The following is a 72,089-nucleotide window of genomic DNA, read 5'->3' as shown; positions in this document are numbered from 1 at the left end:
ATAGCGAGATTGTGTGTTTTTCCTGAGTATAACAATTTTGCAGCATCCTCGAGTAGTAACTTCTGCAACTGTATTATGCCCCAGTCACATAATGCTCTGCGTCCGGCGCTACGTCCAAAAAAGTCGATTTTTTCTGCGGACTCCCGCGGATCCTTTGCTGTCACTAGAAAATTTATTCAAAACATACCGGGAAAATGCGGGCGATACGGACAAATACGAACAGATGCGAATACTTGCGTCCACTTGCGGATATTCTTACGAATTGGCACATAATAGTTCTGAACACTTGCGGAGAGTTGCGGATATTTTCGGATGGTTACGGATAGTTACAGATTGTCATAAATAATTAGGGACAGTATTGTTTTCTGTGACGATTCCTGCTAAGTCAGTGTATTATATTATGACTGCAAGGTTATCACATATTGGACTGTCTTACATTGTACACTGGCATGACTGGGGAAAACTGAAATTGAATTACGTACAAGATGTGAAAAAATTCGTTATCCTTTAATTTGCTTTACAGTGATAAAAGATATATGAAATTTTGAACTTGAGGTTTAAATTTTATTTGTGCAACTCAAATATGAATAAACTTCATAAATGTAAAGAATACATAACATAATTATACCACAAATATAATACAATATAGATCGATAAGTTAAACATTAGAGTATGAAAGTTATTACTCACAGTCATGGAATAGACAAACTGTGGTTACGTTGTCGTTGTGCAGCGATATTCATGACTTATTGGGTTATGTTAAGGAGATTTTTATAATAAAACAATGCTTATTAAATTTCCAGAGAAAAAAAGACATCAAGACTTTCAAACAGCCCTCCCAAACCCAAGTACAATATCATATACAAAAAATGTAATGCACATTCCATGGAGCGTAAAGTGTTTAAGAATATAGAGAAATACTAAATTCGTTCTCAGTTTTCAAGTTGATTTATTTCACTTCCAACAAACAAAATAATTAGAAATACAATGAAACACTCGCATACACAGATGTCAGGAAATCAGTACCACAATGCGATGAACAGAATAATATTGTAAAAGAGATACAGGTAAATTATCAACAGAGATACAAATAACTGTTACGTCACTGTTGTGAATGCATAAACAATATTGCTGGAAATGGAGGGGACTGCTAAAAAGCAGGGCTTGTAGAATGCAGTCCCCTCATACAGAAAAAAAAATGATTGCAAGAAACAAAGGCAACAACAACAACAACAATTTCCCTAAACTGTAGTAAAAAAAAGACAGAGTAATACACACATACATGCACACATACCAACGCACATTAACAAACACAAAGCGGCTCTCTTTAAGGAAAGATTGATGAGAGGATAGAAAGATAGTAAGGAAGGTAGAAAGTCCGAGGTGGAAAGGGGGGAGGGGGTGGGGGGAGAGGAGAGGGAAATGGTGGGTCATAACCAGGGCACTGGAGGCACAGAAGCACAGGCTCGCTGATAAACAAAGAGTAGAGAGGTTACCGACGCAACAACGGTTTTGAAAATCAAAAGTAAAAAGAAAAGACGAATGAATTATTTTGCTGCTTACAAAGTTTTTTAATAATTCTTTAATTTTAAAGAAAATGTATTGAAACTTAAAGCTTCTTTTATATCATTGTCAAGAGAATTCCAGAATTTTGGTCCAGAAAAGGAGAATAAAGATTTTGCAAAAACCGTCCTAGTCAAAGGCAAATGATATTCATGGGATTGACGGGTTGGACATGCATGGACAGTTTCATTCTTTAAGGACATGGAATCAAACACAAGGGGGAGAGAATGGTTAGTGAGTTTATACATGAATTGTCCTAATTGCAAACGATAAAGGTCAAAAATTTTCAAAATATTTCTTTCGTGAAATAAATTATTGGTATGATACGAAGAACTTTTTTCTGTAATAATACTATTCTGTCTGTATAAGTAGAAAAAGTGTTTCCCCATGGGAGTATATCATAGTTTAAGTAAGGTAGTATCAAAGTAGAATATAACATAACAAATACATTTTGGGGAAGATAAAATTTAACTTTGTTTATAATACCTATATTCCTTGAAATAACACGACATACAGAATCAATATGCAAACCCCAGGTAAGTTAAATTCGATGGAAGAGACTTCTTTATATGACCGTGTCTTCCAGGAAAACATTTCTCGGTAAATTTTCCGGCGAATTACTGAACAGCATGCATTTTTCTTGCAGTTTTTTTACATATTTATTGACAGTTTATTCGCTCTTATCCAATGGAGTAACTTCGTTAATTCGCCGTTGAAAGTATTGATAATCGATCAGAATCAGATAAAACACATTATTATCATCCGCAAATAATGAGAAAGAGAGGATGTTTGAAGAATTTGACATATTATCATTGACATAGAGAATTTTGACATATCATTGACATAGAGAATTTTGACATATCATTGACATAGAGAATTTTGACATATCATTGACATAGAGAATTTTGACATATCATTGACATAGAGAATTTTATAAAGTTATCGCTGTCACACACCTTTCCTGGCGGAAGGAGTTTACAACTTACAGCTTAGCCTACTTACATCTTACTGAAAAATAAATGTCTTTCGAAATGCCGTAGCCCATTCGTCATATTGAGCTAGTGCATGGATAATCGCTAATGCCAAATCGCCTGCGCCGACAGACCTTAAATAAATCAAGGATTTCATGCACCTCTCGTACTCATTGATTGGGGGCAACTTGTCTCAGTCACTCTTCGCAGGAAATGCAAATGGCACACACATGTAAACGTTAAATTGCAGTGTCGAGATGCTGTAGATAAATACTGGATAAAGCATTGAATGTCCAGCCTTGAAGGTTCGCGCTGAATACAATTCATTCGGTGAGATTTCAAGTACGGTGTTGGTGATAGCGCTATGGCCAGAGCTAGCGTTATCTCGCAAGCAACTGTCTTCAATCACCGGCGGTCACAACGCAAGCGAAGCGATACCGATCACAATTATCGATCTTCACACTTCCACCGTGAAGTCAGTGGGATCACGTTTTGATTGCAAGACAACAAGTAATAGCGCTTGGTTCAAGTCAATTGCTTTCCAGCGCGATTTTATCAGATTTGCACTCGAATTACTGAAAAGGCGTTCAAATTCAAGCCATTTTCGCCAACACTTTACTCTCGTGGTTTATTTCAATTTGTTGATCGTCCAAATTTATTCATGACAATATCATCCCCCTTAGAATCTATATTATTCCAATTAGATAGAATTTAATGTTAATATGCTATCATTTGTGACCCTGCGTCACAAAACAAACATAAAGTCGCCAGACATGGATTTTTACTTGAGAGTAGATTCTGAAAGAGCAGACTCTAAGCTTTAAAATGATGTATAACTCAAATCAAATGGACTCTCCTAACCTATTTAAATGTTGGAAAGAAAGCACACACTCTGGAAAATGTGAACTGAGAAAACAGGCTTTGAAGTACAGAGTATATTCAAGCGCTTAATCTTTACCAAGCTATGCTATAGCTGTGGGATGAATTGAACAAAAAAGAGGATGCTGACCACTGGAGCAACAACAATGAAGGAATTATCAAATTAATTTGAAATTAAATATGCTTCATTGGCACATTCTGTACATGATCAATACCAACTTTCAATGCAGTAGCATTATTCTCTCTAAAGTTATTGGAGTTGAAAGTTATTGGAGTTGAAAGTATGTATGGACAGGGTTCTTGAGAAATTTTAAGAGGGTTCTATGAGAAACAACTAATCACACTATTCCACCAAAAAGTGTTCGAGAAAAACTGCTGAAAAATGCAAGTTCCTGTTTGTTTTATGATCCCAAACTTTAATATAATATAGAAAAAAGACTTGATCTTTCAGAAAATATGAAAAACTCAAGATTGGTTAGGTTGACCCATTTCACCTATTTTCAGTACTCGTACAAAATCACGGAGTGCGACTTTTTGTACGTTTTGTGGTGCATGGTCACATTTAGTCATGGCTGCTTAGTTTTGGACCTATTATTAGGGACGACGAATTAAAGAAGCACAAATATTATCCCTTCTCGAAGATGAGAAGAGCCTAATCTATAGATATTTATCATAGACTTATGCACGTACAGCGCGCATAAAATGTCATAGACGCGAATGGCGGGCTCGCATATAGCTACACTAACACAGACATGAACTCAAAATGACAGATGTAGATCATGGGGTAGTGTTGGCCAATGGGTAGAAAAAACACGTAAATCGACAACACACAAACGACAGAGCTCGGTTCAGCAGGCGATATTCATCACCATACGGCACATCCGGGCCAAACACACTGATCTCTATGTATGGTATTTCTGTAGAGATCCGTAGCCGAACACCAGTCACCGGAAATGGGTCTTAATGCTCAACACCGGCAAATTCTAGCTTCACTTTTATCGCCCGTACATGCTAGTATTGACATAGCACTAACACAAGCACTAGGAAATTTAAATCTTCCAATGTTTGAGAGGCACAATTCTTGTCAAATGTAATCATTCTTATCAATAGTGTATACTTAGGGAAATTTGTGTGAGTTATTATTGTTCAGTGAACTGGGTGCTGTGCTCTCCCAATGGTACTCATAAAGTTGAATGTCGAGTACAAACTTTTAGAAGTAAATCCACGATATTTAGATAAATTATGGTAAATATATATCACATTTCTCAGTATTGAATTCGCTCTAACTCTTCTTCGACGTATTTAGCAATAGACCGAGACAAAGGCCTTTGAGGCGGCAAAGCTACCGAGCTGCACGTGTACATATCAGCGAAACGGTTTTTCGTTTCCAGTTTCGCCTTATTAATTAGGAAAATAGCCTCTACATGAGCATTGGCCCGGAGCCAACAGTAATAGATAGTGCGCCTCTATCATCTAATTGTTTTGTACTTCATCTGGCTGATGCGACCAAGGTTGCCAGGTAGCTGCTACAAATTTGTACTCAGCCAATCTCACGCGGCCAAACTCCGTGTATTTCAACATCATTTTATGCTATTAATTACGTTTTTACTCAAGGCCAAATTTTGTCTGTTTACCAATAGAGAATCGCCCACGTGAGCGAAACATCAACAGCTGTTGTGAGTACACTACCACTAGGATTTGTTATCACTGACACATTTGAAGTTATGTTAGGCCGCCATCATGCCCATTCCAAGTAGGGTATCGTATGTTTTAAAGGGACATTCCAGACGATTTTCATAATTTCACATCATGTAGAGTCATAAACCAACAGCTCAATGTATAGATTTATGGAATTTATTGTGGCTCTTAATCAGAGAAAAAAATACTTTCAAAAATCTTAAACAAATTACACCGAAGAAGGATGATGACATAGGAGGATCACTTATTTCAGAACTATAGCAGTGTAATTCCGTTACAATATCGCTTGCATGCGAGTTCACCTGTGTATAAGCTATGCAAACCTTCTTCTTTTGTTCTGCTTCCTTGAGCCCCAACTCATGCATTCTTACGGTGACCTAGACAGAAAGATCCGTCTGTCCTCCGGACTCTTTTATATTTTGCCATTAACGCCGTCCTCCGTAGACAGACGGAAGGTTGTAGTACCCATTGCTGTGTGGATGTTCTTAACCACTGTCTCTATGGAAAATTGGGTGAGGTACCTCACCCTTCTCGATTGCGTCTAATTCACGGCCCTAGGTCGGCAAATTTAAACTTGAATAGTTAAATCAACTATTCAAGAACAGACTACACTCACCAGATTAATGAATAATCCAATATTTCGGTCGAATTTTCAACGCAAAACACACATCAACCAGCCCGTCGCGTCGTCACGTTCAAACTGCAGAAACATACAGTATGAATCTATTAGGCACCACAGAAAAACCTGATAGAGAGATATCTTCGTCGCGACGATGTCGCATTGTGCATGTTTGATGATTTGCATATGAACAGGCGTCACGTGCATATGAATAAGCAACCGTGCATATGAATACACGTACTTTCTATTCATACCTTTGTTTATTCGTCCCGACGATAAGCGACGATAGAGAAAGGATTCCCTTTCACTAATCGTCGCTCTTCGTCCCGACTTACTAGCTATTTTCAAAGTTCGGCTTCTATTGTGCCTTGCGTTTCTTTTGTTAAAAACGTCGCATATCGTTCCCGACGAATCATTGTTCAACCGTCGGGAGACGTTCTGACTATATGGCTTCGTTTCAATGCCGTTCGTGTTCAAGTTTATGTTTTGTTCAGCTTTACTTGTCACAGCATAAAGCCTGTTATCCGTGTGATCTAAAACGTCGCATATCGTCCCGACGAATTACCATTACTGTACCACCGAAATTCCGTCTCTGTTCCATCGTCGAGCAACGTCCAAAACGCGTGGCTACAGCTAATCCGCTGGGTGATATGATTCGCAATGCCGAGTACGATAATGAATGGGAAGTTTTGTGTTTTCACGAGAAAAAAAAAAGTATTCTCGCTGCTATAGATAATTGTGAATAACAGGCTGACTTTCCGTCTTTTGTGTAAATGGTAGTTACGGCGATGTGAAAGGAGACTTGACCGCAGTCGATAGACATTGAATTTGTATTATCTTGTCTTTACGCGTAGGAAACACGGCGGAGAGATTTTGTCCGGTTTACAAACGAAAACTTGACCATCGTTGCAAAACTTATTTGATGGTCGCCGTTCGTTGTCAAACTCCGACAACTTCTGTCATATTTTTTTTTTGCTGTAGAATACATTGATTTTTTTGTGTTATTTGACACAACATTGAATCAAATATTTGTATCTTAACAACGTGTTTACCTATTTATTCTGTTGCGGCATTTACTTCAACTGGTCGTCGGCCTTCGCGTGGTTGTAATCATTGTTAACATTTATGTCGTCTTGTAAAATTTTAGAGCGGGCGGAGAGATTCTGTCCAGCGTTCAAACGGGAATTCGACTGCAGAACTTGTTTCAGCTGTCAATCCCTGCTGACTGTTCTCATTGTTTGTTATGCTAAAAAAGGGATATTGATTTCATGTTGTCAACATACCAAAAATGTCAGCTGCATTCGCCTTTTAACCTTACTGTGCAGGCGGATTTTTTTTCACCCACTTTGCGCAACCACAAACTAGCGCAAAAAGAAAATTATGCGAATGTTTTCACTTGCCATTACGTTTCAGGAGATGATGTCTTGGTTTCGGTAAAATACGAAACTCTCTTTCACGGCCAAGTGCGAAGAATTGGTCACTAAGATGGTTGATGGTAGCTACGACGACTTGTAAGGAAACTTGACTGTTATCGAATTAATTGTTAAGCTGGAGTGGAGGGATTTTGTCCGACTTCCAAACGGGAACTAGACTAACATTCTTATACTTATTTCAGCTGGTTGTCTTTCTTTGTTAAACTCCGTTGACTTCTGTCATTTTTGTAGCTGCATAGAATACATTGATTTCTGTGTTCTTTGACACATCATTGAATCAAATCTGTGTATTTTAATACCAGGTTTACCTTTTTACTTTGTTGCGGCATTTACTTCAACTGGTCGTCGGCCTTCGTCATGGTTGCAATATAATTGTTAAAATTTATGTCGTCCTGTAAAATTTTAGAGCGGGAGGAGAGATTCCGTCCAGTTTTCGAACGGGAATTCGACTGAAGAACTTGTTTCAGCTGTCCATCCCGCTTTTGTCTATGGTATGTTGTCAACATACCATAGAATGTCATCTGCGTTCGCCTTTTAACTTTACTGTAAAGGCGGATTTTTTTTTTTTTGGCCCACTTTCCGCAACCAGAAACTAGCACCAAAGGAAAATTATGCAAATGTTTTCACTTGCCATTATGTTTCGGGAGATGATGTCTTCGGGAACACACACACACACATACAAAATAAACTACACACACACACACACAGACACACACACACACACACACACACACACACACACGGAACTCTTTTTTTCACGGCCGAGTGCGAAGAATTGGTCGCTATAAGCCCCTTTTACACTTTCACGGATTGCATCACTGATGACCAGGGATCGTCGGTCTGGGATCATCCGTACTATTTCCGGCATGACCGTGTTGACTTCGTGAAGTCATCCGACATTATCCTTGATCATCCGGCATGTCCGCCGAAAAAAAAATGAGCTTGCTTAATTTTTCATCCCGGACATCACGGATGGAAATCAATACAAACTCTTCCTTGTCGGCACCGTCTACTCCGTGTTGCATCCGTATTCCTTCCTTGTAGGCACCGGCTACTCCGTGTTGCCTCCGTGAAGACATCGGAACGTCCGTATTAGCATCGGCTCCATCCGGGATGAGAAATTCGTGTATATTTTGCCAATACAAGCTCAGAAAGTCAATGAAATTTGCTCACATCTTCACCCATCAGTACAGCCAATCGACTCCTCTAGTAGATTTATATCGCATGAGAATCTTCAAGTGACCCACACACATCTTCTTGCTGTTTTTTTTGTTTTTGTTTTTTTTGTTTTTTTTTTTGGGGGGGGGGTTGATTTGTCTTAGTTTGTTTTGCTTTGTTTATGTTGTTATGTTCCCGCAAAATGAGATATTGCAACAAAGAGATATGCCTTTATGATGTCGACAAGCAGATGCGTATGTAATCTGCTGTAGATTTTCTGGTGTGCTTGTTACATATTACTTAGCTCTGGAAGCATGTCGCCCAAGAATGATAAAGTATCAAAAGAAAAAGCAAATGTAATGTGTCAACTTTTTGGGGATATCCGCGTGAACACCGCGAAGGGACCAAGTTGCATCCGTGCTCTTCCTTGATATCCGTGTTAGCTCCGTATCGTTTCCGCTGTGGTCCGCGTTCATTCCTTGTCTGTCCGTGTAGGCACCGTACTTGTCCTTGTAGCTTCCGTACTTGTTCGTGTAGACAACCAGTTGGGACTGTATTCACACCGGCATTGAAAGGAAAATCGATATTTTGCATGCCGGAACACCACGGATGACGATCCGTGGTCATCCGTGAAGCAATCCGTGAAAGTGTAAAAAGGGGCTTGTGATGATATTAAAAGATGGTAGCTACGAGTTGTAAGGAAACTTGACTGTTAGTGATATAATATTGTTTGGCATCAGGTGGTGAGATTTTGTCCGACTTCCAAACGGGAACTAGATTAACATTCTAATACTTATTTCAGCTGGTCGTCGTTCTTTGTCAAACTCCGTTAACTTCTGTCATTTTTGTTGCTGTAGAATACATTGATATTTGTCACGTTTGTGTTCTTTGACACACCATTGAATCAAATCTTTGTATTTTAACACCGGGTTTGCCTTTTTATTCTGTTGCGGCATTTACTTCAACTGGTTGTCGGCCTTCGTGATGGTTGTAATATAATTGCTAAAATCCATGTCGTCCTGTAATACTTAAGAGCTGGAGGAGAGATTCTGTCCAGCTTTCAAACGGGAATTCGACTGCAGAACTTGTTTCAGCTGTCCTTTTCCGGCTGAGTGCGAAGAAATGGTCGCCAAGAAGGTTGATGGTAGCTACGACGAGTTGTAAAGAAACTTGACTGTCATTGATATAACAATATATTGTTAAGCTTCAGGTGGAGAGATTTCTCCGATTTCCAATGGTTTGTTTCATTTAACATACTAAAGATATTTTCTTTCAGTTACATGCATTCTTTCAAACGTTGGGGTAAGTTTACAATTATGAATGAGTATCTTATGCTTTGAATTGCACCATGTGCCCATTTCTATGCAAGAGCCAAATTTTCCTTTTCTTGAACTTGTTGGACACCTCAGTGTCTATATAGAATAGCTATTTCAGGCTAGAGAGGCGCATCAATTTTGAACTTTGTGTTTGAAAGGCTATTGTCATCTTAAAGACGACTTATAATGTCGCTCAAATCGACTGAATGGAGCAAGCCCTCTTACGATGCATGCTCGGATTTACAAAGACTTTATGGTCTAGTGCTCCGACATACCCAACAAAGAGACGGGACGAAAAGCATCGGTGTCTGTTTTCTCTGTTCTGTCCTCACCCTTTCCTCTATTCTTCTATCATCCCTCCTCTTCCATGATATCCCCGCCTATCATATAGGCTAACACTAGAGGCGCCTGCCCCCGGAAAAGGCCGAGACTTCACCGGCGTCGGCGGGCGGGTCCTCTACCTGCTTGCCGACGGGAACGGCGTAACCCTGCATGTCGGTGCAGGAGTATAGGCAGGCGATATCTTTTCTTAAAACGTGTCCCCTTTCTTTCTCTGTAAATATCTCGTTTGTAAATATATATATATATATATATATATATATATATATGTTATCATTATTATTATTATTATTATTATTATTATTACTATTAGATTTTGTAAATAATTAGAAGTATAGTGTAGGTTTTTATAATTGAATTTAAGTGTATATTTAAATTGAATATATTTTTTGGAGTAAATTGCCCACCCGGCACACCCGGCAGAGAGCTCCACAAAACTAAAAGAACAACATCAGCATCGGTGGTACACAGGATGTGGTTGCTTAGGCGACGCTTTCTATTGTCGGGATGGGGATGATGATGTAGGCGACGCTTTCTATTGTCCGGATGGGGATGAAGAAGGTTCTTTTATAACGTGAAACGTTCAGCGTAGCAAACTTAATCTCCTGAAAGTAGATAGCGGGAGTCCATTCAAAAAGAAACTGCCGCGTACTGTTGACGTGCTTGTACATTATACGAAAAAGCTATTCTTGCTTGTTGTGATGACTACACGCTGGCACAGCGGTATTCACACTGTTGCTGATCACTTGATGATCTGACAATTAACCTACATGTTGCATAATATTTTAAATGGGCCATTGGAAGTTTGACGGAAATTTGTATGCATTGCTAACCATTCTCCTTTCGTCCGTGTATATGAATTCGTCAACATAGAATGAAATTTGAAGATTTGGCGCCTAATATATTTGAACCGAATTTTGGAATATGCTTCAGGTTCTCTTCCTGCAGATGTTAATCCCACAATGTCGATCAAATCATAAGACAGTTAATCTTTCTGAAGCGGTGGACACACAAAATTGTCATGTCAGTGATCATCCTAAGAATGATGTGTAAAGAAGACGAAGTTTAACCTTGCCTTTGGTTTTGTATTGTTTTACCGCTTAAGACCGTAAAACGAGGAATAATTGCGTGCATGATAATTTTGCAAATTTCCCGAGAACCAAGAGATTAGCATGCAAGTGGAAGTTCTTGCCTACACTATATGCATTGAATGCCAGCGACAATAAGCATAATCATTATTTATGCCACGGATACTTTAATGATATTAAGAATCGCAAATCTTCAGTATTGCAGGGATGAACCATAAAAATCAAGCATAATCATGGCTGTTTTATGCCAAATAACATTGTTTTTTTTTTCTTTTTTTTTTTGTTTGGGTGTTTTTTGGTTTTCCTCTTTTTTTTTTTTTTTTTTTTTTTTTTTTGGGGGGGGGGGGGGGGGCCGAGGGCGCCTTGGCACGGTGGATACTTAAGCTTCACGACTCCCAGTCGAAGGACCCGAGTATCATCATTGTTATCGTTATTGTTATTATTATGATTATTGCGGGGTTGTTTTTTTTTTTTTTTTGGGGGGGGGGAGGGTACTATTGCTACAATATCATTAGTCTTGCATGAATGCGGTTAGGATATGTTCTACCTCCTATCTCTTTGTAACATTCATCTATCATCGTCACAACAAATTTCAAGACATCATTATGTTTGTGTCATGTATTGTAAAAGTGGATATTTTCGCGCGACTAATTTTTCGCGTTTGGCCGGGTAAGAAGAGATTCGCGTGTTTTTAATTCCGCGGAATAAAGACATCACGCACGGGAACATACAGCAAGCAAAAAATATTCACGTGCTTTTATTTTCACGTTAGTTTCTGGTTGCGCGAAATTCGCGAAAATTTCAACACCGCGAAAATTTACTACTGCGATAGTAATTGACATAATCAGACAATGATTATTTTTTTTTAGTATGACAGGAAGGGCTCATCGTGAATCCAAAACCCAAAGAGAAGTGCGATTTGAAATGGCTGAGATATAGGTGCCCGCCTTTTACAAGGATCGCTATGTTTCACTTTGTTTCTGGATATCTCTACCATTTCAGAACCGATCTTCACCAAATGAAATTTGATTTCCTGTCAGAATTGTATGCTCTTTAATATTTCTTTCTTTTCAAAGTACGTTGTATCTGTAAAAAGGCTAATAGCTGAATCCTCATCTCAACCAATTATACTATTTCATGCTTAACACCTTGAATATGCTTCTCTGCCCCTCGACAAAAAAAAAAAAAAATGCGGACAGTTTATCAGCATACGTAGCACATTGATTTGATGAAACTGCAATACTGAGGCTGTACTTTTTTACATATTTAGATTAGTTTCGTTTTGATAGCAGCGGAATAGTGTGCAATGAAAGCCGACTTATGGATGTTATCATAATAAGTTATCGAGTCTTATACGATACACTGTTACCTGTAATCTTTAATTATAATTTTGCGATTTTCGTCTTTTACGTTAACTTTCAGTATATATATTATGTATCAAAATGGACATGCGCCATTTTAGATATTGAATAGAGTTATTCTTGACTTTAGATATCAAATAGAGTTATTCTTGACAACGGTTTGTTACATTAAACATATTCAAAGTGCTTTTTTTTTCAGTACCATGCATTCTATCAAATGTCTAGTAAGTTTACAACTAAGAATTAGTATGCTTAGAATTGCACCATTGGCCCATTTTTATGCAAGAGCCAAATTTCCCTCTTTTTTGTACGCGGTGGACACCTCAGTGTCTATATAGAATGTGAGAATGATAGTTATTTCAGGCTAGAGGGGCGCATCAATTTTGAACTTTGTGTTTGAAAGGCTATTGTCATCTTAAAGACGACTAATGATGTCGCTCAAATCGACTGGAGCAAGCCCTCTTATGATTCACGCTCGGATCTATAAAGACTTTATGGTCTAGACATTCCCAGTAGTATACGCGAAAGAGACGGGACGAAAAGCATCGGTGGTACACAGGATGTGGTTGCTTAGGCGACGCTTTCTATTGTCGGGATGGGGATGAAGAAGGTTCTTTTATTATGTGAAACGTTAAGCGCGTGGTCATCTTAATCTCCTGAAAGTAGCTAGTACAATATAGGAGTCCATTCAAAAAGAAACTGCCGCGTACCATTGAATTGTATATCAGAGAGGCTTACAACCTGTTTCTTTTCTCGGACGAAACGCTAAAGCAGTCCTGCTTAGCGACGGCGTTCACGCTCCATCTCACGCACTACCATGAGAAGGAATAGCGATACCACGCATGATACATGAAAACATGTTTAAAAGGCGAGAAAACTAATGAAGTTTAAAGTTGACTTCTCCTTCCTCTTTCAATGAAAACAGAATGATTGAATAGATCTATTGAAGCGGATTGTCACTGCTGCGAACGATCGCCATAGCATCGTTAGTCTTGCGAGCAAATCGAAATCCTAATACTTTTATTTTTGCCTGATAATATGAGTAGTAACCCTTTAAAGGACTCGTAAATTCGACGTTTCAAACAGTATAGTAAAACAATGAAATGTATTTCAAAAACATTTGGATGCGTTGGGTGTTAGCATTTAATAGCATCCATCTGCATTTTATTTTCCGTCCGTATTGCACACAGAAACGCAAGCAAACATTATAATGTGAATACGCTGTAAAGCATCGTATCATTATTAAAAGTGTATTCATTCTTCTTTTATTTTCAGCCTGCTTGAAGTAGTAGTCAAACCATGTGATTAGTTAGGCAGCCTATGTATAAAGATAGTCGTTACTCAATATTCGTTTGATTTGTTACTGTGTGGTTACGATTACGAACGTTGGTTATGAGTCCGAAACACTCGTTCATATTGAACTACATGTATAAAGGTCAAAGCTGTTTCGATAGTATAGCTCGGTACGAGTTCAAAACGCAATCGAAATCATCAGAATGCTATCATAGGCGGAAATTATAGCTGTGGAAAACTTGTATTAAATATAGGTCAATAAAGATTGCCATATCCAATCTCCGTAAAAAGGTTTGATTCATGCCATCCTCTGAGCATTTTGAGATATTTTGCTTGTGTTTTGATTATGTTACGATTTAGGTTTGAACTATGAAAATTGAAAGGTGTGGTTACCTCAACGATGTCGCAGTTCCATTAACCATGATGGGTAAAGGGAATTCATGACTTTATAAGACTAATCCTTGCTAAATTGAAGATCAATTCTTTAAACCATCACTTATGTCTTGTAAATAGATACGTCTGTAATCATAACCAAAATGCCTTAGGAGACAAAAATCATCAAACGTTTATAAGCGTCATCCGACAAATTTACAATTGACAATGCGAATGTATGATTGCCCCATTTGCATGTAGCTGTAAGCTATCTTTACGTTGAAGTTAACTTCCCTCCTTGAGAAAAAGAAAAAAAGTCGGGTTTTCGCTAGAGGTACTTATTAGGAAACGGTATAAAAACAATTATCAAGAGATAACCTATAAACATGAAACAAACGCATATTCTGTTCGTTATATGCATGGATCTGTTTATTTGTTTGTTTGGTCATTATTTTAATGGCATTGATCTTGTTTTTTTTAATGGCATCGGTCTTGGTCGGGAAAAAGATAACAAAAAAAAAAATGTATCACTCTGTTATCAGATCAGGATGATTGCGAGAAGGGTGTACATGTATTCCCGCCTTTTTTATACAGGCAAACAATAAAAGCTTTGTATGCTATTATAAAAGCCTGGAGGCAAAAGGCAGTTTCAACGTTCAACTCATAGTAACCATAGTTTATCCAGGGCTCGACACTAACGGTGGCCCGGTGGCCCGGGGCCATCAAAAACGCACATAAATGAAGACTTTGGTGGCCTGATCGGGCCATCAAAAAAGGACGGATGTTTACCTTTGGGCCACCAAAAATAAAAGTTAGTGTGGAGCCCTGGTTTATAGGACATAAAGTAAGTTAGCGTCTCACTGACTGTGGTTCTTTTGTTTTGGCAAAACATGAACACAAAGGGGGTCTGAAATTTTTTTGTACATAGTACTTGTAGCAGACATTTATGCAGATTCTCCAACAGCATCGCTCCATTACGTCACTTCCTGCTATCAATGGCGAAGAAAGGATGATGGCTGCTTGATTATCCATTCCTTGAGATTGCAGGAAGCTCACCTTTCTTGTGTGTGTGTTTCGTTGTGTGTGGTTCTGTGGTACTCAGTTACAAGGCGTGAAGGTCCGAGTCTTTTCATTCTGATTATACATTTCAATACAGGCAACTGATTCGAGTTTCGCAAAGCTGTTGAGGCAAATTCTTTGCACACTTGACCTCTGAACTGTCAGGTACACGTACTACACGAAAAACATTCTTATTTAACAAACACATTTTGTGTAGCGACAAAGCTTTCTGTCATTTTCTCAAATAGGTCCTACTTCTAAAAGTGCTCAGATGAAGAGATTTCACAAAGAGAACACGAGTTAAAAATGGGCATCAGTTATTGTTCCGATTTCTCTCCCTGCCGGCAATAACTTATTCAATAAGTCTTTGGACTGGGAAAAGTACACATATATTCATAAATTAACCTTGTATATCTCCAAAGATAAACTTTGAACAGCCTGTCACATAGTAGGGAACAGCTGATTATTATCATTATTTGAATGAATTATCTATTGATGAAGCCAATAACCTTTGTAAATGTACACACGGAGAGCTGTCGTAAGTTCGCTATTTTGTGTTTTAGCTGTTATAAAATATCTCACATTATATATATATATATACACACACATCGTACTTTGTGTCTACACTTTTCAAACGCCATTGTGCGTCACGCCAATCACCACTTCATGAAATGTGGTGCGTGTATATCGCCGATCAGAGTCTTGCTCAGCTCATCAGTATTGCGCAATTCTAAAGCCCTCGCCGCCGCACGCTCTATGCCTTTTGTCTTCAATGGGGTCAAGAGCAATGCTCATTAGCATCTTATGCTCTACAACGGAAGCGGAGTCTCGATCGGACCAGCCTTTTGTCAAGGCTCTCTCGCTGTATGGCGAAGAAAGCCCAAATGTAGCTGAGTGGGGTTGCGCGCTGGCGCGGTCGGCTGGGCTCGCTTCGCTCGCTTCGCTCGCCCATTACAGCGAGAGGGCCTTGACAAAAGGCTACGATCGGGCAAGAACAATAGGTGCAAAGCGCACCGTAAAGTCGATGGTTGGAAAACAAATTGTAACGGAAAAAAAATGTCTCAAAGCAACCGTGATTTGGGACACTTTTACTAATTTTTCACACTGAAATTTTCTGAACAGATAAATAAAACACCAAGGAATCATTATCCGTCATAAAATAACTTCCCTATTTGACCCGAGTAGTGCACCCCCTTCATCTCTGGCTCATTACAGGAAAACTCCACGTGCGACATAGTACTCATTGTGAGAGAGCGCCACACCGAATAGACGTCACCTAATAGGTTGCAGCGTGAAAAGCTTAAACTTCTTTAGACGAACATGGGATCCACTGGGTAATACTGTTCCGTAGAATCTTTGGTTAGAGGGATTTAGCATTGCGTGCTGGCCAACGCGGCTCTAGCTGAAAGTCAGGGGATCGCGGTGATCGAACAGCAATTACTCGTTTACCTTCCTGTATATCAAAACATCCTTTGAACTACTGCGTATTGAAAGTAACGTGTAAAGGATGGAGAAAAAGACAGTTTGTTTTGAACAAAACAAGCACAAGTGTGATGATGGCACAATACCAATATACACACTGTCTCGAATAAAGAGAATCAGGCGCTAGTGTAGGGCCTATTTTCATACCCATGGGGACTTATCAAATTAAACAAGTACCAACTTGCACCAACTGATGACGAGAACGCTAAATATAGAATTTCCGATCACCTTCGTAAATTTGAACCGAACCCGTTATCGCGAATTACGGCAAATTGCATGACATCGATCAAAACAACTCGTGACTATATCTGTTCGATCTGAAATTGAAATTAGCCTCGTACACTCTTAAAAAGAAAAGGGTAAATCAACATTTAAAAGGGCTGAGGAGTGACACCGTTTTTAAGGTAATGTTGCATTCACCCTATCTATCCAGCTGAATCCAACGTTAGATGTGCTAGATACAGCTAGAAAAAGGGTGAATACAACATTTTGAAAACGCTGTCGCTCCTCGCCCCTTTTAAAACGCTGTTTTACCCTTTTCTTTTTAAGAGTGTAAGGCTACGTGTTTTGGTTGAGCAACCGCCTCGACAGACCAACGGACATTATGCGCAATATGTAATCATACAGCCAACTTCACTTTCAGATTGTGTACGTGGCGGTCGTCGCAAAGCGAATAACTTTGGAGCTGTATTTCTTTATTTATTTATCTATCTTTTTATGGCATTCAGTTACATATATATACCTTCCATTCAATCATAGATTGGAACTACTTTCTCGATGTTTTCCTCTCTATCTGTCTTTCGGTATATGCAATGCTGAATTTCGTGTAGGATATTTTCTGCTATCACTTTTCGAACAAGAATCCGCCTTAGGGCTGGGTTCCACTGCCGATCAAATCTGCATGTTATGATCTATAGTCCGACAGAGTGTTAAAAAATATCGTGTATAGGAGGAAGCCAAAACCAATGTCGATCGAGGTAGATGGATCACATCCAGATCGATTCCGATCGCGTCCTTGTCGAGAGAGATTTGATTGGCAGTGGGAATCCATCGTTTCCATACTTGACTTCATGTATAGTTGCTATTACAGGGCCTACAGTTCGGGACATAGAGTCAAACTTTCGTTTTATAGGCCTATACTGATGGTATTTATACGCGTGCATTGATACATAATAAAAGCATTTCCTTCCTTTGTACGTTAGCGTGGGGACGATTAGTGAAGTTCACCACGATAATAATGAAAGGCTTGACCGTCAAAAGAAAGATGACCCTTTGCCAGGAACAATGAAAGCAGTGTCCAGCTGTCTTGACAGACACCATCCTGGCGGAACAATACAAGAAGAATCGAATAAGACACGCTGATTCAACAACACACACAACGAGACTCGTTTTAGACACAGCTCGCAGAGGGTGCGCTCGCTTGTGAGTTGGGGTATCCCTCTTGCCAACTAGCTAAGAAATCATGTAAGCCATTTTAATAGTGTAAAATTTGTATGAATTTTACATACTAATTTTGGTGCAAACACCACACATCACGAACAGCTTCTTAGTGTAACTGATTAGGCCTATGATAACACAAAAAGTAGTATGGGCATAGTATTCGCGCTGTTACGTCACTGATAGGCAATCACGGGACGGATACACTGATTTGGTCTATCAACAAACATCAATTAGAAAAGCTATCTTTTTCGATTCTCTGATTAGATAGAATGATGTGGAATCGGGTTCTTTAGTGTGATCACTGTAAAGGTAAGATTATATGCCTAACCAAGACTTGACTCATTTCAAAAGAGCGCGTACCCTTATGTGATCCCCAAAATTCATAAAGAAAGGGGGAATGGAGTAGGGATATAATAGGCTTTACCAAACATGCCAAATGGAGCAGCATCGCGCTGTCGACGATGCTTTTAACACATGTCCGAAATCATTAATTTTCCTTCAAAATATATGCAGCTGAGAGTGATCAATTTCACTAACATAAAAGTCTTAATCTCATTTCGTTCTGTCCCTTCTTTTTCATTAATAGAAACCATAATGATGAACGAGGATTCAAATCCTTAGGTTGTGGCATTTCTATTGCGTTTGACGGTTAAATTGCGGTATTGTGAAGGTTTCCAATTGACAGGACACATAATTCGCTGTAATTTAGATCAGCTGTAAAACGCTGGCATCCAATATTGATCATTATTTTAAGAAATATTTGTGAAAGATCGTGAAGATATCTTACGATACTCAAATTTACATAATCATACTACCAAATACCCAACGTCGAAGAGCTCTGCAAACTTCATAGTTGTGTTGATGATATTAAGCGATGGTCTCGCGATAATCATTTGAAATTGAATTCTGATAAATCAGAATTGTCAGGCGGGCTAGTTTTCTCACAAAAATTTATCTGCCAGTCCGTCAGAGATCTAGGAGTTATGGTAGATAAGCATCTGAACTTTAAAAAAGCAACAACAAACGAACAAATGAAATAACACACACATTAAGAACTCATGTCGTTCTGCTGCTTCAGGGGTATTTGTAAAAATACATTATTAATATCCGTAAGTTATCGGAGCAGTCTTCCACCGAACGTCTAATTCACGCATTTGTTACTTCTCATCTTGACTACTGCAATTTCCTTCTTGTTGGTCTCCCTGCTTCGAGTATTGCACCAAATTCAAAATTCAAAATACAGCTGCAAGGCTTGTAACCCTGACAAAAACATCTGACCAAATTACTCCAGTTATCCAATCCCTCCACTGGCTCCCCATACATCAACGTATCACCTTTAAAATCATCCTTATTGTTTACAAGATAAATATTATAGATTAATCTTACCTCCCTTCCGCTCCTCCACTTCAGCCTGTTCTCTCTCTTCTCTCCAATTATCACGTGGTCCCGCACATACCCGCTATGGTGATATAGGACCTTTTCTGTATTTCCCCACCCCTTTGGAATAAACTCACTCTCTATATTCGTATAGCTGAAAGTGTTGATATGTTCAAATCATTGTTGAAAACTTGTCTGCTTACTCAATCCTAATCTTGTTGTTGTTGTTGTTGCTGTTATGTACATAATGCTGTATCTTAATTATACCTCAATATTTTTAATGTATATATCGGACATCCTTTCTCTTTATAAGATTATTGGTGCTGTTCGTTATTCCCAGGTTCGCTATTCCGAAGGGTCATTAATCTGAAACGCACAAATTTCCTATACCGAGGTTCGTTAATCCGAAAATGAAAAAGGGTTCGTTAATCCGAACATTGCGTTATTCCGACGGTTCGTTATTCCGGAGATTCGTTAGATTGAAAATGAAATTCGGAATAACGAAGCTTCGGAAAAACGAATCTTCGGACTAAAGAGTCTTGTGAATAACGAACCTTCGGAATAATGAGCTGTTACCAAGATTACAAGGCATTGGCAGGTTGATGTGCGATGCGTTGTAATGTGCTGGATTGTATACGCAAAAGTAAATATGTTATTTTTTCTTAATTGATCAACTTCATGTACATTAAAGTGTAGAGAGTTATATACGCCTGCGCAATCCATGATCATCTTGATCTCAGTGGCCTCAAAATATAATTCAGAAGACATCCCAGTGCAGCTGTAACAAATCTGTTAATCCAAAAATTACACGAAGGTTCGTCATTCAAAAAGGCGAATTATCTATCTATGCCGAAAAATAAACGTATGGCTCATCCAGCATGATTTAGAAAATGAAATAAAGTCTCATCCACAGTTACAAAATAAGGAGATGCAGTTGAAAATAAAACAAAATGACCGGATTTCACAGCACACTCACCCGAAAGAGGAATACGTATCACACACGAAACCGCTTTCATCAATATTGGAGCATTGTAGTATACATGGTGAATGTATGCTTTGCGTAAATCCAGTTTCCGAACACAAAAGCTATATTCTTGATAGCTTAGTCAGGGGAGCACAATTGACTGAAAAAAAAAATCATATCAATGAGATACTTCAACAGACTAAATAGAGAAATCACAGGCCTGCTTCTTAACTCTTTATGTGCCATGGTGGAAACACCCTGTGTGCCACGTTATTCTGAGACACGAAGGTAGTCATGCTTTGAGAAAGAATTCTGTTTTTCCAATTTGTATAACTTCTACAAATTTCTGTTAAGATGGGCGTAATAGTAGGCAAAGTTAAAGAGGAATGCCAAGCTTTGTTTCGATATAAATTGTATGCCGACTCTATTTTCATTTTTTTTTTCAATGACCAGTTGCTACATTACTATAAAGGCATGACGTTTGCACATTAAACCGTGACAGAAACATAGAATGTACGAGTAAATCTAGTTGGGAACATCGCTTGATAGTCGTTCACCACATAGAATGCAAGCCGTATACTGTTAGTATGAGAGGAACAAAAGCACGAGAAACGCTTTCATTGTGCCGCGGGATTAGCAGTAATTAGCGGTTTATCGATCGGTCTTGGCGGCTTTGTTTGTTGAGCTGAATATGCGAAGTTGGCACGCCGTCGACTGAGTCGGAGGTGCGAACGTGGCACATAAAGAGTTAAAGAGTTAGTATTGATATTATACACTCGATTTATTTAGTGCTCCACTGTGAATCGAGCGTAAAAATACAGTTTTGGTTATTGCTGAAAGCAAAACAGAAGAACACTTCGAATCGCAGCGTTTATGATTATATCATTATGCTTTACTTTAATGTAGCTTGTAGATACATGCATAGTACTTCCCGTGTCCGAGGCACTCGGATAGAGGTCATGAACTTCATGTCCAGTTTTATCATTTTTAGTATGTCAGTGTAGTTCATTCTTTTAATGCTAGATTTCATCAGCCCCCCCCCCCCTCCCCATGCTGAGTCTGATATATCGATACCCGCCTTCACGATGTGCAAAATAGCGCGTTACTGAACATGCTCCAATACTCGAGGTTTGTTTGTTTTGTTTTTTTTCAACTTCTCACACAAAAGAGCGTACACGCGAGGATTGTACACTTTTTGGTTCAAACGCTCCAGCCACCCTCGGAAAGTTGAGGGTTTTTTTTTTTTTTTTTTTTTGCAACCGTTCACACGTACAGAAAATAACCCGCTAATTGCCAATCGATGAAACTATTGTTCTTGTGCCTCACAGTGGTGTGGAGAGCACGCTGTTGTTAATGATGAGAATAAAAGAATTCAATCAAGTTTCTAAACCCGACCGTTCAAGTACTGCCGGGGCAAATGCATGCCGCGAATATATCATGTTTTGCAGTACCGCGCTCATTCAGAAATATCAGCAAGATTTCTGAGGTTATGCATCGCGCTGCTGGTTCGCACTAATTTTCTGTTGTGTGTGTGTGTGTGTGTGTGTGTGTGTGTGTGTGTGTCCACATGTGCAAAAGACTGGAGTTTGCTAAAGGGTAACAAAAATTGAGTTCTGTAACATGCTAATTTGTGTACGTGTGAACCCCCTATTACAGGTATGTTGTAAGACTTTTGTTGGACTTTCCTACAAAAGGAGGTTTGATTCTAGCCTGCTCGCTTGCTGTGTTCTATCATTTATTTTGCAGTAACGTGTCTGTTTGTATTGCTGGTATGCCATACGGAATATTGTACCATGAATTCACCTTCCTGGGAACCGTTTCATGAAACTTTTTGTCAGTGATTTACACTGACAACTGTTAAAAGCTACTGAAATCCTTGCGTCTGATTGGCTGATGGCAAATTTGTCGGTGAAAACCTCCGACGAACTCGTTGATGAAACGCCCCCCCCCCCCCCCCCCCCCCGTTGATCTACTTTGCGATTCGTTTGCTTTGTATACGCCCTTGAACGGGTGGCGGTTTTTTTCCTCTCTCTCTCTCTCTCTCTCTCTCTCTCTCTCTCTCTCTCTCATGTCATGATGATGATAGTCGTGTATTGAATGTTACAGGATATGACTATAAAACTGATCTGAATAGCAATGGTGATGACAATTACTACTGCTGGTTAGTGACAGCTAAATGAACAGATGTTTCCTTGTTCTGATTTCACCTGTCCCTCATTTCTCACTCTTGTATGCCCCCTCCCATGAATGATAAAAAAAACCCAACAACAACAACAACAACAGACTTAACCGCACAACAAGTCAGATAAATGCGTGCTGGCAACCAATAGACCTACGTGACACGTGTCTTTTAGGTTGAAACTAACTTAATGGCCACGACAAATCATATCAGAGGAAATAATGGCAGAAGAAAAAAAACTGACAACCTTTCTAGTGTAAATTTCTGCGAAAACAGGTGGCCCCCCCCCCAAAAAAAAAAAAAAAAAATGCGCGCACTGCAACTATTCCAGGTTATAAGCAGTCTGTAAACCGACCGAACGGCATAATTCTATTAAAATGTCGCCTTATCTTGGCTTCTTTAACAGTAAAAAAACCACACGTTGAATAGTATTGGTGTATTACACATTAATGTTAACACTAAAACAAAACAAAGGGGTTATTCGTTGCTTCATACTTACAATCAAATTACGTGTCAAAAAAAAATAATGATGATATAAAAAAGGTCCCGAATGCCGAAGAAAATATCGCTTTCCTAGATGCCGCTGCAACAAGCTGAAGTTTATAGTGTAAGAGCTATACCTACCCAATTACACAACAGTAGGGCTACATAATATCATGGCAACATATATTGAAACTTCTTTCGATCTCACACTCATAAAATCTGCGTACCACTGCGTGTGAAAATTAGAATGAACATCACGGACATATCAACTGAGAAGTTCCTCTAGATACTTCTTCCCGACTTGGCGATCATCAAACAGCAAAAGACGTGACTATTAATTTATTTGTATCGAATGTAAACTGTTTACTGTAAACGAAAAAAACTATACGGAGTGCCTCCTCCGTTTATTGTCTTTGCCGTAACCATGGAGCTACTACGAAACCAAACAAGAAGCACGCATGGACGGCGCGTTTCATTGAACTTGATAACCACGTGTTTCCTTCTTCGGCACATATTGCACTGCGCGAAACGTAGCGATTACCGTACTTGTGGCGGACATACTGACTTTGGTCAAGGAATGAAAATGGAATACATTAAGAAAAATATTATGATATTGAAATACCGACATCATGAAAATGTTTGGAAACAACGAATGATTATGGAGTATAGAAATGAAAATGCCAAACAAAGATTTTCATTCGCTCATAGGGAAGCTCTCTAGAAGAGATGAAAGCATCTCCCCTCGTATGGCAGTATAAGTTTCCCCAACAAGCTGGGGTTAGTGAGGTGTACACCAGGGCTCGACACTAACGGTGGCTCGGTGGACCGGGGCCACCAAAAACGCACGTCGGGCCACCAAAAAAAGTCGGATGTTTGCCTTTACTTTTGGAAATGGACAGCGGTAACAGTCGACTCCGTATAAGATGCTAAAATAAATGTCAGATGTTGTTTTTATTTTTGGAAATGAATAACGGTAATATTCGACTCCGTACGGTACTAAAATAAGTGTCGGATGTTTGCTTATACCAAGGATGCTTATACTTTTCGATTTGAATAACGGTAAGATTCAGCTCCGTACGGTGCTAAAATTAATGTCAGAAATTCGATTTTGCGTTCGGAAATATATAACAGTAATATTCGACTCCGTACGGTGATTAAATAAATATCGCATGTTTGCTTTGACGTTCGGAAATGACTAATAATGATATACAACTCCGTACGATGATAAAATGAATTCCGGGTATTGGCTTATGCGTTCGAAAGTAAATAGCAATAACATTCAGCTCTGAAAGATGTTAATATAAGTGTCGGAAATTTGCTTTGCCGTTCGGAAATGAATAACAATGATATTGAATTCCGTACGATGATAAAATAAATGCCGGATGTTTTCTTTCAAGCTCAGGATTTGTGGAAAGATAATAATGTACGTTCATCACTTTTTTTTCATGATTCATTCAAGAATTTCGGGAGTCTGACAGCCATCGGATCTCGTTACGATGTTTTTGTATTGTTTACAGACAAGTATGGCAAACATGAGAGCAAGGCTTCATAGAAGATGAATTACCCTGGTGTCAATCATTGAACGACAATTTCAATTCAATGGGCAATCGTCGGGACCACTCGCGATGTTAGAAAAAATAAACACCTCAGCATCGAGCAATTTCTATTATTGAATGAGCAATCGTCGGGACGATGTGCGACGTTTCAAACTCATACCAAACGGTGATTTAAGTTCAATGGGCAAGCCTAGGGACGATGCGCGACGCTTTAACAATTACTAAACGCGTCTCTGACCAGTGATTCAAGTTGAATGGACAATCGTCGGGACGATAAGTGCGACGTTTGAACAATTATGGATTAACAAACTCGCCACGGAACGGTGATTTAAATTCAATGGTCAATCGTCGGGACGATGAGCGACGCGAAACCATCACCAAAACCTTTACAAAACGGTTAGTCAAGTTGAATACGCAGTCGTCGGGGACGATGTGCGACGTTTGAACAATCACTGACACGCTTCGCCGATCGACAAAAGACCTCCTTAATTGATTAGTCGCGACGAAAAGAGACGACTTCGTTCCGACTCGTCGGAACCATCTTTTGTTGATATTTATAATGAGCCAAAAAGAGCGCAGTAATTAGCACATGAGGCCCAAAATTTGGATCGTCGGGGACGATTGGCGACGATCTTTTGTCTCATATCGTCGCGACGAAGATATCTCCCTAACACAGTTTTTCTGTTGTGCCTTAGCCAATCACATGCGAGGTAGTTTCTACGTGTTTTTTTTACTTAATAAAGTACCTCGCATGTGATTGGTTTACAGATTCAAAATGGCGACTTACAGCTAGCGAGCGGCGATGTTGCGATATGGATAAAATTTCTGCATTATAACCGCGTTACTGTGAGTATTTCGATTGCAAAATGTGAGAAATTAACCCCAAATATTGCTGCATAATGTGTCACATCATGTCAAACTTGTTTGAATGTAAAAAAGCTGCCTGTAATTTGGTTTATCGTAACGTTTTATCTGTGCGCTACTGCCACACAGTAGCTGGCATCATTGACTTCGGTCTGTATACGGAGGGGATCCGTGAAGCCAGACGCAGTCTCCGCGGAACATTCCCCGACGGACAGATACAGACCGATCTTTCGGTCAAACGGTGACCCTGCCATGTCATCATCCTCGTTCATTGCAATTTGTTATAAATTTCAAAAATATTCTTCTTTTTCATCCATATTATCATAAATTCGAAACTACGTCCTCAGTATAACTAAATTTATAAAGTGATTAAAATGTAAAAATCTGAAAATCATCCGGAGGTCTCCTTAAAGCTTGTTTACCTAACCGACTCCAAATTACCTTGTGGCGATAATGAAGACCCAGGCTAATGGTTCGGAGTTTAAGGAGTTGATGAAATGAACGCTTCGTCCGTTACTTATTCAGTTCATGAGTATAAGACAGTAGCACATTGTGATATGTAACAACGGAAATTATTCGTTGTTGATATAATCACATGACACAGTGTCGTTTTCTTGTCAATGACAACGTTGAAGAAAATTCAAAGGAAAACCTAAGGACCATGAATAGTATGGAAATTATGACGACATTAGATTAACATGGTTTTTGTGATTTTGAGGAGAAGTGCAGTTTTGTAGCTGGGAACTGAGCTGAAAACAAAGAAGAACCAGCTACAAAACTTCAGTTTTGTCGAGCCCACAGGAGGTAAGGAGAGACTAAGGGATCGCCTGCAGCGTCTGTCCGTCCGTCGTCCGTCCGTAACGCTACAAAAATTGAATAACTCTCTGACTTCAATTTCAATCATACTTGGAAGGAAAGGTGGTTATGAAAAGTTACACATTTGATTAAACATGAAGGTCACCTCAATGTCAAAGCGTACAGGCAAGGATCAATGAACCTTTGGGCCCAATGTTGATTTTCTTTTTTTCTTTTTTTACGGCGCGTTTCGATTATGGCTCATAAAATGTGATGTATATGTCCATTCGTGACCTAACTTATATCATGGTACATGTCCCTCGGAGAGTTGAAGCTCACCACAATAGGTCAAATGTCACAGACAGGGGTCGAATAACTTTTAGGGCCCCATGTTGAATTTTTACGGCGCGTTTCGATCATGGCTCCAAACTATTGATCAATATGTCTTGTTGTGACCAAACTTAGATGGTAGATGTCAAATGGGGAGTTCAAGGTTATCACAAGGTCAAAGGTCACAGACAGGGGTCAACGAACTTTTAGGGCCCAATGATAAATTTTTACGGCACGTTTTGATTATGGCTCATAACTTTGATCCATATGTCCGTTTTTTTACCAAACTTGTATGATAGGTGTCCCTTGCGGAGTTGAAGGTCATCACAAGTTCAAAGGTCACAGACAGGGGTAAACAAGCTTTTATGGAACAATGTTAGGTTTTTACAGCGCGTTTTGGTTATGGCTCATTATTTTTGATCCCTATGCACGTTTATGACCAAACATGGATAGTAGATGTCCCTTGAGGAGTTGAAGTCACCACCGGGTCAAAGGGCATAGACACGGGTCAAAGAAACTTAAGGGCCCAATGCTAAGTTTTTATGGCGCGTTTCTATTATGGCCCATAACTTTTGATTCATATGTCCGTTTGAGACCAAACATGGGTGGTAAATGTCTCTTGGTGAGTTGAAGGTCACCACAAGGTCAAAGGTCATAGGAGGGGTCAAACATTCCGGTAGTTAGAAAACCATTCTACGCGAATGGGCGAGACACATTTTGACACTTTCCTTGTTCTGTTATACAACGCCAAGAAAGAATGTAGCTATCCGATTGGTCAATTGTTTATCACGTGATGTGCAAACGCTCTATTGCACGCTTTCATTTTCAATGTCTCAGCCATTCCAAAATCAATTTTCATCAAATAAGCTTTGAATTTCTCTTAGAACGGTATAGCTCTGTACTATTTAATGAGTGGCTTCTTGGTATCTCGCAAAAAGTCAAAAGCCCATTCCTCATCTCCACCAATACTGCACCATCCCTTTAAACGTAAACCTTTCAAAATACAGTCCATTAATAATAGTCTGCTTTCTTTATCACTTACCACCTTTTTCAATTCCACATTTACTGAAGAAGTAACTAATATCAAAACCTTTACTATGGGGGGTTTCATTACTATAAACACATCGTACATCTCCATTCAGGTTTCAATAATTGATATCTGAATTATATAGATAAATTATTCATCTTCCACATCTAGAAGTGTATAATGTTTCCAGTAAATTGCAACATCTGCCCTTTTTCCGTACACCAAGCAAATTCCTATGACTTTTATCCTTCTCCCGTCGCCCGTTATCACCATTGAAGAAATATATGACGTATTACACTCGTTGATAAAACAGAAAGTGGGATGATAACAATACGTTCATAGTTAAATGATATTCCACACGCCTTTTTCTCAGCCAATAAGATTTTAAACAATATAATGTATTGCAATTTAAAATAAAGTAAAGAGTGTGTCAAGGTTTTTTTTCTGAGAAATAAAACCGGCCTCTAAGACAATGTCGTATGATTATCTTACCATTCATCTAAGCGTTAGAGAAAACCTGCTAATACACAATATCCCCATTCTTTCCTTAACCCCAATCTTCAGAATCATGTTAAAGACGAATTTCTCTTTCATTAAGTACAGAAATATTAAAAGTATAGTTTGACCCGTTTCACATATTCCTTACAAAAACAGGGCTTGCGATTTTTTGTTGTATTTTATGTTCGGTCACATTATCCTCACATGAAATATCATACATGTATAATATCCAAATATTAGACAATATGTTTATATAATGTATGAAAAGCAACCTGTGTACATGCTCTCATATTTTGTTCAGCGACCAGATGAATATTTATGTATTTCTTTCCTTATTGGAAGGGGAAAGTCGAAATGATAACCTTTAGAAGATATTAATTTTTGTGGTGTTTTTTTTTTTTTTCGATGATAATGTCAGGCGCTTCGTATGCCCTGGAAGTGTGAGATGGAGCTTGCCAATGCGTTACTGGCTACAGGAAGGTTATTACAAAAATGGTAATGAAATTAATTCTTTATTTCTGTAGCAGACTCTACGCCCTTTCTATGCACTTTCTAATGCTGAAATTTCAGTCTATGGGGAGTCAATGGAATAGAAGATAATTATATGGCATTAATCGACGCACGAGTGAATGCATTCATCTACCAGTTTTCTTTAAAGAGACATATTGCCAAGAAATTATTTATGATCTCATCAGCAGAGAGCTTCGTTTACATCTCCTATCAAGCTTGTAATAACACGCTCCCTTAAAAAAGAGAACAACTCGTATAGCTTCGTGTAAAATGCAAAATTGCTATACCCTTGGCCATGGGTAGAATAGCTCCCGAAATTCTCCGAGAGCTTTCACTGCCCCTAAACGACATACTTTTTGCGAGTTGACAGAGAAGGGACGGGTTGGTAATCCACCTGTTTGTGTACCCTCTTTCCAACTGAATTTAATGAAACTTATCTTCGCTTTTATTTTTGCACTACATCCAACAAAATTGTTCACTATACAACTATATTGCTCATATTAATGTCAGTGTTATCTGATATGTATTTTTTTAAATATTAGGGATCAAAATTGGGACAGGTTTTTGTAACACCTAGAACATAGGAAATTGCACCTCTATTTTGAATAAATCAAAGCACGAGTCTTTTGATTTCAAAGATGGGCCCAACGTGTTGGAACAAGTGGAGTTTAAGGTATCGTGTAGTTGACGGCAAATAGGCAAATCTTGTAATTTATTCAACTGAAAAACCCCCTCAATTATTTAATAGAAATTGCTCTCCCCGGCTCATGAATAACAATCAGTATATATCACGAATCTCACTCGCAAGCACGTATATCAATCTCTCAGCGCTATTCGCTCGAGACTGTCAGTAACGCTTGAGACTGTTAACGACAGTGCAAAGGCCTTCGGAAAACGCTACGAACACACCATGCAATAGATCATCATGATTTACCTGATCAATGAACGTAAATGAGACAGAATGGTAAACGCTTCGTCATCGGTCTGTTCCTTGAGCCACTGACGTTTCTTCCACGTCATGACGCGTCAATAACACTTTATCAACATGCTATGGATTCAGTAGATACGGCATCAAACGCCATCAGAAAAGTGGATTTTGAATTTGGACAAGAACATATCAATTTAAAGCAGAAAGATTAGGGAATTGAGTCATGCAATTTTCAAATAAACGACCTCGCCCGACTTTAGGATCATTTTGTTGTAGCGGGTCACATATTTAGAATGGGATTAACATCTCCTTCGTTTACGGAACTCTAGAAAGTTGCGCATTTGAAATCTCTCTATTCTCCATTTCAAACTCCATGCAGATGAAAAGGATTGAAGGAGTCAAGCTCTTTTTCACTGTCACTACATCCCTAGAGGAGCTTTCAAACGATTCCTCGAAAGAAATAGAAAGAAACAACCGTTCACAAAAGGAGCATTCATGTAGGCCTACTTCCCTCTCCCTGTTTCTGTCAGCATATCTATGACGGAATAGATCACTTCGTAGGAAAAACCAACCTCAAACGTTATCTTTTTGTTAGGCAGAATTTATATCATTGATTTCGCGACACCAATATAGATTGATAGACTGCTGTGTTAACCTAGAGCTGCTGATTATATCATCAACCACTCGCGGACGCTAAAATACCTTACAGGGACAAAGACGTCGATTGAATACTGTCGTGTCATCACAAAACGTCGGGGACTCCGGTAACCGCATATTCAAGTTAAACCATCTGAAGAGACGGATTCATCTACTCGTCAAAAGTAACAGGTAGCCACATGATACTATCACCTAGACATAAATCAAAAATATGTAATCATTACATGTTTGTGTAGTTATGTTTCAAGTTCAAGTTTGTGAAACATTTATTTACCATCTTTTTCATGTAGGAGATAACATGCATGAAATTATTGTACAAGGAAGGCAGAACCTCAAAAAAGCAGAGCTTGTGGTGAGCTGCCTTACAAAATACATTACATCACAAATACAAACACAAAAAACAACAAAATGTAATTATGTTAATGTCCATGATTGAAATAATTGCTGTCATTCTACCATGCCTGTGTGTTTTACTGCATTCAAAGTAGTGAATTGTAGTTCATCTGCTTAGTATACTGTCGTGAACAGCCTATGAATGAAAATATGTTGTAATTTATGAACCAATAGATATTATTAACTTAGATCTGAATCCAAATCTCGCAGCAGAATTTGCTAAAAAGAGGAATCAAACGGATGGATAAATTGTTTTGATGTTGGATGGTTAAAAAGTTGGACGCCAGAAGTTGGAGACTATTCCATTTCTCCTTTCCTTTTGTACGAGCGATGTGGATATTTCCTCTATAATAATCAACAAGAGGTTGATAACATTTATTGTATTTGTTTTAAGACTACACGATTTTACATTAACATCAATTGGTTTTACTCAAACGAAAGACTGAGAAAAGTCGGTCTTTATAATTGAAAAAAAAATGTATTGAAATAAATCTTCAAATTACATAATTTACAGAATTAAAAGAATAGTATGTAAGAAAGACTTCACATTGTTGATAACATGATAGCATATATATTTATATGATACGTGGGTCACCCAATATTTAATATATTTTGCCTTTTAGATTGCTGTATGTTAACCCGTCTTTCTGGAGGTATTTGTAATGGCGACATTAACAAATCCGTCGATTGTGAAATTGCCTGACCAAACGTTGTCGTGTAAATCGTAGAAAATTTCTTGTCTATGACAGATGAATATTACCATGTAACAATAATGTAGTTATAGTTATGTCTTTAAAAAAAGATAAAGACATTATTTTCCTTTTACTTCATCAGACATATGTCAGACGTAGATTCCATCATGACGACTGGACGTAGGAAGGAAAGATTAATTCTCAGAGTTCATAGCGAGATTGTGTGTTTTTCCTGAGTATAACAATTTTGCAGCATCCTCGAGTAGTAACTTCTGCAACTGTATTATGCCCCAGTCACATAATGCTCTGCGTCCGGCGCTACGTCCAAAAAAGTCGTTTTTTCTGCGGACTCCCGCGGATCCTTTGCTGTCACTAGAAAATTTATTCAAAACACACCGGGAAAATGCGGGCGATACGGACAAATACGACCAGATGCGAATACTTGCGTCCACTTGCGGATATTCTTTCGAATTGGCACATAATAGTTCTGCACACTTGCGGAGAGTTGCGGATATTTTCGGATGGTTACGGATAGTTACAGATTGTCATAAATAATTAGGGACAGTATTGTTTTCTGTGACGATTCCTGCTAAGTCAGTGTATTATATTATGACTGCAAGGTTATCACATATTGGACTGTCTTACATTGTACACTGGCATGACTGGGGAAAACTGAAATTGAATTACGTACAAGATGTGAAAAAATTCGTAATCCTTTAATTTGCTTTACAGTGATAAAAGATATATGAAATTTTGAACTTGAGGTTTAAATTTTATTTGTGCAACTCAAATATGAATAAACTTCATAAATGTAAAGAATACATAACATAATTATACCACAAATATAATACAATATACATCGATAAGTTAAACATTAGAGTATGAAAGTTATTACTCACAGTCATGGAATAGACAAACTGTGGTTACGTTGTCGTTGTGCAGCGATATTCATGACTTATTGGGTTATGTTAAGGAGATTTTTATAATAAAACAATGCTTATTAAATTTCCAGAGAAAAAAAGACATCAAGACTTTCAAACAGCCCTCCCAAACCCAAGTACAATATCATATACAAAAATGTAATGCACATTCCATGGAGCGTAAAGTGTTTAAGAATATAGAGAAATACTAAATTCGTTCTCAGTTTTCAAGTTGATTTATTTCACTTCCAACAAACAAAATAATTAGAAATACAATGAAACACTCGCATACACAGATGTCAGGAAATCAGTACCACAATGCGATGAACAGAATAATATTGTAAAAGAGATACAGGTAAATTATCAACAGAGATACAAAATAACTGTTACGTCACTGTTGTGAATGCATAAACAATATTGCTGGAAATGGAGGGGACTGCTAAAAAGCAGGGCTTGTAGAATGCAGTCCCCTCATACAGAAAAAAAAAATGATTGCAAGAAACAAAGGCAACAACAACAACAACAACAATTTCCCTAAACTGTAGTAAAAAAAAAAGACAGAGTAATACACACATACATGCACACATACCAACGCACATTAACAAACACAAAGCGGCTCTCTTTAAGGAAAGATTGATGAGAGGATAGAAAGATAGTAAGGAAGGTAGAAAGTCCGAGGTGGAAAGGGGGGAGGGGGTGGGGGGGAGAGGAGAGGGAAAATGGTGGGTCATAACCAGGGCACTGGAGGCACAGAAGCACAGGCTCGCTGATAAGCAAAGAGTAGAGAGGTTACCGACGCAACAACGGTTTTGAAAATCAAAAGTAAAAAGAAAAGAAGAATGAATTATTTTGCTGCTTACAAAGTTTTTTAATAATTCTTTAATTTTAAAGAAAATGTATTGAAACTTAAAGCTTCTTTTATATCATTGTCAAGAGAATTCCAGAATTTTGGTCCAGAAAAGGAGAATAAAGATTTTGCAAAAACCGTCCTAGTCAAAGGCAAATGATATTCATGGGATTGACGGGTTGGACATGCATGGACAGTTTCATTCTTTAAGGACATGGAATCAAAACACAAGGGGGAGAGAATGGTTAGTGAGTTTATACATGAATTGTCCTAATTGCAAACGATAAAGGTCAAAAATTTTCAAAATATTTTTTTCGTGAAATAAATTATTGGTATGATACGAAGAACTTTTTTCTGTAATAATACTATTCTGTCTGTATAAGTAGAAAAAGTGTTTCCCCATGGGAGTATATCATAGTTTAAGTAAGGTAGTATCAAAGTAGAATATAACATAACAAATACATTTTGGGGAAGATAAAATTTAACTTTGTTTATAATACCTATATTCCTTGAAATAACACGACATACAGAATCAATATGCAAACCCCAGGTAAGGTTAAATTCGATGGAAGAGACTTCTTTATATGACCGTGTCTTCCAGGAAAACATTTCTCGGTAAATTTTCCGGCGAATTACTGAACAGCATGCATTTTTCTTGCAGTTTTTTTGCATATTTATTGACAGTTTATTCGCTCTTATCCAATGGAGTAACTTCGTTAATTCGCCGTTGAAAGTATTGATAATCGATCAGAATCAGATAAAACACATTATTATCATCCGCAAATAATGAGAAAGAGAGGATGTTTGAAGAATTTGACATATTATCATTGACATAGAGAATTTTGACATATCATTGACATAGAGAATTTTGACATATCATTGACATAGAGAATTTTGACATATCATTGACATAGAGAATTTTGACATATCATTGACATAGAGAATTTTGACATATCATTGACATAGAGAATTTTATAAAGTTATCGCTGTCACACACCTTTCCCGGCCAGAAAAGTGAATGAAATGCTGTCACCCCATCCCCTACCCATTATATTGCCTTTTCGAAAACAATATACATTCAAAGAGTGTAAGATAAAAAGTTTAGCACCAAGGGTCAACCGATGTCATGAATATATTGGTGCCACCTAAAATGACCATTTTATGGGAGAAATGTCATAATTTGACCATGCGGTTCTGCCTCTCCACAGCTCCGACTGCGTTGTAGCATTCCTTCAGGTAAATGCGCTGCAGCTAGGCAACACGAGTTGTGTGGCTTCCCACGAGTCTCTGTGTTCCCATGCGAGTGGAAAACGGAAAATGTCGAAGGACGTAATTGTCCGCAGCATCCGTAACTGTCCGCAAATATCCGTAAGCGGACGAAAGTGTTGAGAAACGTTAACTTGCGGTTACTTTCGGATACTTACGGTGGACGTAAACGAACGCAAACGGACGGGAGGTAAATTTTCTTGCGGATGGTCTGCGTCCAGGCTACGGGTAGTTACGTTCAGTTACGGATAATTATGTTTGATTACGGTTACTTGCGTAAGTCTGCATCCGTAGAATCCCTCTGCGAAATTTTGAACATTTCAAAATTTCGCAGGCTTGGCGCCGACATTGTGCGTTTCTTTACGAATGAGTTACGGACAGATACGTCTACATACGTCCCTGCGGATGCCTGCGTCTACGCTGCGTCCCCCTGCGTTCGCTCATCCGTATCTATCCGCGGCGGACGTAACCCATCGCAAAGCACAGTGTGACTGGGGCATTAGGGAGACCGTTGCTCCGTACTCTGCGACCAGCATTGAGGTATACGTCATGTGTTCGAGGCAGTGACTGAACTAAGAATGAAATACGCATGTGCGAACATGGGGTGTGTTTCTCACGCGTTCACATCCCATGGCATCGCGGTCACTGATTGGTCGTTGATCAGACCGCCAACGCTATGCCTGAATGATTATCACGGAGGATGCTCGGGGCCAAATTCTTATCCTCCAGTAACCAGAGGCGAATATCAACTTACGTCTCCTCGATCGCGATTACGTTTACGTCTCCTTGATCGCAATTGCGTTAACGTCTCCTTGATGGCGATTACGTTTACGTCTCCTTAATCGCGATTGCGTTTACGTCTCCTTGATCGCGATTGCGTTTACATCTCCTTGATTGCTATCGCGTTTACGTCTCCTTGATCGCGATCGCGTTTACGTCTCCTTGATCGCGATCGCGTTTACGTCTCCTTAATGGCGATCGCGTTTACGTCTCCTTGATTGCGATTACGTTTACGTCTCCTTGATCGCGAATGCATGGCAAGGAAAGTTTTAGGGCGCTTTTCTCGAAACACTGATTTCATAGACCACTCAACATGCTATCTTTAAAAACATCGATATCTCTGCAGCCGTCGTCAACCGAAATGGTTGCGGGACTACTGTATAATTATGACTCTGCCTGTCACGTGCTGTAGGGCGTGGCGTTGTACAGAGCGTACAGGTGTGATACCTATTGACAGAGAATGGCTGCATTAAAACATTTATGTAGACAGATTTCGTTTTCTTGTTTATAATGAAATGTTCATATCATTGACTGACTTGGACTTTTTGTTTAAAAAAAGGGAAAGTGCCTCAGTATCTTCTAAAGAAAGGTGCAAATCAATGTATACACAAACTGTAGTCTCGAATTTAGGCAATTTGGAAATCTTCTAAACCAATATATCCATCCTATCAACGCTTTCTAATTGCTTTGTACATGCACGTCGTGTCTGTTGTCATCTGCTTGTTGATTTTATTGTTTTTCTTTATTCTTCACTTCAGAACTACCTTTCTAACGATTGTATATCTGTTAAAAACAGTGACACTGTGATTTTTATGATTCTTGTCAACCTAATATTCATCGCAAAAGATGAAAATTAAAAGGAGCGTATTGATTAAAGTGAACCAGTCCTTATATCATAAGTAATTTTTGTCTGCAAATGAATTCCTTACAGATAACTACATCGGAATGGAATTTCAAAATACGTCCCACTGCCTCGTTTGTGCGTTACTGCTCGTCTCTTTAGGTAACACCATTAATGTTAATAAAATTGAATCATTTTCTTTTATTGTTTGCATAGGATGTAAGTAACAAGTAGAGGGAATTGATAATTTTCATAAGAATATCAAATATAAATCCATTTTCAAATCCATTTTTATAAAAATTCAATTTGTGGAATGCTGTTTACATTTTTTTTTTTTCATAATTGTCCATAAGTGTTGTCATGAACTGTAGTACTCTAATAATGCAGGGATGGAGACGCGGATTTTATCATTTTTTATTCATCTTTTTTTCTTTTTTGTCAATGGCTTGTCAGGTTTTCCTCAAACTTTGTTGATGTGTTCTCCTAAAATTTGAAGCATTCGGTCTTTCAAAACGTATATTTGCGTTTTACATCACTTTAAAACTTTACTCACCCCCAATAGATGCGACACCAATGGACACTGACTGTTGACAATGACATTGAAGTACACTAATGATTGCATTTTTTTATGATAATAAAGAGAAAAGCATTCAAAAATATAGAATCGGAGCCTGCATTTCTATCGCAAAATATTCAGGGACCTACTTTTGCATTTACAGCTCATAAGTAAGAAAACCAATGATGATCTCTTTTTTTTTCAGAGCTGTTAATACACAATATCAGTGACAAATATCAACTTGGAAGATAATCTATACTTTGAAATAATAATAACAAACCCTAACTGGTTCTTGAGCAGCTTGGCTTGTGTGTTAGTTGTAGTGATGTGTAGGGAGATTATCGAACATACAGTTGTGTAGATCAAATCGGGTATATCGCCTAGTCGGGACAGTTCTGGAAAAGTCCCAAAGGGGAAATTTCCATTAATAATTTTAATGTCGAGTTACAGAGTTACAAACCTAAACAACATTTATATAGATTATTTTCTATCAAATCTTATACGTACTTAATTGTACACTTCTTATACAAACAAATACACGCATATACGAACGCACACAAATACACACACACACACACACACACACATACACACACACATATATATATATATATATATATATATATATATATATATATATATATATACATACATATGCCCTTACATGCATTGCTCAACGCGAATAAGGTTCACTGGCGGCTGCGGTGTCCACAAGAGCTTATGAAGGACCTGGATCGACGTGTTCTGATGGCTACAGCTTAAATTACACCCTTCCGATGGTCAGAAGGTGCAAGACGGGAACCATCCCGAAGGTGATACCATATTCCTTAGTGAAAGCCACACGCTGTAATCAGAGGATTAGCAGACTAGGCATTCCAGAGGGTCGTCGTGTCTGTAGAATACCTGGTAAGATGCGTGCCCACTAAAGGGCTTATAAAATTTTCTTTTCAAGATAATTCTTCGGTCATGACTCTTCCATGCATTTAAGCCCTAACCAGAAATATGTTTTAACATTCTAGGATTTTTGCTGTTTAATGTTGGAAGTAGATATCAGTACACATTGGAATGTGGATGATATTGACGGAATGATGTCTTTCTAAGGTCTTAAGGGCTGATTTCACTGAGCACTTGATAGATTTGCGAAGGACGCGAATGGCAAAATCCAACATTCGGAAAAGTTTTTCTTCGAATCTGTGCCGACAATGAAGCCGAAAAATATTCTTGCGCAGTTTGTGCGAAGTTCTCACGACGTACAACACATGTGCGAATGCCGTACATACCATTGCTTAATTACATCCAGTTACGTACACGAAGAACACGCGACGGATATGCGAACAAAGCAAATTTTTCAATAATCATCCATGGGAGTTAATGTTTCCAAGGAGAGTTGATAGCAGCAGCTGTCTTGAGTTGAAGCTTTTCACTTTCCTGTATTTCTTCTTTCTCTTCATTTCATTCCTGTGTTGTTTGTGTGTGCCTACAGTTTTTGCTTTTTTTGTTATTAGTCAAGGCGCTAATTCCTGTAAGAGGCTTAATTAAGGAGTTCGTTCAACCCACCCCGCAGAAAAGGTTTGACCAGACAAGGTGGTAGATGGGACCTCTATGAACATCCCCAGGTAGTATGTGGTTCCAAATTGTGGTGTCAGTAGAATTTTACTGGCCACTTTTCATCATGATTTGTTGGAACAAACGTAAAAGAGTCTGCGCACGCCAAGACTATTACACGCACCACTAGCACTGCTACAGGCGCCAGTGCTGCGTGTAGTAGTCTTAGCGCGCATATACTTTTTCTTCGATAAACAAGGGTTTTGCCTGCAAACTAACTTTTCACGCCAAGCTGGGTTCGGTGTAGTGTAGTTTCTAGCCGTTTTTATTTCGTCTTTATTTCAAGAGTTCAAGCAAGCCGAGTGAGAGCGCATACCCGGTGATTGTGACGACCGAATTGCAATCACTGGGTGTGTGCTCTCACTCCACTTAGCGCAGTATATACAGCGGGCTTCTGCATAATACACAAGCTGCATCTCAGAGAAATAAAGACGAAAAAACGGCTAGAAATTAAGACTAGGGTCGGTAAACGCTTGTCGCTATTTGGGGCACTGAAAACGACAAACTCACACAGTTTTTCCATTTATTTCATGAAGAATTCATCGAAACTGTATAAAACTATATATGTATATGTTGCTAGAGATGTCATCCATACAGTGGGATTCATTGTAAGTTATAATATTGTGCATGGTTACCATGGTAACCGGATGCCTAAAGGTGACTGGTAACCCCAAAAATGCCTCCTGCTGCTGCAAACATTGTTTTTTTTTTTTTAAATCTTATAGATGCAATAAAAAAGAAACACACATTTTTTATTGATTTTCGTTAAAAAAGTTTTCCCTGTTGCCATGGCAACCAGTATTATCCAATCAGAATTTAGTTGTCAATAACTCGAAAACTAAAGCCCATAATTTCAAAAAGCTCAATAAGCATGTCCTTCCTTCTGCATAAAGTGTACGACATCAGGTATATGCGAAGAATATTTTGAAGCATTCTCAAGTTACAGCAAAATTTGTAAGCAAAGGCATAATAAACGGCCATTGAAAGAAAGATTTGTATCATTTTCGAATAGTAAAATGCATGAAAAAGTTGCATCCGTCGTACTTTCAACACAAATTTGACTTCAAAGCACAGGCAAATGTATATAGTTTTTAATAATGTATGGACACAAATTTCCCTTAAAAATAAGATGAATACAGAAAGCAAAGCCAATATTCTATAGTAGCTCTTTCGAGTATTTACAGAGCGATGGTTATTCAAAACAATCCTGGAAAAGAGCAGAGGAAAGCAATTGATTGTTCATGTTCTTAAAGGAAGTTTATTCAAGAATACCGATAAAATCTTTCTAAAGAAGGAATAAACACGTGTGCTGGATTATCCATCAAAGAATTAAGCGTACTTTTGTGTTCGTTAACTATTGTAAAAAAAAAATATATATATACATATATATATATATATATATATATATATATATAGAATAAAATGAAATATCATATGTAAATTTTATTCAAAACGTGCAGTTATGAATTAATGCTGAGGAGAAAATGAGGGAAAAATCTTGGGCGTCTTTTCCCTTTTTATCCAGACTAATTTTACAGCGTAGAGCTCATCTACAATGAGTGATGTGCACGAAAGGCAAAAGAAACAAACCTGTCTAAATTCCAGATATTTTTGGGAGTTACCAATCACCTGTAGGCATCCGGTTACCATGGATACCATGCACAATATTATACCTTACAATGTATGCCATTGTATTGCTGACATCTCTAGCAACATGCATATATATAGTTTTAAGGCGTTTCGATGAATCCTTCGTGAAATAAATGCAAAAACTGTGATAATTTTGTCATTTTCAGTGCCGCAATAGCGACAAGCGTTACCGACCCTAGTCTTTATTTCTAGCTGTTTTTATTTCGCCTTTATTTCTCTGAGTTACAGCTTGTGTATTGTGCAGAAGCCCGCTGTATTGCGCTAAGCCGAGTGAGGGTGCATTCTCAATGATTGCCACAAAAAACAGTTTGGGCGTCACAATCGCTGGGTATGCACTCTCACTTGGCTTGCTTCAACTCGGAGAAATAAAGACGAAATAAAAACGTCTGGAAACTACACTACACCGACCCCAGCTTAGCGTGAAAAGTTAGTTTGCAGGCAAAAACCGATGTTTGTCGCGGAAAAAGTCTTTGTACGCTAAGACTATAACACGCACCACTGGCATTGGCGCCTGTAGCAGTGCTAGTGGTACGTGTAGTAGTCTTAGTGTGCGCAGACGCTTCCTCGAAGAATAATATGTGACCGTGCACCTCAAAACGAACATAAAGTCGCACACACTGATTTTGCGTGAGGACTGAAAATAAGTGAAATGGGTCAACCTAGCTGAACTTGACTTTTTCATATTTTCTGAAAGAGTGGGTCTTCTTTTACATTATGCTAAAATTTGGTACCATAAAACGGGCAGGAAAGTGTGTTTTTTTAGCAGTTTATCTTGAACATTTTGGTAGAATAGTGTGATTAGTTGTGTCTTTAGAATCCCTTTTTCATTTCTGAAAAACCTTGTCCACACTCTTCACTTTCAACTCTAATAACTTTTGAAAAGATAGTGCTACTGCTTTGAAAGTTGGCATTAATTATGGACAGAATGTGTTAATGAGGCACGCTTAATTTCAGTTTAATCTAATAATCTCTTCATTGTTGTTACTCTGGTAGTTTACTTCCTGTTTTTGTCCCATTCATCGCACAGCCAGCACGGTTTGGTAAAGATTAAGCGCTTGAATAGACACTGTACTTCAGAGCCTCTTTTCTCAGTTCACACTTTTCCTGAGTTTGTGCTTTCTTTCCAATATTTAGATAGGTTAGGAGAGTCCGTTTGATTTGAGCTATACATCATTTTAAAGCTTAAAGTCTGCTCTTTCAGAATATGGTCTTAACTAAAAATTCATGTCTGGCGACTTTTTGTTTGTTTTGAGGTGCAGGGTCACATATGGTCATGTCGCAACTAAAATGGCCTGTAAAATTTCATTGATACCACCATTTGATATCACATACTACCTAGGGGTGTTCCAGAGGGTCCAACCGACCACCCTATGCAGTCAAGCCTTTTCTGCGTGGTGGGTTGAACGAAGTCATTTTTTCTGGGTCGCTGCGCCGGGACTATATTTCAGGAGTCAACCTCACAAGCATTCGATTTATTCAAGGTTCCCCCACACATTATCTTAAAGTATTTATCACGCGAAAAATAGCTTGATATTCATAAATAAAGTGAATTATACATTTCTTGAAAGCTTAAGTCTCTGGAAATATCACTAATTAAGTTTCAGAACGTGAAAACATCTCTAGAACGAAGGAGAGATGATTTTTTAGAAACTTTTCTTACCGCTAGAATCCGATCTGACGGCGACATTTTGGGGACCGAAATTATGACGTCACGCAAAGAACGAAGCAGCCCTGCGCTGATGCGCTGCATGTTGCTATACACAGCGCCGTGGTTCAAAGCGTGAATTCCGCACGGTCTGCCTAGGAGGCGAAGTCTCATCTTCACAGAATCAGGTACAAGTTTGTTATAATTTTTTGCAAATTTCTACCTAGGAAACCCATGTTCCTTAGAATTACTATAAGTATGCAGATGATATCTTTTCAGGCTTCTACTTTGCGCTTTTGCGCCTCAGTCTCGCCTCTCAAATGGTGTATGGGCCTAGGCGCTCTACTTGAACTAGAATCAGAAGCTAACTCTGCAGAATCCTAGCTACTCATAATCACGTAGGCCTACATGATCTAGATGTATATCGCCAACGGTTAAACGTGCTAGGTCAATATTCCATTGAGGTTTTACTTTATACCGTAATATACGAACTTAATCTGGTACATAATCATATTATGGACTCTTACACCTGCGTGTGCACGCCACTAATACAGGAGCTATTTAGCTGGAGTGAAGTAATTCGGTACAAAATCATTCAAAATGTTACTCTCCTGTCAAAATCAGGGGTAACAGCATCGTTAGTTGATTTTTTTCCCCACAAAACTATTTGCGGGGAAGTGATATTGTATAGCAGAATCAGACCTGGTTCCTTTTGGCGCACCGTAGCAAAACACATCAACACGGACGGCAATACTAACAGTCAGACAGTGGGCTCCGTCGCCCCACCCTAGTTTCTCCTACCACCCCGACTTTGCCACTGTCACTATCGGTGTCATTGTCACTGTTGATATCAAAATGAAAGTCTTATCTTACAATATGAAATAAAAACTGGATGTTTTAATTGCTCTGCCGAGAAAGTCGATGCGACGAAAGACAGGCCAGATATTACGTCCGCTCGCCCGAGAATTCTCGCCGAGGCAAAAACGACATCCGACATTTGACATTTGACGACGCTTCAGAACCCCCGCGTTCGTCTGGCAATCTTTTGCAGACTAAAATACGAATGTTGGATTTTGCATTTGCGTATTTTCGAAATCGTTCTCGTGCTCCGTGAAATCAGCCCTTTATTTTGTCATCTGAATGCTGTTCATGTAATGTAGTATTTGTAGAAGTATGTAGACAAAAGAAATATCCCGATATGGACAATAAACGACTGAAATAGAATTGAATGGAATTCAATCTAATAACTTTCAGGAGTGGAACAACGGTACTTATCTTTAAAAAAATGAAATAAATTCGGAGTTTCATCTATCCATTGTCGTAATCAGTTGATTAAGGTTTCTATCAACAGTATTTTGATGGAATGTAATTGGTTGAGACATTATACACTTTTTTATGCAGGCCTCAAAATGCTAATTCTCTTTTTCGGGAATAAAGGCATTCTGCTTTCGGTACATCTTCCTACGAGCTCTGGTGTCCATGATATAAGCACATTTTGTGACAAAATGTTATGTGTCATCGCATTATACCCTAACGTCAGGGATCATAAACACGAGAACGTGTAAAGCCGATTTCGCAATGAAACTTTTATACAGTTTTCAAACTTTTTTTCTTTTTGTTTGTCTTTTGTTTGTTTTTTATTGTTCCATATTCCACATTCCAACAAATACATAAAACATTAACATCACAATATAAAAGCATGGATGAATTGTCAAGTACAGCTTATAAGACAATAAAACATGTAAAATATGAGGAATCTACATAGAAGCAATGCTCGCTTGTAGAGTGTAGATTCCCAGACGCGGATGTGAGATTTAATTTCTTACTTGGTATAATTATGTAATTAAAGGAATGACAATTTGTAAATTGGAGAAATGTAAACACCGAAAAGTTAAAAAAGAAAAAGAAAAAACAAAGAAAACAATGTCCGCGGCACAAGACTTCTAGAGAGTTGCGTGATCAAACGAGCGAGCCGAGGTACTAGTTAGTCAGATGCAGTGTACAATAGCAGAGATACCAAATGTGTACAAAGGAAGTTCAGGAGATAATACAGAAATCACGAGCGCGGCACATGACGTATTGTTACATAATCGATAATGTCAGTGATGTGAAGTATGAACAGAGAATGTCGAGGAGGATTGAAGAATAGTTATAGATATGAATTAAAAAAAAAACTAGTTTAAGTTTATGCTTAAATGAATAAAGAGACTTTCTATTCAACTTGTAATAAAGTATGGTCCAGTTATGAACACATTTCAGGATCAGGCCAGAATCAGGGTAATCATCTGTCAAAAACCGAAAAAAAAAATCATATCATTCTCCGATATTACACCGATGTCGATTTCGTATCTCTCCCTCCCTCACTTTCACTCTTTCTCTGTTCTCAAGATTGCAGCATAAACCCGTGTGAGAATGGATGGTGCGAAGAGACAATGACCAACTACACCTGTCACTGCCCTGATGGAACAGAGGGGATTAATTGCACAGGTACTATGTTTCTTGGTGCTTTATAATTTATGCAGAGAGAAAGTTGCGCCCCCAGAGCTGCTCGTCCATCCCAGACTGATATTCCTAAAATTTTCAGAATACCCCCCCCCCCCGGCCCTTACTACTATAAGATTTTAGAAATCAAAGATTTGTATTTTTTTCAACTTGGTCAGTTTATGTTTAATTTCAACACAAGTGCACTTCCCTGTATATTCAATTCAATGTTTACACGAAATCAGTTTTTCCATAATGATCCCACTAGGCAATCTCATAAGTTTCATTTACCCCTTCTGAGAACTTTATTGGCTCAGAACACATTTACATACACAGGCCCTAGATTCTGGAATTCACTAAGTTGCGACATGAACAATTCTCAAACATTGTATTCTTTTAACCGGAAGTTAAAATCCTTTCTGTTAAACCCTCTCTGATGTTTCGTTTTCATTAGCCAAGTCTCACCAACCACAGGGTTCATCATCCAACCAGCAATCCATTAATCTCTGAATTCATTATAATGAAATAACCATCATAATCTCTGCACGGCTGTGTGCAGCCACCAGCTGTTTGAAGCACTTCTTCAATTCCCCCTTTCGTTTCTTTGATCAGCGTGTAGGCATTCTCTTTTTTCCTTTTTTCTTCCATTTTCCATCCCTTCTGTCTAGTCGTGTCATGTTGCTGTGTGTCTCCTGTTTTGTTCCGTCTTGTCTTAAAATATATTTGTGCTAAGCATATGCAAATAAGTATTTTCATTAGATTTTTCTTTGAGTGGTTCACAATCTACAAGCTTGCTTTTCAGTGGACCTCTCAATTCTTTTTTTTTTCTCAACTGAAACATAACCTTGTATTATTTTTGCAAGTATACATGCATATTATATGTAACTTTATCTCTATTATTTGATTTCATTTGCAAAGTTGTGTGTATACGTTTGTGATCTATTATAACTCCTAATTTATACTGTGTTATGTTCTGTTGGAAAAAACAGAAGAATGAGAATAATGAATTGAATTGAATTGAACTAAATTGAATTGAGTTTTTCGTCAAAGTGGGTCAGCCAGGAATGAGTGCCTCCTTTCGTACGAGGCAACATCGTCCGATGTCGTCCAACATCGTTCGATGAGAACCACGCTCAATATTATTGTCTAACACTGACTCGATAGTCGACCAACACAAATCGGTTCATCAGACTGCGATCCTGTACACTTCGCTTGGTGGCCGGAGGCAACAAACTTTGCTTCCGATGGGTAACCGATGAGAAAAAAAAAATCTCAGTGGAATGGGGGCATTACTGCTTGCCCTAGCCTCGTGTTTACGGTCCGGGTTCACGCTTGTCAATGAAATGCCGTGTAAACTGCACCCTAGTTTGCATAGTGTTTTTCCATAGCAGCTCCATGGGAAACATTTCATGGAAGAAAACATGCCAAGTAATAACCAGCATGCACAGTCGATGCACTGCACTGATTAACAGTTACGATAAATACAGCATGAAACGAAAGGTAATGCTAACAGTGAATACGAAAATCTTTCTTTGTTACAGACGAATTCTCTTCCGGTGCACTGAAATAGGCAAATTTACTAGTCTTTTATGTAATCTTTTGTGCAATATGACTGAGTTTCAATAGCTTTGTTATTCGGGGAGCAATATTATTGTACTATATTTTCTTTTGCACATTGGAACAGTGTTCATGATTTTTTGGTTCGTATTGAAGTCATACATGAACAATCTGAATAAAAAAAGAAAGTGTTTACTTCCTTTTTCTTCACTAGTACTTTTTATTTCTAAATTCCCCTAGTTATTATTTTTTTTACTGCTTCTCTGTTTTTAGCTGTTAATGGTGCAGGTATCGACGAGTGTGGCAGTAATCCGTGTCAGAACGAAGGAACGTGTCAGGACGCAGTCAACATGTATTCCTGCCTGTGTTCCCCTGGTTATAACGGGTCAAACTGCCAGATGGGTAGGTAGGCCCTAATTGTAATTCTATCTTGGAATCATTATACACTATCCATACTAAAGATCCGAGTTCTGAAGCCTCCTCGAGCAGTCCCGTACATGCTTTTTGGTAAAGTACACGTATATATACGAATCCGATCGGATGAAAGGCTCAGGCTCGCCAAATACCACCTTGATTTAAAAAAAAAAAGGGGGGGGGATGAGAAAGGTGTTCACGGGGCATGGTATAGAAGTGAGATAGATCTGAGTCATTTGATTATATTATCATCACTTTTCCTTATATATTTTCGCCTTTCATTTGATGGATCTTTTCAGCAAGGGTATCCAATATGTAAGAGAAAGAAATTAAAGAGGCACTATAAGTATGAACCTACCGCTAACAAAATAATAAAAGATTCAAATCTTATAGTTTTTAATTCTAAGTTGGAAATTTGTTTTTGCACGCGTGTTTGTAGATGCATTATGTCATGTTTATGTATTTTTTCACAAATTGTTAATTCTCATAACTTTTCAAAAACAAAAAAAAACCCCAAAACCCAAGATGTTGGTAAAGGAAATCCCTGGAGTGCTAGTGTCGTGGAAAGGTGGTTAGGGGGCTGTGATGATGTGGTGATAGACCCCATGACTCAAATGAATGAGTGGACGCAGGATTGTAGTTCACTTGACTTTATTGGTGTCAGTAAATCGACACACACAAAAAAAAATGCAAGAAACAGGAAAACAATCATAAGTTTGTATTCAACATCTCATTTCTTAATAAGTTGATCCCCCCCTTTTTTTTGCCATGCAAGAGCACTTCCCAAAATGTGAAACTATATGAATACAGGGTGTATATATTTTGCTAAATCCCAAAAATGTAATTACTTTCGATGCAGATCAAGATAGAAGCTATGATGCAAATTGCAATAACTTGTCTTCAAAACTCGTGATTACCAAGCACGTTCAACAAAGAGCGAGTTGTAAACAACTCCTGTTTCACAACAACTGTCTAATGAGCTGTAATAAACTCACAATAAAGCTAGTAGTCTTCAATACGATATTTTCATCACTTTCTCAATTTCCATTTCCCGTCACTAGCGCGATGATGTACAGCGCATAGACAATTATATTTGGTTTAGTGATTAGTTCGCGTAATTTTATGCACCTACTGATGAAGCATTTCACATAGCAGCTAATAACTAAGTACATTATGTGGATCATAGGAGAAACTGCACAGGCAGGAGCATATCTAGCAAACCTGGTATTACTCCTGGGTCAAAGTGCGGTAGAGCATAATACGCATGGGCTTCGGATTGGATCACCATGCTGGACACAGGATTTGACATCTTTTGGAACAAAACAAAATTCTTGCAGCAACATTTTGGAACAAAACTCAGTCTTCGTTGCCTGATTTCTTCTATTCTCCCAAGAATTTCACTTTTTCTTGAAGACGGAATTTACTGCATGAAAGTACTAAAATGAATACTTTTCGGTCAAAGAGCGAAATCCGATATAAATGGATGTGGTATCTTATGAAAATGGAACTCTTCATATAAACGTATATGAAGGTAACTGATAGATAACTCGTAATGTAAACATAGATAACTCGTAATGTTTTTGAAGTTTGCATTGCGATTTAAATGAAGAGGGGTTTGAGGTAACATGTGAATGAAGTCCTTGAGTCGACTGTTGTTTGGGGGTATAGAAGACTCAAGAAAGAGGAAAGGGAAGACGGGAAGTGACATATAGAGAGTGTGTATGTCACTAATGGAGACGAGAGGATATCAAGAAGATATATCTATAGATGGAGAATTAGTTAAGCGTTTGGGAGATGAACTATAGAAAGGTGAAAAGAAGGGGAGGACATAGTTTAAAATCATGGAGATAAAAAGACAAGTAATGTCTCCATACTAATGTTTGTAAAATTTAGCTGTGTACATTAAATCTGAGATCAGGCTTTCAAATCCGAATTTGAGCGTTCAATAGATATTAATGTACATTATTTTGTACAAGTTTACAGTATTTTCCTTTTTGTATATGCTTTCCGTTTCACTTCCACGCCATTATTTTTTTCTTCTCAAATTTGTCTTATTTCTTTGTACTTTTCAAAGATATCGATGAATGTGACAGCAATCCGTGTCTGAACGGAGGAACTTGTACGGACGAAGTCAACATGTACTCATGCCAGTGTCTGCCGGGTTATAACGGGTCAAACTGTCAGACAGGTTTAGTCAAGATTCGAAAAGTAATAAATAAACTATATAGTCTGTTAACAAGATTATGATGCAAATATTACCTTCGAACTGTCCTTTAATCTCAAATCTAGGATCAGTGGGATATATACATTTAACACATATGTATGTAAAAAAAAAAAAAAAAAAAAAAAATATATATATATATATATATATATATATATATATGTAAATGAATTATATACAGCAAATATGAACATAAATCTAGATTTCATTTAATATGCCTTGTCCGCCTTGTACTACTTAACATAACAATGTCGGAATTTCGGAGCTTGGGTATTTGTTCCATGTTCATCGTGTCACTGCCGGCAACCACGGACAGCCTGGTGTTAGTGTCGCTACCCGGAAAGCAGTAGATGACAGGTTCGAGGCCCACTGGTTCCTTTTTTACGACATGTTTGTTAATTTACAGATCAGCAGTTGCGATCTTATATGCAATTTGTAGAGGGAGACAAAGTGAAGAAACTCGCACCTAAAACCCATTTTCTTTGCTCAAAGTTTTCACTATTTATCACTTGTTTCTGGTCAGTTTTCCCTTTCTTTGTTTCAATATATATATATATATATATATATATATATATATATATATAGAGAGAGAGAGAGAGAGAGAGAGAGAGAGAGAGAGAGACGTACTCGGAGGGAAAATCCAGGTTGACAGGGTATTCATCGTTCTTTGAGATTCACTCCTCTCGGAGTAAGTTCACTTTAAATATCAGAGTTCAGTCTTCTTTCGGGTCCATTTGCATCATGTTCCTTATTCTTATTCAACTTTTATTTCGACTCACTTCATTTTATTATCGCTGTACAGATATCAATGAGTGTGGCAGCGATCCATGTCAGAACGGAGGAACGTGTCTGGATGAAGTTAGCATGTTCTCATGTACGTGTTTACCTGGATACAACGGGACGAACTGCCAGGCTGGTGAGTAAAGATTCGTAAATCAGTTCAATCGACTTTCAATATTCATATATATATATATATATATATATATATATATATATATATATATATATATATATGTACATATCTATATATATATATATATATATATATATATATATATACACATATACGTGACATACAGTGAGAGAGATAGATTGATTGAATCAACCGGGCAGTCAAAGTGTGAATGGAATAATCAATCATCATAGATATTGAATTAAAAGGGAAAAATAGAAAAGAACCAATTCGTAGCAAATCGCAGACTGGAAGGAAAAATATCCTATACAATTAATGACAACCTCTTAAGTAAACGCAACAACCCAATGTGTAAATCATGGATCTCTGATCCTAAAAACCGAAATGGGTACATGCGGATTGCCAAAAAGCTACAACAAAACTTTTTTTTTTTTTAAAGCAGGGTGATTTTGGAGCAAATCCTGTCTATTTAACCTGTGCAAGGGTTTTTAGTTGTTGTTGCTCCGGGCAACGCAATTAAGACGAGGTGAAGAGGTATCCTCGATCCTCGTGATTATCAACCGATGGAGCGTGTGTCTATTCTGCACTTCTAGATTCCGAGAATGTGGCGGGCCCTGACTGGTTGGGAATTCACCCTAAAGGCTGCAAAATTGTGCACAAAAAAGTCATAATGCAGGGCTCCACACTAACCTTTTTTTTTTTTTTTTTGGGGGGGGGGGGGGGTGGCCCGATGGGGCCACCAAAATCATCAATTTCAAATTGTTGGTGGCCCGAGAGAAAATTTGGTGGCCCGAAAAAAAAATACAAAACATTAACTCACTGCATGCATTTATGCATTTCCGGCGCAAAAAGTTACGAATTTATTGACATACTTAAAAAAAAAAAAATATGCCCTTTTTTGAAATTTGGTGGCCCGACTTTCATTTTTGGTGGCCCCGGGCCACCGGGCCACCGTTAGTGTCGAGCCCTGGCATAATGCCTCTATGCGCTTAAAAAAATGAAAAGAATATACAAAAACATACAATTCCAATTACAGTGATGGTACCGAGTTTCATGTTTGCTTACAGTTGGTTTTTTTTGTTGTTTTCGTTATCTATTTACTTCAAAGTAACATCAGCCTTTAACTACAGCGAGGTTCTGCATAAGTCGATCCTTTTCTATGAAGCCCAACGATCAGGAAAACTCCCCAATGACAACCGAATCCCCTTATCGAGGCGATTCGGCTTTGGATGACATGGGGAATGACGGCGAGGATTTGACTGGAGGCTGGTATACCGGTACGAACCGTCTCAGCTTCATTTGGATTTCAAATCGATCTCATATGATTTCGTTTTGTTTTAGATTAATCGTATATCAGTTTTAACATAATGTTCATTTCAATCGTATATCACTGCCATTGCCATTCTCTTCGACTCTAGTCTGTTTTGATATATCACTTCAATTAGAACTTTATGTAATTTCCGTTTTCCTCTGTATAACCTCTTCTTTAGCGAATCTGACTGTCAGATTGAGAGGTAAAGTGATAGTTTGGACATGATATCCGTCGTTTTATTTGTTGTCTTTATCAGACCATATACATATACGTGTTATGTGTTTGTAAATCAATCACAATTATCATACTATAGTATTAATAAATACTTATATCTGCGTCTCAAGTGTTTATGTTTACAGGTTACAACTCCCTTACCTCTGAATATAAATAAACGTATCGTATAGTATACAGTTTGTATGAATGTTTATATATATATATATATATATTATACTATATATATAGAGAGAGAGAGAGAGAGAGAGAGAGAGAGAGATGTATGTTTATTATATTTGTAGCCCGCGTGTTGGTACCAGTATAGAAAAAAAGATGACGAATTATGGTAGTGATGCATTTTAGTCCAGCAGTGCTATTTATTAAGACCAAATTTTTGATGAATACATACGTCTTCCTCAAGGTCGACAGGACAATTATGAAAACAGACGAGATGACTCTATTCTCTAGGTAGTCATCGGAATGTTTATGGCAACGCGCGTGTGGTATCTAAGTAGAGGCATTGTGACGCTAATAAGACGCGCACAATGCCTTAGATACCACTTAGATATAACACGCGCGTTGCCATAAGCATCCCTATGACTACCACTTGTGTATCATTATAATAGAGAATAATTATAGAGTCATCTCGTTTATTTTCATAATTGTCAATTTGTCAACCCTGAGGAAGAAGTGTGTATTCGTCGATAATTTGGTCTAAATAAATAGCACTGTTGGACTGAAATGTCGTCATCTTTTCTATAATATATATATATATATATATATATATATATATATATGTATATCCATATATATGTATATATATATATATATATATATATATATATATGTATCCATATATATATATATACACCGCTATATGCCTATGTGTAGGTATATGAATGTATGTATGTCCATGACAGATGGGGGGTTCCGTCAAATTCGGCTTTCCCATGGCATCGTCTGTCACGATACTGGCCTGGGGCATCATTGACTTTGAGACGGCGTACAGACAGGCCGGGGAGTACTACAATGCACTGGACAGTGTCAAGTGGGCCACTGACTATTTCATCAAATGCCACGTCGGCCACAACGAGTTCTACGGGCAGGTGGGAGACATTGATGCGGACCACGCGTGGTGGGGCAGGCCCGAGGAACTCACGATGGCAAGACCCGCGTGGAAGATCACCACGTCAAACCCTGGCTCTGACCTCGCAGGAGAAACAGCGGCGGCTTTGGCGGCAGCATCGATTGTCTTCAGAGACAGCGGTGTGTGGGCGCAGGCTTGGTGTAGTTGTTAATTTTTATTATTTCACGAGCTACCATTTATCATTGAAGGGGATAGCTAGTAACTGATCAGTGGGAATCAGTGGGAATGCTGGGGATGATTGTTCCAATCCTTGTGGGATTCATGTAAGAGTACATTATATATCTATTGTTGTGTGAAAATTATTTGCGTCAGAATGGTCTGTTAGTAGCCATCCCCTTTGAAAAGAAAAGAAAAACTTTTCTTGATCTATCTCTCCGATGTTATGTTCCAGATGAATAAGAGGTTTATCTCGTCCCACGAATGCAGAGAGAGAGGGAGAAAAAAAAATCACCTTCAAAATGATTTTAAAAAAGTACGCTGGAATATCGACCAACAAAAAAATGTTACACACTATATGAGGACGTCGATGTCAAGTGCCGATGTCCACACACCTCTGCACGACTGTATCTACATTTCTCTTAATAAATGTTATTTGTGTTGATAATATAGATTGATATTGTAAGGTTTGCCTTTTTAAATCATTAACACAACATTGTTTCCTTGTAATCTTTTCGTTGTTTGCAAACGTATTAAATGGTTGCAGTAAGAAATGCGTTCTTCTCAAAAACATGAAAGTGATTATGATCAAAGAATATATCTAAAAGAGTGACAAAATCTTTACTGTTCATCAGTTTATGCCTGAAGAGCATCAGTAATGTGTGATATATGAGTATTGACCGATTCGGGTTCGTTGAGGGCAGCAGACAATTTGTGGCAGAGCGGGTTGATAGATAGAGTTGCAACACTGGGGTACAAAGGTCATATCAAATAGTTCCCCCTGGTCGTCGATATCGACTAATTATTTCTACAGGGTTTTTACATAGGCGCGCAGTACCATACGGACCCAACGGCAGTGTGAGAGACATTGTTGCTTGCGACGGGAGTGTGACTTGTTGAGAAAAATGTCGTGTTTTTACGGCAATCATGTAAATTTGATGAAGTAGAGAAAGGGGTACTTACTGTCGAAGTCAAGGTAACGGATGCAAACAACCAGAAAGGATGAAATATTTTCAGAGTTGTTTTAACGCTCCTGGCTGATGTTGATGGGAGCACATCAAATTGTAAGGACGGAGTTATCATGTAGTCCCACTCCTTTACAATTGTTGTTGTAATTCAAAATCCCGGGCTGTGGGTCTTTACTGTTGTTATGACGACGAGGGGCAGCTATTAATTTTGCACTCTCGCGCAAAACCCATGCGGGGAGCGCGTAACCCTACTTTGCGCGAGCCACGGAGCAAATAACAATAAATGCATTGTTTGCGTCATAATAGGATACGCGGTTTTCTAAAGTCTTATCGACATCATACGACCAGGGGGAACTATTTTTAGGGATTGACCAATCAGCACGAACTTCCGGTGTCGCAACTCTATCTATCAACCCGCTCTGATTTGTGGCACTGGGCGCAAATTGCGGTGTCCCAGCCTACCCCCCCCCCCCCCCCTCCTCTCCCCCACCCCGCGGGCAACATGTTTATCGTGCACTTGTAACAAAGGTTCGCGCACTAAGCAAGCATTCGCGCACTCAGTACGAGACGCCTATTGGTTAAAGCAACCATGCATCAGTTTTTCATTCCGTGCGCGTGCTAATGTAGGGAGAGGGGTGGGGGGGGGGGGGGGGGGGTCGGCTGGGACACCGCAGTAATGGCACTGCCCATGCCGATAATACACAAAGCGCGTCACAGAATCGGTCAATACGAGAGAGAACATACCAGTATGCAGTCATCACATTTAGCTTAACTTACCTGACTCAACAGATTTCAATGTCGTTCCAGATCATGACTGTCGACTTGTTTTATTTTACATAATTACTATTCCCAGATTTAAGCTACTCCAATACCCTGTTGTGGCATGCAAGGGAACTGTACAACTTTGCTTACAACTACAGAGGAATCTATTCCGAATCTATGTCAAATCAAACAACTTCTTACAGGTATCTTATTATCATTATGATGTATGGTTAACTTTTACGGAAACTAACGTGTCATTCTTATTTGCTGTAATTTTTTTTTTCTGGAGGCGCACACAGTTATCAATTATTGTCCCATTGTATCACATGTATTTTTCTTTTCTTTTCTTTTCTTTCTTCTTCTTTTGTTACTGTTAACGTTAATTTTGTTAATGTTATTGTGTTTTCTAGTCTATTTGTATGAGTAGCAAAGTGCGCTTAGAAACGTCAGTATGAAGCGCCATATAAATGCAATTATTATTATTATTATTATTATTATTATTATTTGATTGATTTGATTTGATTGATTTGAGTTATTGATTCTTGTATTATTATTTTATGTAGCCGTTCTTATGTTTCGCTTTAATTATTCTAAGTATCAAAAATGTGTAAAATTAAAAGGATATACAAGGATAACATTAGTGCGCAGCGGTTTTTTTTTTGGGGGGGGGAGGGGGGTTGTAGGCCGCACTGACTGCGAAACGTGTTTATCTGAATTTAATACTAAATCATCTAAAATAAAGAATTTAATGTATTAGAATAAAACGTCGTATGTGAAAATGAAACTTCAACATAGTTTTAATTTTCCTGAATAAGCTTCAAATATTTTGCATATTACGTGTCCGTATAAAACGTGTTAATGTTATTGAAATTTAGAGCCACTTTATACTTTTAGAAATGGACTCTCACGTCGTGTTGTAGTTGTGATATCAAGTTCCCATATTATCATCATCGGATGCTAGGACGCTATAGGCGCCTAGGCTCCCAAACAAGCACAATAAAACAAACAGACGAAAAACAAATAAACGATCAAAAGCAAGCAATTCAACATCCAGCCACAGTCCATCATACATCCAGTGAGCCCTTTTTTTTTTGTGGAAGATTTCGCTGCATAAACTTGCTCTCACGACTTCCTAAACATATTTTCCTATTCATTATTCAAAAGCATTATAGAGGAATGGTACAGTATTGGTGGAGGTTAAAATTGGGCTTTAACTTTTCTTCTTTTTTTTTTGGGAGATACCAAGAAAACCCTTATGAATAGTACAGAGCACACCATTTTAAGAGGAATTCAAAGTTCATTTGATGAAAAACGGGTCTGGAATAGCTGAAAGATCCAAAAACAAAGTTAAACAAAATGATCGTAATAAAATGTGGATCCCACTTTTTATTAGGATCACTCTAGCTGTTTTGGATATCTCAGCCATTTAAAAATCAATTTTCATCAAACAAACGTTGATATCCTCATGGAATTCATGCCATTTCATATTTAATGAGAGGTTTCTCACTATCTCATCCCCGGCGGCCCCCCCCCCCAAAAAAAAAATAAATAAATAAATAAATAAATAAATAAATAAATAAAAAGTCTCAACCAAAACTGTACGATCCCTGAAATTATACCTACCCCACAACTCAGGTCCTCGGGCTACTGGGATGAGCTTGCCTTCGCTGCTGCCTGGCTGTACCGCGCTACCGGAGAAGAGAACTACTACAACCAGGCTGAGGATTTCTACTACACACACCTGCCTTCATACCTGTCATGGGCATTCACCTGGGATGACAAGAAGGCCGGAGTTAAGGTACGTATAAACTACCACAGGATATATTCTTGTACAAACTGCATTTTAGGTATTGTATAGTTTTGGTTGAGACCTAATTTCAGGTTTCTAACTTTTTTTGTGAGATAATGAGAAACCTCATATGAAGTATGAAAGAGCGTGTAATTTCATGAAGAACTCAACGTTAATTTGATGAAAATTGGTTTTGAAATGGCTGAGATATCCAAAACAGAGCGATTCTAATGAAGTGTGGGACCCACCTTTTATTACGATCGCTTTGTTTTACTTTGTTCGGAAAGTTTCCGTTATTCCAAACCCGATTTTCATCAAATAAACTTTGAATTCCTCTTAAAAATATGCTCTATACTATTTCATAAGTGTTTTCTTGGTATCTCGCAAAAAGTTACAAGCCCAATTCTCATCTCCACCAATACTGTACCATCCCTTTAATATTCCGCGGCCATCTCACTCAGTTTATTTGGCGTAGGCTCGTTCCCTTCCTCTGAAAATAACTTCGAAGAGCCAAGGTTAATGAACTCCTTGATCATTCTTCTCGGCTTTTCGCATGCTTTTCCTACGACTCGTTTGAGAAACCTTTCCTAAATCGGGAGCAGTGCTCAGTGCTCATAGCACCCCCCTCCCCTCCTTCCCGGTCTCATTTCATCTTTCGGGTCAGTATTCATCTTTCGGGTCAGTATTCATTCAATGCCAACCCTTAATTCAGGTTCTCGTGATATGTCCGAATGTAATCTTGATAGACTTAGAGAGGGATTGAGGTCAGTTGATTGGTCCTCTGTTTATAACCAAAGAAATGTAAATTCGTCCTTTGATGTTTTTATGAACATCCTTATAAATATGTGTAATGTTTATATACCCTTATTTAGACGATTCAGATCAAATTATAAGAGAGTACCAAAACAACCATGGATTTCAAAGTCCCTACTTAGGTCTATCAATAGGAAGAATAAATTGTTTTACAGATACCGAAAATCTCCGAATGATGTAACCAAATCCCGTTATATTCGTTACCGCAATGTACTTATTTCTTCGTTGCGTTTAGCCAAGCAACTGTATTTTGCAAATCAGTTTGAAAAATGCAAGTTCGACATTAAGAGTACGTGGAGGGTGATAAACACAGCTTTGAAATCTAGCACTGTTACAAATTCCCCTACTCATATTCTGAATGACGGTCATCAAGTTGATGATCCACAGGAAATGGCCGATGTATTTAATGATTACTTTGTTAACTTAGGACCTGATTTTGCTAGCAAAATACCAAATACTCAGACAACTTTTCATTCTTTTTTAAAAGACAGGAATGTACAAACCATGTTTTTCATTCCTATTGTTGAAGAAGAAATCAAAGAAATTGTTGATAACCTAAATATTAAGAACAGTATAGGTAATGATGGTATTTCGGCTTTTCTTCTGAAGAACATAATAAATGAAATAATTTCTCCACTCACTTATATTTTCAATCAATCTTTATCTAGTGGCAAAGTCCCAGATAATATGAAAATCGCTCGAGTTGTTCCCATATACAAAAAGGGTCCAAAAGAATTTGTGAGCAATTATCGCCCAATATCTCTCTTAACCTCAGTCTCAAAAATTCTTGAAAGGCTTGTTTATAAACGAACTCTTAGATTTCTTGTTAATTGCAATATTCTTTCTAATTTCCAATTTGGATTCAGAAAACAGCATAGCACAACTCACGCATTATTAGCCTTCATTGATAAAGTAGCTCATGCTTTAGATGATGCTTCCCACACCATCGGTGTTTTTCTCGATTTTTCGAAGGCTTTTGATACCATTGACCATCAAATTTTGCATTATAAGTTAAGCCATTACGGTATCCGTGGGAGGGCTTTAGAGTGGTTTAAAGACTATCTCACAAACAGAAAACAATTTGTTTACATAAATGGCTATGAGTCAGGTATGACGTCAACTTCTTGCGGTGTCCCCCAGGGTTCTCTTCTTGGCCCACTTTTATTCATCCTGTACATCAACGATCGCCAAAATTCGTCACAGATTCTTTCTTTTATTTGTTTCGCTGATGATACAAATTTATTTCTATCTCACCGCAGTCCCAATACCCTCGTAAGTATAATGAATAATGAATTGAAATCTGTTCAGTCCTGGATTTACGCTAACAAGTTATCATTAAATGTTGATAAAACACATTATATGTTATTTAGCAATTCTTTGCAAGCTATTCCTGATGATGTTAAGATTAATGATATTAACCTAACCCGAGTAGATAGTACAAAGTTTTTAGGACTTTACATCGATAGTGACCTTTCCTGGAAAACTCACTTTAATTTTTTAAGCAAAATTTTGTCACGAAATACAGGAATCCTAAACAAACTGAAACATTTTTTGCCCAACCATATCTTGCAGATTGTATATTCAACCATGATTTCCCCATATCTTAATTATGGAATTCTTGCGTGGGGTAACGCATCTAAATACTTACTGGATTCACTTTTTCTTCTTCAAAAGCGAGCGATCAGAATTATTAACCATGCTGGGTATTTATCTCACACTAACGCCTTATTTCAGAAAAATAAGATTTTAAAACTGATAGATTTGTTTGGTTATAATTTAGGTATTTTTATGTATAAACTTTCCTCAAAAGATCTTCCTGGTGTCTTTTTACAGATGTTCATAAGAAACAATTCTGTCCACCACTATCCAACTCGCCAGAGTGACGCTTGTCACCTTCCACGAACTCGAACAGTTTTCGCTAAAAACACAATTATGTATACAGGTCCTAAATATTGGAATGATCTACCAACAGAGGTTAAAAGCTGCTTGTCATTATCATCCTTTAAGCGTAAACTCAGACAGCATGTATTGAATAGCTACAACACACAAGTGTACTAAAATTCCTTTTTATTATGCTGATGGCTGCTCTGTTATACTACTCGGTTGTTGCCATGTGAACAGACTCATGCATATACATTTTAGTTGCATGCTCTCTCAAATTCCTTCCCATCGGTGTTTTTCCTTCCACTTCTAGTAAGACCATGGTCGTGTCGCATAGTTTCCCCTCCTTTCTTTCTTTCCTTTCTTTTATGCATCATTGCAGCTGGCTGGTATATCACATATAGGAATTGCAATTGATTCATGTTCTCCATTTTTTAAATCTTTCCCCGTGTCTATGGAAGCCGGAATGTTTAAACCCTAATAGTACTTAAGTATTCACGTCATTATCACTCCCATGTCTAAATTGCTATGAGAGCAACTGCTATAGTGTGCAGCATGTGGTTACTTGTTCTCATTTTATTACACACATAAATGCATGTGAGAAGAATCTTCTGAGCCCCGAGTACTAGTCATTCTCTTTTGTTTATCATTACTTTTGGTCTTAATTGTACCCGTGCTCCTCATCCTGTTCCCCTTACTAGGCTTTTGTTGGGACCTACACTCAACAAGCTTTGCTTTTTAGTAGGTTCCATCGTATTTCTCTTCGCATCTTTTACTTTGATTGAAAATGACACATCGACCGTTATGTATTACTTTTGTATTCCTATTTCTTCATGTATATATCCAAGCTGGACATTCTGTATTATATTTTGTTATATACCATGTATTTTCCATCGAGAAATACGAAAATAAATTGAAATTGAAATTGAAAAAATTTCAACCCCGATCTGAAACTGTCATTACAATAAATGGAGAGGCTTTGGTGTATGTGTGTATGTGTGTGTGTGTGTGTGTGTGTGTGTGTGTGTGTGAGTGTGTGCGCGTGTGCGTGTGCGTGTGTTTGTTCAAAGTGGGATCTCAAATCTCATAAGGAGCTAAAAAAAGACATTGTTTTTTTTTTTTAAACCAGTTTTTCTTAGACTTTCAAAATATCCTATAACCCCGTATTTAGATTTTTCACGAGTCCGAAGAGAAAGGGAGAAAAAAAAAACACCACTCCAACAGTCAGAAGAAAATTGATTTGTAAAGGTAACATAATGTTTTCAGACGGGAACTGTGCAATTTATGATGTTACGACATTTGAATGCTAGAAAGAAATACTAATTATGGAAATGTTTTGTACGAATTCCTTAGAAAGAAAACACTCAACAACCATTAGGAAACCTGCCAACATGTTTGCTAGCAAAGTCTTCGTGTCAACTGCCTGTTTAGATGGGAAGAATATCCGTGCTCTTCTGTGGGAAGAGTTGCATTACATTGATAACGAAAGTTGGGTTATCAGTACGGAGACTTGATCAGCACATAATAGTCGTGAGTACTCTATACTTCGGGGATTTCAAGACTCTTTTTTTTTTTTCCTTTTTACTTTTCCTGCTTGTTTCAAACGTGTTCGTCATCTTTGCCGTGTCAGATGCTAATGTACCAAATGAGAAGTGAAGTGAACGCCGGTGAGCCGTACAAATCGGCGATCAAGTCCTACCTCGACAACTGGTTGCCGGGTGGGGGAATCTCGTACACACCCAAGGGTTTGGCCTGGCGCTGGGAGTGGGGATCGCTACGATACACCGGTGCGTCCACAGAAACGCCTCTTTCTTTGATTCTTGATTCTCATTCTATTTCTGAATTTCTCTTTTTTTTTTCTCATACCGCTTTGTCCTCCTGCATGCCATTAATCATTATATGTGGTGATGGTGATTATAACAGTAATCGTATAGCGATAATAATGATTATTATAATGATAATGATAATAATAATAATAATAATAATAATAATAATATTACCAATAATAATAATAGTAATAATAACAATTATAATAATGACAATGATAATAATGATAACATTAAAAATACTTATAGTAATAAAAATAATAATACTGACAATAATCATGATGGTAATAAAATTCATTATTGGAAGTAGCAATACTCGCACCTGTAATCAACATTGTGATTCTTTTTTTTTTTTCATGTTATGGTGACTTCAGCGAACACTGCATTCCTCGCTGGACTGGCATGCAAATACAATTTTGAAGCCAAGTACTGCAACTTCACCCGCGACCAGATCCAGTACATGCTCGGCTCTAGTGGAAGAAGCTTCGTGGTGGGATTCGGCAACAACCCGCCAACTCAACCGACTCACCGTTCAAGGTAACTGATAGCGATAAATAAGATGCAGATCGGATAAGTAGTATAAATGTTGTTCCAGTAATGGCAGTGACATTAAGATATTGATCATAGCATTTGATAGTACTTCTACTTACAGATGATGGCTATGAGAATTAAATAGGAATGAAATAATTATGATATTGTACTATACATAAGTAAATGTATAAAATTACATTATGTCTTAGATTGTAAACGTTATTTATGAATATGCATGTATCCACGACTAATTGTGAAATATCTCTGTGTCATTAGAACATTGTATATAATATGTTTTCTCACGTGAAAGTCTTCTATCTACCCTGTTTATTCAAGTAACATCCTTCATTTGTATGGGTAAATTAGGTAGGCCTATATACATGCATAATAGGTTTACTTAATGTTTCATGTATTTCGTATGCTGGTAAAAGACGTAGTATACAGTAGTAAATAGCATTGGAGTACTTTCATTCTCGTTCAATATTAACATTCAGCATTTCATTCTATGTAAAAAAATGTAGCACCTGCTTACCTTACCGACAAGGGACTACATCATACCACTTTGATTGGAAGAAGATAACAAGAAATATGAAATACAGCGTGATAAATTTAGCAAAATTATTAAAAAGAATATTGAAAACTAGTTTCACTTGAAAGCAAGGTTATATCTAGGTTGATTACTTCAAGCATGGTATATTATGAAACACTCTATGAAAGAAATGGTCTTGAGAGAAAAGAAAAATCATACAGCTTTAATATAGCCTACTGCGCATAAACAACTGCACACATCAAAAAACGAAGTTCCACACACATAGACATACCCGAAAAAGGGAAAAGATCACAAAAGAAAAAAGAAGAGTAAAGGAAGGTGAAGACGGGGGGGGGGGGGGGGGGGGAGAGGGGGAGAAGCCCTCCAGGGAGATTTAGGCAGGTCCGAATCAACCCTTCTGTCTACTTATTTGGCAGCATTCATGATATACTGCTATATAGAGATAGAGGTGACGTGTAAATGGCGAATGATTCAATAAATCCTTTAAAAATAAAAAAATGTCTGTCGATATGGGTCTAATGTTTGATTCAGTGTATCAGGGTACTCCCGCAGATTCAAGGCAAGGATTACTTACCACGGTTCTAATCCTGATACTGGCAGGGCTTTAGGTGTAAGAATATATTGACCTAGCCATATTGACTTTGTAATAAAATGATAACGGATATTCAGCTAGGAAGCATATAGAATATTGAAAACATCGAACATTGTGGTCAACCTATGAAAGTTGGAATCTGAGAATGAATACTAAAGAGATATGATGAAAAATACGTAAAACAAGGATGTTTGACGGTAGATCCCAATATCAAAATCGAGTGTAAAGTTTAAGATGAGGGACACGGGTACAAGAAATGACCAGAATATAAAAAAAAAAAAAATACTCGAGGATGTAGAAAATTCTTCTCAATTGCAGATTTTGAGATCGGATAGTAGACCACATGCTGTAAGCGGATAAACAGTTGAAATTATTGTATTGCTGACAGTATAACATGATTACACAACTTAGACATATTTGTGTCCCCAGAAGAGACTGGGGAAATATTGGAAGACAAAGCATACACCAACGATTTAAGAATGATCTAACAGCCAGTTGCAACGAAGTGAGCGTAAGAATATCAGTTTTTACCGAGCCCCGATGTCTTTAGAGAGGGAAGAATAACAGTCGGCTGGTAGGGAAATTTGCACGCGCAAAGAGCTACTAGGCTCAAGTGCGATTACCATGACAACACCGTACCGCGGGATGGAAAAATGTTCTGAAAAGTTATAAAAGAATTTCAGTGATCTTTCGTGAAGTAATAATGTAGCAAATAATTTCTTATAATTTGCATTCAAAGGATGATAACGATAACAAAACAAACTGCAAGTAATGCGGGGTGATCATTCCAGTATTTTCATTGATACACATACGCACACAATTTTCATATCAAGACACTCACGCAATAATTAACGCATGCATGCGTAATTAAAAGTCCGTTACCCAATTATTATGTCTCTAATAGTTCCCGCTCTATGATTGATTGTACCAGTTCATGCCCGGACCTCCCGGCTTCATGCGGTTGGGGGGAGTTCCATGCCGATGGTCCAAACCCGCAGACCCTGTATGGCGCCCTCGTCGGCGGTCCGGATCAGTGGGACAACTACGTCGATGATCGAGCTGCCTACGAACACAACAACGTCGCCTGCGATTACAATGCCGGTTTCCAGTCTGCGTTAGCGGCATTGAAGGAACTCGGCCTTTAAAGCGCTGGTAGCGCCATGTTGACTCTAAAAATAGTTCGAATCAATTGTGTTCAATGTTTGGTGTTCCACAAAGTAACTTTATGTTGAATTTTTGACGCAGATTTACATACACAACACACAAACACACACACACACATTCAATATAGAGAAGCACAGGTCAGTGCAGGTAGTTACAGAGGTTTATTCAAGTCATACAGTAGCAGGGACTGCGGAGCATCTTTTATTTATTTTTTTTTTTTGTACAAGTGCGTGAGTGGGGAGGGGGTCAAGGTTTTTCGATTGTTTCCTTTTTTGACGAGTCAAAAGCCCAAAGCCCCCCATCCTCCCCCTCTCTTTCGGTGTATCTAATTCAATATTACATATACAAATATAGAATATTACACATATACTATACTAATCAACAGACTTCAACATTTTGCATACTATAGAGATAAACCCATGAACTGAGAGTGAGAGTTGAATTCTGATAAAATGTGTATCTATCATACTTTTTGTTTACTTTGATAATGACGTTTATTCGTCTGCATAAAGGGTATTAATGATATTTTGTCCGTTGAGGTCATAACCATGTTTACATTGAAAAAAAAAAACAACACATGGGAATATCCGGTTTTGGCGGCCATTTTGGCGGCCATCTTGAATATCTCAAAACTCTCGAGGATGCAAGAGTTTCATCATCCAGATTCGGATTCAGCACCCCCGAAATAGGGTAAAATCATCAAAAAACTTTGGGTGGACGATAAAATAATGTTCAGCCTCTGGAACCCAGACTATGCGTACGTTAACGTGACTGTTTACGCTTTGGCCGGATGCAGCAGCTGTCAGCTGCTGTTTCGTGTTAGTCGTAACATTCAGACTTTGCAAAATGTAAGGCAGTTTCGAGATCTATTTATCATAGAAGAGTACGTAGTAATACTTCCAAGATACCATTAGCTATAGGACTGTGTCATAAGTCTAATAAAAGATCTAGCACTGTTGGACGGTATGTCTATGAGAGGTTATTTTTGTGTGAACCTGTAAGAATATAATAATCGGATAGTCTATCAAATCAGTCATAATCAAAATACACTCAACAACAAAAAAAGAACGTAAACACTTTTTCAAGTTCATATTATTTCTCATAGAAATTTTCGCTAAATATTGATATTTTATATACCATGTTAAAGGTAATTTAATTGGCTATCAACCTGGTAGGTCAGGAAAAAAAAAAACTTTACACATGAGTGAACACATTAATTTTTCTCTTTCAAAGCAGCAGCAGCACAAATGTAAAAATTGCAAAAATGGAAAAGTTGACATTCATGCGTATGTGCTCTTCTATGTGACAATAACAACAAAAGAAAATCCAAAACATTAAAAAAATATATAAATCAAGTTTTGAAAATCATCCTATGATCTCTACGATGACTTTGTAGCCCGCAAAGATAAAGAAATGTCAAAAATAAGAAAGAAAATGAATCTTCTGTCAAATCCAAATTCAAATTGCATGAAATAGGATAATATATTTTTAAAAATGGAAGAAATTTCAAACGTTATTTCAAATTAAGAAGTCTGAAAATGATATTTGCTTCTTGGAATTGTCTCATGAATCCTTAAATTCCTTCATCAAAAGAGTGAAATAAAGAAATACTGTCCATTTATCATTCATTTGCGGCTTACTCCCTGCGTATTTTCAATTTAGATTTGACAGAAAACTCTTAATTTTCCCCTTTAGTTTCCCACTTTGTTCGTGTTTGAGGATATAGAGATACAAAGGACGAAAACTTATTTTTGCTATGTCATTTATGTCTCTCATTGTGTTAAATTGGTCTTTTGTCAGTGTTTGTTATCATTGCTATCTTGAAGGGCATTTGTAAATGAATGACAAAATGTCAATTTTGGCAATTTTTACTTTTGTGTCTTGAAAGACAAAAATATATGTGTTCACTCATACTGAAATTTCCCTTTCTATTACGTACCCGGGCCCTGTTTTAAAAAGCTGTTCGTAAAGTTACGAACAATTTACGAGCGACTGGTGATCAGTTCTGATGTGCTATACTTTTTGTTTTGCTGAGTGTTTAACACATTTTCCAAAGAACGATAATGTTAAAACCATGGACTTTGTGGTAGGGTCCATGTTAAAACTAATTCTTTAAAAAAAATGCACGGTGCCTGATTGAAACTTATTACATATAATTTTAAAGATATCCCCCTCTAACATGAATGGAACAATCTCTTTCACCTTTCCCTGCTGTTCTGGCGTTTTCATTGTTCGATGTGAATAATGCAAATACATTAGCATAATATATCAATCAAGCGTGGGGCTCATTGTCAGTGTCGTGATATGTTGCTTCTGAAAAGGCGCTCGCTACTCTCGCAGCTCGCCGGACTGTGTGTGCGAGTCCAATGCTCTCTGCGTGCAAGCGAGCTGCCTTGTGTAATGTAAAGTGCTAATAGTCCATGGGCCAGGCCAGATATTGGTACCATCTGAGGTGGCAAAACCTTTTTGGTGTCATTTTGTTTGTCGGGCATAGATATGCTTATCAAGTATATGATAGCATTTCCAAATGGGTAGCTTAGTCATAGTAAATGAATTTTTAACCAATTTGGTCTCGTTGTTATATCCCTATACTTCTGAATCGAAACTAACCGCTACACAAAGAAGAGCGCTGTCTTCTGTATGTTCCATAGAGCTGTAAAATGCAGCTCTATGGTATGTTCACAGGTGTTCTATTGTAAACGCGGTGCGCTCAGTCTTTATTCAAGGCAGCGAAGGGAATATCCAAAGGTTATGATATCCACAGCGCTTAGTCTTTATTCTAGAAGGCGAAGGGAATATCCAAAGCGTATGATACAGTGTATATCCTTTTATCTAAAAACAACAACAACAACAATAGCAATTCTTCGTGAATTTTACCGTATCTTTCAATTATTTATCATTTTCCGGCGAAAACGCTACGGTGAAAACGCTGATACCACGCCAATGTCGCTTTATTTCCCTCCAACAATATAAGATAATGCAAAAACAATATACCGGTATACTACGATACATTATAATGAATGATATTGTAAATGAACAAAGTGATTTTTGTTTAAAACTGATGTATTTGTTGATAGGGTAGTATAAAAACATAATAGATCATCCCTTTTATGAGGAACTTTAGATATGCTAACGGTACATTTGTCTAGATAAAGACTAAGCGCACCGCGTGACAGCTGTGGACATCATAACCTTTGGATATTCCCTTCGCTGCCTTGAATAAAGACTAAGCGCACCCCGTTTACAACAGAACACCTGTGGACATACAGAAGGCAGTGCTCTTCTTTGTATAGCGGTTTAGTTTCGATTCAGATGTATAGGGATATAAAAACGAGAGCAAATTGGTTAAAAATTCATTTATTATGACTAAGATACTCATTTGGAAATGCTATCATAGCTTGATAAGCATATCTATGCCCGACAAGCAAACTGACACCAAAAAGGTTGTGCCACCTCAGATGGTACCAACAACCCTTTTTTCGGGTCTTGGCCTATGGACTATAAAGGCCAAAGGCCGTGTCACACCTCTCCGGGCAAGCCTAGGCTTGCTTGCGACTTGCGAAGAACAATCTTTGCTACCCGGAGGTTCCCGCAGATGGCCCGCACATGGCAGTACCTACCACGTATCTCACCCGGTAGTTGCCAGGAGTTGCGCACGCAATTCATATTTCCCTTTACCCGCAGCCAAGTTTTGACCCTGTCACATCTTTCCGGGCAAGATGCGCAGGTTTGATGCGTGTGGGGATTTTCGAGGACGCAGGACAAATTTTGCAGGTGGACAAGGATTTGGACGAGTTTCGCATGCGTCTTACCTGCTGGACCCGAGCTACTTACGTTCTACTTACTTCCATTCCGTTTGACCTGCGTATAGGCGCATGGGTGAAGGAATTCTTCTGAAGGAATTTGATATGGCAGATGTCCCATAAAATGTCATGCAGATGACACGTGTTTCTGGCGCAAAAGCATAGATCCACGGGCAACTTACGGACTTCAAGCTTGTCAACTACCTGCGACTTGCAGAAGCTACGGGCCTCCTACCGGTGTTCTGCGTGGACCTCTGCGGGCAATCCCCTCGACTCACCCGGAAAAGTTTTGATCATGCTCAAAACTTGGCTGCAGGTAAATTGAACTTGCGTGCGCACCTCCAGGCAACTGCGGGGGAAATACACGCTATGTACTGTCAGATGCGGGCGAACTGCTGGGAGGTCTGGGTAGAATTTTTTTTTTCCCTGTATATCAACCCGCAATGCTTTCCCGGACATGGTGTGAAAAGGCCTTGAGCATGTGCATGCTCAAAACTCGTTCCGGGTGAGTCGCGGGGGTTTGCTCGCACAGGTACACGTAGAACGCCAGTAGGAGGCCCTTAGGGGCAGAACCTCGCAGGTAACTCATACGAGGGTACTTTCCAAATGTAACGCAGGTACTTCGCAGACCCGTATGTCATTCGTAACTAAAAACGGAGCAGGTAACTAGCACGCGTCTAGCAGGTATAAAGACCAAAGACGCAATTACGGAACTCGCCAACAATCTTGTTCGCCCGCAGAAAATTTTCCTGCGTGCTGGAAAACCCCTACTCGCAACAATCCCGAACAAGCTTAGCCGGAAAGGTGTGCCAGGGCATTGATGGTTGCCGAATTCGATTCAATGGTACGAAATAAACGTTGCAACAATGACATGTTTAATGCGTCGGCTTGTATTACAGTTGTATATTTCCGTTGTTTGGCTATGTAGATGGGTTGGACACAACAGTCCATTATCAGAGATTTTTTTGCTCGTACAATTAATAAACTTCCGGTTATTATCGTCGATCATTTTGTGCATATTATAATAATGTTAAATTTGTGTTAGCTGTCATCTATAGTTTTAGTCCATTTAATTGGCATGGATGTCAAGCACTACGGACGGTGGGCATTTTTGAAATTTTTGATAGCTGTCTTGTACTAGTATAACAACTAGATTAAATTAAGTATTAATTAAGTATTAACTAAGTATCAAATCAAATTTAATAAAGTAAATTGATTAGGTATCACACAATGTAAGGAAAAAAATACATCGTAAGATAACACACCAAATAAATAAGTCGTTTGTGACTTATTTCGGGTTGATAAGATCACGAAGAGTAAGCAATTTTAGTAGTGTTTTATATGATTACGGACATTTCGTTCGATCAAAATTTGAGTTATCAAACACTGCTGTAAAGTTATTTAGGCATTAGCTAATGACGTGAACCATTTATTTCGTTTATTTTTGTATAGGTTTTCCCCAGAAGCACGTGGAACGCAAATCCTAACTTCAATTTCGTCAATTGTCATTGTAATTCGTTATTCGTCAAACATATTCGAAGACATAGCAATCAAAATCGTCAATTGTCATTCAAATTCATCGCTCCCACTGACGGATCGCAGTAAGTGAAGATCAAATTCGTTTTTGTTCACATAATTTCATGAATGTTTCATTCAAATTGGCCAGATGTTGTCGATTCTTTATTTTGAGGGTGAACCAACTTTAGGCCTACATATTTTCACTTTCGTAAATTGTATCGTTAACATTGTTCCCTAACCATTTGCTTAGACAAAACACACTTTGACATTAAACAGGCTAAAATTATTCTACACTTGAAATTTTGTCTTTAATCATGTTTGCCTAGAAATCGTTTGTCAGTGTTTTCTTATGCGAGACGGTACGTCTGTTTGTATCAGTGTGTACTCGGATTGCTTGTGTGTGTGTCTGTATCTGTGGTTGTGTGTGTGTGTGGGGGGGGGGGCACTTGTGTGTATGCTAAAGCTCCTAAATGTAAAATGTGAACGGCTACAGAAAAAAAAAATACATGAATGACTGGGAAATCACTCCGGATAGAGATATGAGACGAATATGAATGAAAATCTAACGAAAATGATTGACAAAAGACGAAATCGATCCTGTTGTTTTCAGTGCTGCGAGTGAGACTGACGAATTTGAACTGTAGATGACGAAAATGTATGCCAAATGACTAAATCAAATGGACTTCATTTGAAAATGAACGATGAAAGACGAATTTGAAAGTAAGATTGGCCTATTCCCGACATCCAACAACGAAATTGAAATAAAAAATTGTGAAATTGAATGAAAAATGGAAAAAAAAAATGAACGGGAAAACCTCTATTAAGTGATGTTATGTAGGCATCAAGTTGCATGGTTATGATACTACGGTAATTGTTTACATAAATACAATCATATGGGTTAAAACGTTGAACGATGTACAATTGGGCAAAATCAGGGGTCAAAATTAAAACATGTGACTCACTGATATAAATATATCTCAGTGAAATGTCATTGATGTCAGCTTTATTGCAAACCCAATTATACTGGGATATCTCCAAGGGTGTTGTTTTTATTCGAGGTTAAATAGAACTGTGACATATTGGCGAACGTCTCTGACTAGAATAAACATTGTTTTAGTGAAAATTCAAATGAAGGGTGAAAGAGCATTCAAATGAAGATAATTTAATCTTGTTCATACTTTCAAAGACTGTGTTAATTTGTTCATAAAATATTGTTTACCTCCTGTGAAGTTTACAAAAGCTAATACACATGGAAGTTAAAGAAAAAGTGGTGTTTTTGTCATTTAAGCAGAGATTTTCGTATTCTTATCTTCACTTTCATCTCATTTGAACAAAACATATAGCAGGGGTCTCATTTGTTTAAATGTTAATTTTCAGTAGATACTAATAATGAATTTAGTGCATTTCGTTTGATCAAATCACCATAAAAGCCCTATACAGATGCTGGAAGTAAGCCATGTTTTGATCAGAGACGTTCTGGTTTCACTCATAGACGTTCCTCAGACATAGACAATACAAATGATGTCCTTTGATCCATATAAGAGTTTTGTGAGCAAACAACATTATTCCTTTATTAAACACATGCTAACCTTTTGTCAACAATTCAGAATGGTAATTTCAACTTGAACTAGACAAATTAAGGTGATCCAATCTTTTTTAAATCAATGATTCGAGTCCCGATCGCAATAGGCATGACTATACAAGTTTCATCTGTGTTTAGAGACAATGGCCGTGTGATGTTTGGATTCTCATGCAGAAAAGGGAGTCATATCTGCCATCTTTGGTACCAAATTTTGTATACACTATAACGAAGATACAGCAACAAGTACATATGACCTTTGACCCACCTTTGCACTCCCAAGATGGCATCCGAGGAAAAAGTGGTTATTTTGTGAAATGATTCTTGCGACATCATCTATACATGTGAAAAATATGGGAAAGATAGGGCAGGTATTCACCAAGATACAGGATGAAAAATTTATGACCTTTGACCCTAATTTACATACCCAAGATGGTGTCCTATCAAGTAGTTGTTATCTTAGGAAATGATGTACGAGACATGAACTAAACATGTGCAATATATGGGGATGATAGGAGCTGTTTTTCTTGAATTATTGCAAAGAAAGTTGCAAAAAGAAAGAAATATGAAAATACATCGAAGCTAAGCTTTAATTTTAGCCAAGTTTCTCGACGTAATTTTGACGTCATATGAAAAAAAAGAGGACACTTTATCGATAGCGCAAAGTCTCAGCTACAACATATTAAAATCTGGGAGAAATTCACTGAAGGGTAAGTGAGCTAGTGCTCGATAAAGATAGTCATGTCAATTTTCATTTCCAGAAAAACTGCACTCCCATAGAGATAACACGTAAGCTGGTCAAATTTGTCAAGATTACTTTCAATCCATTTTATGAGGTGATGCCGTCATCCAATCAAAATTTTGTAAGTTTACGTTTGAAAGAACATTAAATAAACTACATCATACTGAAATCTGGGTGAAAATTGGCAAAGGATTAGTGAGATACTCTCGAGTAAACTTGAAATTTGATGACGTCAGTTTGAAAATTTACTTGTTTTATTTTATTAAGAAATTTCATATCTTTTCATCATTTTGCCAGCATCACTAACCCATGACATGACATGTACAACTCATCAGCTTTCAGAATATGTAAAGAAAATGGGGGGTCACCGTCCATCCTGACGAGTAAAATCGGATTTAAAATTGGCTGTTTTGTGGCATAGTTGCACTGTATAACGCCATTGACGCGCGCGAGGAATTTCAAATTTGACGTGCCCGTATGACGTCATATTGAGTCGGATTTACTTGAAACTTGGTAGAAATATTTCTTGACATTTCAGACATCCGATCAAAGTGAAAAAATGGGAAATTTCTATTGCATATGAGCTGTGCGTGCGTATATGCGCGCGCGCGTACGCGTCCGTCCGATTTTTTCAATTTTTCAGAAAATGCTCCAAATGGTCTGAAACGTGTGCAAAAAATATTTTAGCTCGATTTGAGCATACAAATATTTTAACGCGCGCGTACGCGCACATTTTAAGATATAGATTAATTTTGAGAATATGAGTACAATGCGCTTGACTTGATGTGACGTAAATTTCATTGAAAATTTTCATTCAATTAATGAGATATGATTGAGAATGTGTTTCATATAATGACGTCATAGTGACGTCACGGTCGACTGATCACTATGATTTTACTAGATCTGTCATCTTTGGGACACGATACATACATGGTATAAGTTTGAACTTGATAGGCATAGCACTTTTTGAGCTAACCTCTGCACAACTTTTGGGGAGAAATAAAGAAAGAAGAAAGAATCCGTACAGAAACAGAAGGTGATCCGAGAGGATACTCGGATCACCTAATTATTTTTCATACTAACTGATTGTAACTACAAATCTCGAAATTGTGAGAGAAATTGTGATTTCTGCACCAAAAATCAACAACAAGCCTGTTCTTGATATACTATTTAGATCTTTACAACACTTTTGAATGACACACAACAAAATTACATGAAAAACTTTCAATTTCAACTACTTTACCAAATAACTTGTTTATATCAGAGACATTTGCTTTTCCATCAGGGACGTTTCGGCTGTTAGTTATCACTAAACTTAAACATTAAACTCCCTATTTTAGAAGATGCTCGTAACTCGACATTCCACATTCATAGAGAAATCATTTACCTAGGCCTAAATGTCAAGAATTGTTTTTGTTAATGATGACCACTACTTTGCATTTTACCTTCAGGTGTACAATATGCAGGTGTGCCCACACGCTATCAATTTTGTATGTTTGCTTTCAAATGTAGTCCAAATCTATAAGAAAGGTAAACACGAATTTATTGATACTAATTTGGTTTGACCCCTTATAAGCCTAAAATACGATTGTATGAGTATGTCAGGCCAATTCAGATTTTTATTAGGGACCGTACCTTGGCCACTGTTATGATGTTGTCTCAGAAAGCTGTGATTAACCTTTGCTCATCCTAGAAGCATCAAATTTCGCTGCACATTTTTTGT

The 72,089-nt window shown here is 38.1% G+C and overlaps 1 pseudogene; it reads left to right on the top strand.

Moving 5' to 3' along the window:
- Nucleotides 1–43,866: 43,866 nt before the first annotated feature.
- LOC139740024 (uncharacterized) lies at nucleotides 43,867–62,853 on the top strand (annotated as a pseudogene).
- Nucleotides 62,854–72,089: the final 9,236 nt, after the last annotated feature.

The sequence above is a fragment of the Diadema antillarum genome, unplaced genomic scaffold (assembly GCF_040938485.1).
Source record: "Diadema antillarum isolate AM-2024a unplaced genomic scaffold, OU_Dant_1.0 seq00000826_RagTag, whole genome shotgun sequence".
Taxonomy (NCBI): Eukaryota; Metazoa; Echinodermata; class Echinoidea; order Diadematoida; family Diadematidae; genus Diadema; species Diadema antillarum.
The sequence above is the reverse complement of the archived record's forward strand: the minus strand, read 5'-3'. Positions and strand labels throughout refer to the sequence as shown.